Source organism: Melanerpes formicivorus, unplaced genomic scaffold (assembly GCF_026170545.1).
Source record: "Melanerpes formicivorus ecotype bairdi unplaced genomic scaffold, bMelFor1.0.p_v2 SCAF_12, whole genome shotgun sequence".
In the NCBI taxonomy this organism is placed as follows: Eukaryota; Metazoa; Chordata; class Aves; order Piciformes; family Picidae; genus Melanerpes; species Melanerpes formicivorus.
In genome coordinates this window covers 4,010,836-4,074,477 of record NW_027142364.1, presented here as the reverse complement: position 1 = coordinate 4,074,477, position 63,642 = coordinate 4,010,836, and the positions used below count along the sequence as shown (strand labels likewise).

General features: G+C 42.5%; 2 protein-coding genes across 5 annotated transcripts; one reads left to right on the top strand and one right to left on the bottom strand.

Moving 5' to 3' along the window:
• Positions 1–3,135: 3,135 nt before the first annotated feature.
• On the bottom strand, positions 3,136–51,699 carry ECT2 (epithelial cell transforming 2). Of its 4 annotated transcripts, XM_068145015.1 has the most exons (30): positions 49,215–51,699; positions 47,795–48,205; positions 43,421–43,576; positions 38,554–38,734; positions 36,913–37,003; positions 32,060–32,276; positions 27,519–27,688; positions 26,443–26,522; positions 26,257–26,349; positions 25,114–25,296; positions 24,487–24,576; positions 23,344–23,451; positions 22,161–22,234; positions 21,905–22,035; positions 21,263–21,378; positions 21,007–21,069; positions 20,317–20,539; positions 18,356–18,492; positions 17,460–17,579; positions 15,721–15,789; positions 14,651–14,761; positions 13,585–13,681; positions 12,768–12,849; positions 11,768–11,846; positions 11,471–11,590; positions 10,182–10,320; positions 8,505–8,659; positions 6,278–6,385; positions 5,027–5,173; positions 3,136–3,449 (listed from the first exon to the last, which is right to left on the bottom strand). In XM_068145015.1, the coding sequence occupies exons 7-30, from the start codon at positions 27,646–27,648 to the stop codon at positions 3,141–3,143; spliced, it is 2,964 nt and encodes a 987-aa protein (XP_068001116.1). In that variant the 5' UTR covers positions 27,649–27,688; positions 32,060–32,276; positions 36,913–37,003; positions 38,554–38,734; positions 43,421–43,576; positions 47,795–48,205; positions 49,215–51,699; the 3' UTR covers positions 3,136–3,140. The 4 variants fall into 4 exon arrangements, with proteins under 4 accessions (XP_068001116.1, XP_068001115.1, XP_068001117.1 ...); XM_068145014.1 differs by lacking the exons at positions 36,913–37,003; positions 38,554–38,734; positions 49,215–51,699 and having other exon boundaries at positions 47,795–48,449; XM_068145016.1 differs by lacking the exons at positions 36,913–37,003; positions 38,554–38,734; positions 43,421–43,576; positions 47,795–48,205; positions 49,215–51,699 and adding an exon at positions 37,345–37,718.
• On the top strand, positions 37,904–61,386 carry NCEH1 (neutral cholesterol ester hydrolase 1). The gene is made up of 5 exons (XM_068145018.1): positions 37,904–38,221; positions 48,417–48,645; positions 51,137–51,206; positions 54,319–54,490; positions 56,557–61,386. The coding sequence occupies exons 1-5, from the start codon at positions 38,084–38,086 to the stop codon at positions 57,172–57,174; spliced, it is 1,227 nt and encodes a 408-aa protein (XP_068001119.1). The 5' UTR covers positions 37,904–38,083; the 3' UTR covers positions 57,175–61,386.
• The last annotated feature ends 2,256 nt before the right edge of the window (positions 61,387–63,642 follow it).

The window sequence follows — 63,642 nt, the reverse complement described above, 5'->3', positions numbered from 1 at the left end:
AGCAACAAGAGGCCATGACAAGATTAGGCAAGACCGTGAGCTCTGGAAGGGCCACTGGCTTTGAGTGCCAGTGAACTTGAGAGAGAAGCTAAATACAAATCATTTGGAAATTAAAGAAGGCTGGAAAAACGATGCTAGGCTGATAGCACCAGTTCCATGGAGCTGCCAGGCCAAAGATGCCCTTCTTCCAAAAACAAGAAGAAAGCAACTGGTGTTGATTATTATTTTTTTTAGCATAGTATTTATTGGTTTTATGGAAATGTCAGTGCAGACTTAGCTCAGGTGTTTATTTTTTTGATGATAAGGACAAAAAAGTCCCATGGACAGATATATACCATCTGGGGAAAGAGGGGGAATGGGGAATAGACCAATGGTGGGGGGAAAGTGTGATTCTGCAGCTTCAGGCCTACCATGATGTGTGTCCTACCAGGAAGAGCTGTATAGCTAATCAGATCACAGTTGGAGACTGAAGCCCAACTCAAAACTTTGTGAAAAGAGAAACCAGACTCTCCAAAAAGCCCATTTAGTAAATCCATCAGCAATTTAAACAGTTTATTTACACTGGATCGGCAAAGAGAGATCTAAAAAACAGTTAAGTGACACATTCAGAACCATCACTAGTTAAATATGGACATGAGACATTGGTAGTTAAAAAGAAAGCAGAAGCTGAGAACTCCTGCCGATGCAGACAGTGAAGCCATTAATGGAATGCAGAAATATACATATTTAGATAGCTCCTGAGACAGCACTGCATCATGCTAACTGTTCAGAGATGAAAGAAGTGAACAAACAGTGTTGAAGGAAGACATAAACACAGCAGAAAGCCAGGTAAAAGCCTGAGGAGTCCTAGACCTGAAACTTGACACACCAAAACTGGGCCCTCAAGTTACCTCGTCACACCAATAATGCCATACATTAAATAATTCTTTTTTAACCAAGCATGTGGCAGGTTTTTTGGGGGAGGAGGCTTGTTTAACAGCCCTGCTAGAAGGGAGTACAGCTCCTCTTCTCAAACTTCCACTCCAAAGAAATTCCAAAGAATTCAACTGATTGCTTTTGGTGGTCAAAGCCAGTGACAGCCTTTAAAACTTGCTGTTCAGATAAACACAGGCAACAGTCCACTGAGTTACAGCGAGGCTGCAGAATACCATAATCACAGAAGCTCAATTCTATTTTCTTTATAAACAACTACATTTATAAAATATCTGGAATAAGCAGCTGTACAACAGGTTAACTGTCATACTTGAAAGGTCAGGTACTTCATAATGCATCTCCACTTAAATCAGCAATTCAGACATGGGAGTGCTCTGCCAGCTGATGAGGTTAGGCAAGCACTGGAGTCATGCAAACTAGCGGTAAGTTATGTGCACATCATTTCAAAACTCTGACAGACTGGTTTCTTGCCTAGAGGGGACAATTCCCACAGAAGAAAATGCTTCCATTATGTTGATGAGAAAATAAGTTTGGGCAAGGCAATACTGTGTCTTAAATGAAGACTGAGTTACTTATTCCACTGATTAGCTGATCTGCGTCAATACAACTAAAACCCCTTGTGATTATCTTAGTGTTTTCTAACGTTGTGCTAATCATTGCTAAGTGCTAATGACTAAGGTACCATTAATGTCAGGAGCAGGTCACTTGAGCAGCCAGCTGCTGTCAGTCACTACAAGCACAGCACTGTATTTCAATTCTGCTTCATATCAAGTGGGTTGTTGAGCGACTTAGCGTATGACTCCTCTTTTCAAAGATGGAGGGAAGACTGACCAAGGAAGGAGAAGAAATACCCTGTTGGGGAAGAAAAGAAACCAAACAAGTAATTTCATCATTCATTAGGCAGTGTCAACAATGCAGTGTCATTTCACCCCCTTAATAAACTGTATGAAGAATGTAATAGCACACAAGAGATTTCAGATTTGCAGCTTTTGAAACCGATTCTCCATTTCCAGATTCTGAGCAGAGAAGTTAAAACAGCACCAAAGGAGAAGAATGGCCATATTAAATTAAAGCTCTTTCTTATCAGCCTTGAGAGATTCAGAATGCAACCTGGTTTTGAAGAGCAGCTGTTAACCAAGTGTTCACCTACACCTTGCATCACACTTTTTGCCCTAACCACCTCCCTCCAAACTGGAGGCCCGATACATTACGATACTCTCAGACAAACAGAGCTCCCTGCAGATCCTACAACTTTCTGTATTCTTATCAGCTCTGAGTCCCAAGTTAGAGGCTGAACACGTGCCTTTGGCAGCAGAAGGCAACAGGTATCACAAAGACTTGTCAAAGATTGCTTCATCTGTGCCTGAATGGGCACAAACTAGTCAAAAAGCTGCCTCTTCTCGTGCTGGGAGCATAGGCTGCTTCTGGGGCATAAAATTACAGTGAAAGCAACACCAATACGCAGCACTAGAAGTTAACCTCTTTGGGTCAGCTGAAATTTTATGTTCTTTTTACACTAGACCACATGATACTTTCACAAGCAATCTTCTGTTTGAGCACAGCCAAGCTTTTCAGCATACAAACAGGTCATGGTAGTCTGACAGCTTGCTGCACCTGCATGCTTCAAGAGCCTTTTAAATAGGGCTGTTTTGAGCAGGTAAGTTTATACCACTTCACTACGAAGTCTAATGCCTGTTTATGGCACATCTTCTCTGTGCAGTCATGGGTGCTCTTTGAAAACTAAATCCTAAACTCCTCTTCACGTAGCAGCTCTTACTAGACTCCAAAGCATTTTATACAGGATATTTTCTTCTATTTACAGATAGGGCAATAGAAACTGGAGATCATGGGTAAAAGGACCTGCTCAAGACTTCCCAGCAGCCAAGTTATTCACAGCTCTGGACAGTGAGCTACACTACCACTTTGGACACACACTTGGACAACCAAACAGAAAATTCAGTTGTACAGAAATGAGTTAAGAACAAAAAAAATGCAGGAAGTTAAAAGGGTTTGTTAAAGAATTAACTTAGCACCCAGAACCAGATCACTTGTGATTGTGGACTCCAACCCCATGCGCTGGAACAAATCAAGCAAAAACCCAGCACCACTTAAAACACCTTGTGGATTCTAGTGTTATGTAGGTGTGATGTGCTGCCTTAGAGGAATCAAGATTACGTTTTTTTTGCTCACTTCATGCAAGATGGGCATTAGCAGCCAGGATTTGGTGTATGGAACTTTTCATCACCAGACTGGTTATCTCCAGCATCATCACAAGTAGTAATAATAACAATAGAGGTAGGACATGCTCTGTCCAAGCCATGACCATTTAAGCTTTCCAAGCTGAAAGAGGTTTTTTCTTCTACAGTATTTGAAAGACAAATATCTGTAGAGGCAGGACACAGCACAGGCCGAGGCCTGGGGTTTTGGGAGCTCCACTCAACAGAATGGGAACGATGAACATTTACAGGACACTGGACAGATCCATTTAGGCTGCAGGTAGAAGATGAACGAGCAATCTACAATTAGGAAGGGGTTCAAAAGTTAGTCCAAACAAGAAAAAAAATCCAAGCATTCAAGCCTTTTGGTATTTTTATTCTAATAGCTTTTCTACACCAAAAAAAAATCCCCACGTAAGCACAGGCTAGGATTTTATTTTATTAAAACACTTCTGAGTAACAGCTTTGACTCTCTCAATGGACTCAGGTTTCCTGCAGCTTTAGCTTCCTACTTAAGAACTGCATTGGTATCTCAACTTGAGGGGCTGGAAGCCAAACCTCTTTTCACCTCAACTTTATGATTCAACCAAAAAGGCTTTGTGCAAGTTCACTGGTGTGTGAGATGGGTAAAAAACCAGCCTACACAACATCTCACACAACACGGGATCTGCTGCCCAGCTATAGTTTACTATCTTAAAGGTCTGAGAACTCTGGGAAAGATTTGAAACAGCAAAGTAGTTTTTACCACTCTAAGTTCCTATCATTTTATGAGAAAAGTATTTTTCTATGAGGTAGACACAAAAGTGCATGACTTGTGTTTTCATGATAAATGAGATACAGTGCTGTATCACAATGAAGACAGAATATTAGAATTTGAAAACAATTGTTGGCGTAATCATGTTTGAAGGAAGAAAATATCTACAGAGCACTGGGGTATAGCCAGAATCCTAGATTTTATTTCTTCTAAAGCAAGGGAGTCCACTGCAATGCTTCATCCCTTATTAATTCATATTTTCTCCTGCCTATCCCATGTGGGACAGCAGGGCAATATCTGTATGTTGTACAATTTAATGGCCACTCAAAATACTGAATTATCTCTGTATTAAGGTACTGACATTTCAGGCAGTACTACAAAGATACACAGGAAATCCTGTTCTTGGCCTTCTGTCCTATAAACTACAGATTTTGAAGTAGATGTTTACTCAGCATACTGATTTACTCCAACACTAGAATAAAAGCAAAGATGATGAATAGAAGTCCTCCAAATCTAGTCTGCTTTACTAGGAAATTGAGTTTGACCTAACGTAGCAGAAGAAAGCTGCAACACGCAGCCAGGCACAACAGAGGAGCTGCAGTATGTAGAACAACAAATGATTTTACTAAGTTTTCTTAAACATGTGTGAGGAAACAATTCCCCTGCCTTTTACTAACCTCTCAAGCTGCGGCATCTGCATTTATCTGCCTTTCCTTTCCAGTTTGTTTCACAAGGTGTCTGTCATCTCACTACTTTCACTGGTACTATTCAGGGTTGTGCATCACATTTATATTGTCCAAAATCAAAAGCATCAACCAACATAAGACAGCATGGAAGCTTTGCACTCTCTCAGAAGAAAGAAAAGATGTTTTTTTTCCTCTCCAACTCAATTGCAGAAGGCAGCTCCCAGCTTTGAGTGCACACAAGCAGATTTCTCTGCATTTCCAGCAAGGAAACCTCCTCATTAAACTCTGGCTCAGAAAATAACATGCCTATCAATGTAGTTAAAAATAACTTTTTCTGCTGTGGTCCTTGGAAAAGTTAAAATAATCAGCACCAGACATTACAATAACTCTGCTGTTAAGAAGGTCTCTTGCCTGGCCTGCACAGGCAAATCACTCACCGCTAACGATGACGTACTGGTCAGTCGGCTGCCTATGTAACTTTCATTAGCTGAGCTGGGACTTCTTCCTTCTGTTGCACTATGAGACATTAAAGCCCTTCGCAGAGCTCTCTTTGGTGTTTTGGAGAAAGAAAATGCTTTTGTTACCTGTGGAGTTTGACAAGCAGTTAGTCACACACTGACAAAAAAATCAGACCGCAATAGTTACAACAGAGGCTGCCATCCAGGCTGTGAGCAGCTGTAGGACTCGTATCAAATGTTAACATGCCTGTATCAAGACTGGCCAAACACCCCCCCACATGGTGATCTGGCTTTTAAGGTTCTCCATCACCCCTGCTCTTCTCACTCTGTCCAATATGAAGACAAGAGTGTGGGAGGAGGGAAGAGAGCAAAGAATCAGGGAACGGTCAAAATAAGGTCTAGTCAGCCAAGCTTCCTCACATTCCTTGGGTCTGCAAAGTCAGGACCTCGAGCTGCTCTCAACTGAGCCTTCAGCACGTTCTGCAGCACAGCAGCCTCTACACGTTCCTCTAAGATACATGAGTACCTTGAACATGCTAAGCCTGCTGTTAGGTTACTGAAAACGGGGAACAGATTCCTCCTGGCTGCATGACGCTGTCACCCTTTCTCACACACCACATATTGCAGCAGCGAGAGGCCAGTGAGAGCCAACCTGCCAGAGCAGGCAAGCAGCCCTCCCTTCTGCCTCCCTGCCAGGTCCTCTTAGCAGAACAGGGCACAGCTAAAGCACACATAAGGAAAACATCCACAGGCAGACACCAGCATTCAGCTTCCAGTTCCTTGCCATTTCAAAGTCTGTTTTATTACTAGGCACATGTACTGTAAATCCCTCCTACTTTTGAAGTGTTTGAATTAAATAATCACATGCAGCTTTCAAATTCCACTCAATATGCCAGCACCACTTACAGACAATGGTTTGGGGGTTTCTGGAACATTTAAAAGATTTAGAAAATTAAACAGAGTAAGTTCCATAACAGACTCCCAAGTGCCTACATAGTACTTATGACCATAATCCATAAGAGCACAAATACTCCAAAACTACCCAGGCAAAACCTCACATACTCCCTACCTTCTTTCTTCAAGAAGCTCATACTTAAAGAGTTTTAGTTCAGATTAAGTTTTTTCCTGGCCCTACACTAAGTGCTACAAAACACCTGAAACAGGAACATGAGCACAACTCCCTGACTAAAAAAGGTTCCAATATAAATCACTACCCCTGTAGTATCTTACCTTTTTTGATGTTTTCTTTATTGCCCTGGATGCTCTGCTTAAAGTACTGTCCATATCTTTAGTATTTACTTCAACTGAATCAGGATCAGCAGTATAAATCAGATTTTCCTATGGACAAAAATAGTCTTATCAGTCAACAAACATCAGCACTTGTCAAAATATCATTCTCCAGTTCATTAGGTCAGATTTAGAGGTTTTAACAGTCATATTCCTCCACATTTAACTCCTAATATACAGTTAAGGAGCTATTTCCTTTCATACCACATGAAGAGATTAACTGCTGGTGCAATCAGTTTATGAAACTACTTCACCAGTGGTTTTACATTTGTTGGGTTTGATTCACTGTCAAGCTCAGGGCTGACCAAAGTGAAGGCAATGGATGTGTACCTGAGGAGCTTCATGACAATACACACCTCGATTCACTAACATCTAGAACTCTTCTGAAGTGAAATCTTCGTAACTCCAGCTATCAAGCATTATGATTATGAAAGACTTAAGTCTTTCAGCTTAAGCAGAACATATGCCACAAGATTTAGCTGTTTTGGGGTCTGTTTTCAGTTGTGGGTTTGTTTGTTTGGGTGTTGGTTTTGTGGGGGTATCCTGTCAGGGGGGTTTGTAGGGTTATTTTTTTTTGTTGGTTTTATTGTTGTGGAGGTTTTGTGTAGGTTGGGGGTTTTTTTGTCATTTTGTTTGTTTGTTTTGGTTGCTTGGGGTTTTTTTTGTTTGGTTGCTTTTTTGTTGTTTTGGGCTTTTTTTAAACCAATACCTCATGCAATGTAATCTTTGGCCAGCTACTTACAAAAGTTGGAGGCAAAGGGGAGCATGGATGGAAGTGGGAAGTTGCTGGGCGTTTGGGGGGGGGGGGGGGGGGTATTTTGAGAAAAATCGAGGGGAAAAAACAGAAAGACACCAAATAGAAAGCTCTGTGGATATTCCCGAGTCCAACAAAGAAGTTAAAGCTTTCACTGCCACCGTGTGGCAAAGCCCGTGCTATCGCAGTCTCATGACGCTACAGAGCTCTTGAAAACCAGGCAAGCATGCTTAAAATGAAGCTCAAATTAACGTTTAAATCAGCAAGAAGAAAAAGTATTATACAGTTGCTACAAAGCAGTAGCTACAGACATTATAACTAATGGGATTCAGCACAATAGGTTACAATTTTTCAGCACAATTGTGAATGTCCTGGGGCAAGAGGGAATGATACATTTATTACAGGAAGATTTCATTTCTATTTAAAAAACCCAACATTTTTCCTTCCTTGTGTTATATGTAATACAAGAGGCTGAATAGAGGTGATGAACAGATTAAATAAATTAAAACACTGCTGAATCAGACTATTTCCTACCCAGTACCAAAAAAGGAAGGAAAAGCACAGACAAGTTTCTTCTAAGCTCCTAGATGACAAGCCAAATAAAACTAAGATGCTGTTTTGATTACCTTACCTCCCCTGAAACATGCATGTCTTGAAAAATTACAGAGCATCAAATATTGTACAGTAAGAGTACAATGCAGGAGAGAACACTGCTAGCTTAAACCCCACTTGTTGCACCTCCATGTACTGCACATTCTCTGCTAATTTGGAGGACCCATATGTAGACATTCCTACATAATCAACACATTAGCTGAACAGCTCTTGCCCTAATTGGAGAGGACCTGCTCTTCAAATTGGTAGCTTTCTGGCTGTGGGAAACCTACATATTGAACTTCTAACAGTGTGAGGAGGCCATTTGCCTCCTTTATTTGATTGTTTTCCTCATTTAATTACTTTAAGTTTCTGTCTACAGGAGGAATATGCTTCATGTCTCTCACATTATGGTGGCCATGCAGATATGGTGTGTAACAAAGAATTCAACTTCAGACAGAGCTAAACTCAAGTGTATAATTCATAATGCTGGGATTGTAAATTGCAGCATAGCTGTGAGAGATGCAAGATGAAGACAACTCTGGTTAGGTCTGTAGTGCAGAGTTTAAATTATTTACAACTAATTTGTGATGGGGGAAGAGCACAACTCTTCATTTTAAAGTACTTAGTTTCTGCAGAAGCTAACTTCCAGGCTGCTTCCTTTTCTGCCTTTTAACCACTCACTTGCAGATGTGCTAGCACAAACATTTTCTGCTCTACTTCACCTCAAGCATGTCCCCTATTAGCAAGTTCTTTAGTTTCATGCACTTCAAGCCAAAAGGAGAAAAGCACTTCTAGTCAGCAGTGTGGTTCCAGAGTACTTACTGCATCTGCTTTACAAATGGTGTTAGCCACGTGCCGACACAACATCTTCAACCAGTCTTCTTTAGGAGGTTCTTCAGTTATCATCTGGAAACTCAGCAGCTTGTTATTGAGTTCTGTAGGAGGCCGCACAACTAAGGCAAAGGCTTTATGGCAATCTGCAGTTAATAAAAAGAAGAGGTGAGGAGTTAAGACAAAGAATAATCATTTTGCACATAGTTCAGGAGGGAACTTTCCGTTAACCCTACGTCTGCCAGGATTTGGTGCAAGAATTTTGTCTATATTTACAAGATAGCTGTTGTATCACTTGCAAGAGCATTTGAGTTCTGTCCACATCCTCCACCAAGACACTGCAACTATTCAAGCAACAGTTTGTTCACCAAGTAATCTGTCATGTAGTTTGTAGACTAATCAGTCTTCACTAGTAGAGTAGTAAATATCATTTTTGTTCTCTGACTCATGAAATGTTGGACAGATCATTTCTTTATCAAAAGAGGACAAGGAAAGCAGGAAAAGTAAAACAGGAAAGCAAAGACATCAGTACCATGTATGACACATTAACATAGTCAAGTTACAACAGTTTTACTGCTTAAACTTGACAAAAAGAGTGCTGACTTGATAGTTGAAAATTAATCCATTGCTGATACTCCTTTATAGCAGACACAGCTGAAGCACGCTAAACACAGCTGAGAGAAAAAAAAAACCCAAACAAACAAAACCCCACACAACAACAAAGAACCAAAGCAACCCACTGCCAATTCTGAAAAGCAGCACTGGAAAGGCTGTGCTAGAAAAGAGTGGACACAGAGTAGCTGACCTCATCCAAGATTTGCATACTACAGTTTTAGCAAGTAATAAATGGAATGCTTACAAACGGCTCTCATCACCCAAGTTCCAAAGTAAACTTAAACATTGCACAGTAATGTAAAGAGAATTCTTAAAAGGGAAATACTGAAGTACCAGCTAAAACAGCAGGCAAGCATCACCTTTACCACCTACCCCCTCTGCCATGTCCATTTTATGTAGGATTTCTATGCTCAGGACAACACAAAGTAGAACGAGTATGACATGCACACAAACACCTACAGCGAAATATAAAAACCTGTCTTTCTAGAAACCAGTCTGACTTGACTGCTTTAGAAGTCTCCATCAAGGCTGGAACAGTGTTGCAGCCTGAGTTCTGCTGCAGGAATACCTAACTCCATTGAAACCCTTACATTCTCAGCACAGCAAAGCAACCACAAAACTTAAGCCATTTAAATCTTGCTTTTTAGATGCTAAGCACAGCTTCTCCTGAGCATCACTAATTAAGTGAAGATTTGGTTTCACAGCAATATTTGTCTCTGGTCAGTCTAACACTCTGCAGTATGTTATTTTTGGTTTTGTTTTGCAAATCCAGAGCTGTCAGTCGTACCACTTTGTGTAACTCACACTGCCACTGGGCTGGCTTATGCTAATGCCAGCCAGCAGTTCTGCCATATTCAGCATCCTGCAGTGATTCTTGAAAAGCCAAAAGGTCTCAATGCAAGGAATGCTCAAGCTCATACAGAGCTTCAGACAGAAGCTTATACTAAAAGCACACACAACAAATATACCTCAGCAGTCTATCCCATGACAGCAGACCCTTAACACCATGAACCAGTTTTCATTAGCTATCACAGAACCTCAAAACACACAGACCTTCTGTTTCTCTGATGTCTAAGACTTTCTTGATCTGGGAGAGAGGCATCAGAACAACATGCTTAAGAGATGCAGGAGGCCTCGTGTGGCTATGTGGACTCTTGAAAGCACTGATAACTTTATGCCGTTTCCTTGCAATCTGCAGTTAAATAAAAGACAAAAAGAAGTTGTATTGCCATTGTTTTGTCTATTCTTTTACCTTCCAGTATACAGGAAGGCAGAGGAAGCCTTGATACAGAATACTCTTAAGGATTATTTTGGTCTACTTACCACATAAAACTTTTAGCAACTCACTTATCTCACTATTCACTCTCTACAGTTCAAGTGTCCCAGCTGTTACCCATCAATACACTCACTACAGAAAAACTTATATACCAAGGAAACTAATTTTGTATTCCAGACCTCAATTATATCCTACATAAAAAGCAAGGTCCTTTTGAAACCTGCACAAGGGAGTCTAGATTTGAACAGAAAAGACATTGTGTAAGTTCATGAACCAGGTGCATTACATGTTTAAGTAAGGTGTCTTCAGTTGCTTGTATCTTATACAAGAGGTAAGCCAGGGAGATTAAAACAGTTTTTCTTTTCCTTCTTTTACAAGGAGAGATGAAGCCATGCCAACTAGACCTTGAGGAAAAGTTCACTAGTCACAGCAGCCTTTTGTCTGAGTGCTGCTTAAGACAGCACTAATTTTGGAACACCTCAGAGTGAGTCTTCTATGAAGACAATGTTACGTACTGCTGAAGACATTAATAGTAACTTTCATAGTGTCCTTTACAACCTCAGTTTCTCCACATAAGTTCCAGTATTACTTTTCTCCTTTAGCTCTTCCTAACATACTGTCAAAGGCATTAAACCTGTATTATTTTTGTAGCCTAAGCGCAGACCCTAGAGGCCCACTGTTTACTCCCATTAAACATGGCCAAACTTTAAGACAACAAGCATCCTGCTGAGACCAGGGCTCCAGCACTACTACATCCATTGGTACTATTCAAAGTGCTATTCAGCTAAGCCTTTCTTAATATATTAAGCTGCTTCTAAATTTTTGATCTGTCTGCAAGACAATAAAGCCTACATTAACAGCTCTCAGCCATCTAGAAGCAACTAGCTACTTGTGTCGGCTTATACAACAGCTAATGGAAAGGCAGCATCAGCATGTGTTGAGCTATCAGCTTTCCATGACTTAGAATCCTGCTTCCAAGTTTTCAAATTGTACTTGTTTATATTCATATGTAGTGCTAAGTCTTTTATAATTCCGTTCATGAGCTGTACTTATATGGTCATCTTACCTCTAAGCAATCATTGAACAGAAAGAGCGTGACCTGTTCTCCCCTGTCACAGAGGTCATCACTGAGTGCTACGGTTTCCAATCGCTGAACTAAGCTTCGATGAGAGGACAAGAGATTGGCCTAAGTGATAGAAACAAAAAGCCCATTAAGCATTTAACTCAAGGACTGGATTACTGCTTGCTTACAACTTAACGCTGGCAATCTGTTTAAACCAGCACCACTGCAATTGAACCTCAGACACATTTGCAAACGGAACAAAGTAGTGCAAAGATCTGCAGCTTCAGAGAAATTACTTACTGGACATCCATCGACTTCATAGACAACATCAAAGAACTGCCTTTGTGCCTCTGTTTTTCTTTTGTCTTCATTAATGTGCCTGAGGGAAGCATATTATATTTATTCTTTAATACCAAGCAACAGTAAAAGAATGTACTGCATTTAAAATGTACACAAATAATAAAGCTAACCAGAGAGATACAGTGTGCACAGCAGCACTAGAAACAGAAAATCAACGTAGCCAAATACCACATGCTAAGAATCTTGGAAACTTCAGACCTAGAGCAGCATTCTTGTCATGTCAGCAGCTGACATAATTCAGTAAACATCTAATGCCCCTCCTCTGCCCCATAAGATCAGAACTAGGGGCCAACACAATGCAATTCTTTGCAGCCTGGATTTTACCCCTCTAAGTCAAAACTGCAGCTCACCAAGAAGCAGATGCAAGAATAAATTACAATTTAAAAGCTGCTGTTGTTGAAATCAGACAAACATTTACCCAATTAATACAGGAGGTCTCATTGCTGGAGACATGAGCTACACTTCAAAAGAGGTGAGACTCACAACCTAAACAGCTTCAGCTTTAAGCTAATTAACTTGTGGAATGGTGCCAAGAATAGCTAATGCAGGAGCAGGAGAGAAACTAATCTTCCACCAGTAGCATGTCCTTACAGTGGCCTATCTCCTTAGAAGCAAAATTTAGAAGACAAAACAATGTTTCATTGTGGAAGGAATAGATAGAGTTGAAACAGAACAGAGGACTTGGGAGGTTCAGCTTCTTGCTGAGGCAGGGAGTAAGCAGAGGTTTAAGTAAAAATGATGGGTAACAATGCCACATACCACTTTGAGAGCTCTGGCACAGAATGCCAACGTGACAACGGTGACCAAACTAGGCTGAAGAACAATAATGTCTAATTACCTGGAGACTACAGTTATGGCAACAACACAACAGGAACAGTTTTGGAGGAACAGAGAGATCTAGATGTGTAACAGTGTGCCTCATACAATGAGCATCACTTACGTCATCACTTCCTTTAAGGATTCGATAGCTCTCTCTAGAGTTATCTTATCTGGGTTCTCTTCTGCTGTATGCTTCTTAATATCTACAATTGAAAAATAAGAATGAGAAAACCCCACATATATTACAAGTGCCTAAAAACAAATAAGAAAAATTCAGTTTTAGATTGCTCAGAGGAGATGATTTTAACAATAAACAGAAAACCCAAACCAACATAAGCCACAGCTATCCTGGAATCCAGATAGCCTTGATTAAGTGGGGAAGTAGGCTGAGCAGCAAGTGTCCATGCATCTCATGAAGAAAAAAAAACCCCACAAACACACCTACAAGACAAAACCAAGCCCTCAAACTAGTCAAAATTAGCAACAAAAGTACATGGTGGTTTTGTTGCAGCACTGAGAGAAGCTTAGAAATCTTTTTCTAAGCAAAGAATGGCATTGTAGGGGTTTTATTATTAGAATCATTATTACAGCAAGTAGCTGATACCAGGTGGAACACCTGAAGCTGTAAGCCTTGTCAATACAAATTACTCTCTAGTTTATGCTAGCTGCATGTGAAGCTCAATTATATTTGCATTTGAAGAGATGAAACTGTTGTCAGAGCAAATTATTTCTCTACTTGAATCCTATGGACGAATTCATGAACAAGTGAAATTCAGCCAGAAGTATGTTTCTTCTGTAACTGCCATTGAGCATGATTAACTCCCAGAACCACCTTTGTTTTATATGAGAAAAATTGTTGCTAATTATGGCAAAAAACAAGCATTATCTTGGTTTTAACACCTTCACAGGCAAACTACTAAAAACCATCACTGGATTACCATTTAGTAGTAGAGCAACACTAGGCAGCCTTTGAACAGGACGGATAAGGAGTTCAGCTAAGCTTTGGCGACCACATTCAGGTTTAGCTTGGTTTATCTGGGGAAAAGAGGAGAAAGGAATTTTTGGTTAGTTTTTTTTTTTTAGCTACACAAAATACTAATAATCACAGGAGAAAGAAAAGCCTTCCTTGAAACTAGCATTGCAGTACAAGCTTGAGAACCATTCACCATAGTCAGTCATTAACAGATGTTAAAAACCACATTCTGTACAGTATTTATCACATGATTTACATTGTCAGAATGTCTTGTTTTAAACTGTCCATATATTATCAACTCCTCAGTCCTTGTTTCAGATGCTAATGTGGCATAGAACAGGGGATGGCCTGTTCTCTTACTCATTTCCTCATCTTTTAGATATCAATACTTGCATATAATTACTGGTAGCTCAGAAAAAAAAATGAGCTGAAATCTGTCAGACTGATAGCTCCACTATTTGAGAGACACTTTTTGGTTATAGAAGAAGAGTTAGAGCTATGATCTAAAGAGCTCAAGTGTCTTAACACTCATCTTCAAATAACGCTTTCTTTGAAGATCGTCCTCCTGTTAGATCTCCACTGTTATGTTGCTATTCGTTAGTCACAAGAATGTTGAGAGATTCGACCTCCCTGGGACTTCACAGCTGCTGAAAGCCAGTTAAAAGCCATTTCAGAAATACAAGTCTTTGAAACACAGGGAGAGGGACCAATGAAGAGCAGCAGCTCTAGCTGTCTTTATAGAAAAAAGAAGATATGTATTTGGGAGAAAGTAATGAAAAAGCACTTTTTCCAGCAAAACCTACATGGAATCAAGCTATCCTGTAAGCTGTATAATAGAGGAGGAACTTGGATATCTTATGAAAGAGCTGGAAGGACGGAAGTTCAAATCCCTCCTATTTCTGTCTCACCATGAGATGGTTCACATTCCTCCAAGCTTCCGAAATTCCACATGCTTCTATCTACCGCATTAAGTAGTTTACTTGGTAATGGCCTCCACGTTTTACTAAGGACTTAGTTCTGTAGACACTTACCTTTAGGAAGGCATGAAACCTTGGCTTCTGTTTTTCACATCTAGTAATAGTCTCCTTGCTCATTTCGAAGAAATTCACAAATGGAGGGTATGTTTTCAACAAGTCCTTTGACTGAAAGAAACAACTGTTACAGCTCTGCTTTACATATTATATAGCATTGTACATATGTTCCTATGCCCTGAGCCATACAAAGCTGCTCAAAGGCACATTTCAGTGAAGAATAACAAAAAAATGTGTTGTAAAGCCAGGCGTGTTCACAGAACAAATTAAGACATTTTTGCATGCCAGATGCCCAAGATTCAGTGCTGCTGATTAAATGCAGACTGCTCTCAGAAACCTCGAGGACGTGTGACAATCTTAGAAGCTGCTGAGCAGCTAGAGTACAAGGCAGATTGTCACCTAGCAGGATGCTTTTGGTGAGAATTTTGGAAGTTTCAGACAGGCATTCTCTTCAGCTACTGCAACCACCATTAAAAGACATTAAATCATAAGCAGCAATATCTTACTTAGACTGAAAACTTTTCAATGCCAAACATTATTTGCTTGGAAATGCTCACGTCAGCAGAAGATACACTGCAGATTGCTTATGTTAAAATGCACTGCAGCCCCAGACCTAGTTCTCCTGTTCTGCACATTCTGTACTTGGGAAAACAAGCAGTTCTTATTCACTCACACTTTTCAAGTCTTGAAAGAAAAACACAAGAAGTTCCCATGAATGGCTATTTTCTTAATTATTAATCAAAAGTAGCAGATAGCTAAGGTTACTGGCAGAGCCCCTTTCAATGTCAGAGTAAAAAGCATGTCTGTGGTGTTGCAAATTAGTTCTCTATCTCTTCAGATTTTTACCCCCTCACACAAGAGGACAGACAAACTTGATACTGATTACCGACCCAAAATGCATCTAACATGTCCAAGCAGAAAGTACAATCATACAAGCTTGCATTCAGTCTCATTCAGTAGTGCTTTTGCTTGTGTTTGCTAGCTCTGATAAACTGATTGTTTATAAGGTAAGACAAGAGCTCATAATAGCTATTTTTAAATGCATTTTAAAAAAAAGGAAACTAACTTACATATTTAAGAATGATATCACCAATACTTTTGCTTTCAGTCCAATTAATCATAAGATCTTCCAAGTCTTCCTAGAATATATGCAGAACAGGGAGTAAGAAAATAAGATGAATAAACTTCAAAATGCTGTAAGATGGGATCAAGAGTCTGCTGAGCAGACATAATTAGCTTTGTGGTTCCATGCTGACAAAAGAGGCAATCCTAAAAGCTGTACATTTTCACATTAAACCCCTTCATCCTGCTGGGAGTTGAAAGCAAGAGACCTCCGACTTACTGAATATGTAGTTTTGAATCAATGCAAGCAGAGCCCACCAGTGTAACAGCAATAGCACTCTGCAACTAGGTGATACTGCTGTGTCTACCACACTACAGAACACACCCCAAATGACTATTTAAAAAAGTATACACAAAAGAGAGGTGAACCAATTCCAATTAGGAGTGTAAAACTAACACAGGACTCTAAGGTCTGTAAGGGAGGATTGAAATAGAACTAGCATAGTTTTTCCTCACTTGCTGCTCTAGGGCATCCAGGAAAGGGAGACCAAGCTGTTAAGGCTGTATCAGCTTCATAAGGATCAAGCTTATTCACTGTTAGCTAGTAACAGGGACAGGAGGGCACAAGATTCACCTTAGGCAAAAAAGATTCACCATTACTATTGGTTTGTTGCTGCCACTTGTCTTATTACACCAAAGATGAAGAAAAACACAAGCATTGCATCTAAGAAGCTTCATCTACACTGCATGCTGCAGATGAATCCTACTTGTCACATGGATGCCCACATCAGTGGGCACATATCAATACCTATTGTAATTAACTAGACTAGATCCCAACAGCTGGGAAAAAAATAAAACCAACAATAAAACAAACCCATTGAATTACAGGCAGTCTGCAAGTCCCTCTATTTTATAAGCCTACTGTGAAACAGATGGGAACAGACACATGTCATTATTTGAAGGAAATTTTATAACCTTCACATTTGAGGAAGACTTGCATTGTAGTCTATTGTGAGACCCAGAGGCAGCTTCAGAGAGCCCCTGCAATCCACATCAAAACAGAAAATAAGGTGAGCCTCAAGAAAACAATTTCATACAGAATTCAATCAGCTCTTCTTAGGCCTCAGTACCAGGTCAACCGCTTCAGAGGTTGAAGTGCAAGCCAGTTTTATGAGCTGGTTGTTTCTGACAATTGGTTCAAAGCCATTTGAGGAAGGATCAGTTTTTCCTACTGAATGATAGAAGTCTCACTGAAAGCCCAGGAAAACAACAAATTTTTGTTTGGTTGGTGGGTGTTTGGGGTTTTTTTTGGGGGGAGGGGGGTGGCTGGTTGTTTAGTTTTGGTTTTTTAATTACACAGGTTTATCTATGCTTCCAAGAGTCCTCACTTACTGCTCTAATAGAAACATGCAAGTACAAAGCACTTGTCAGAACTAGACTACATTTGATTCCCTTTTGACTAGTTTTGTAGCTCAGTTACAGAAAACCCCCTACAGTATGAGGTCTTCAAATGGGAAAGTAAAAGCCAGCTCACAAAGAGCAATATTAGTTGTGTGCACAATGCTCAGACTTCAGATATTTGTAAGTGTTAAATCTTTAAGTGTACTTCAGATTTGCACATCACCCAATAGGTTGAACAGTATGTGCAACAGCACCAGAATGAACCTACACCTATCCAGTAGATACAACTTAGAGCATTCAAAGTCTGTATCAAAGCTTCCCCTGCAAGGGAGAACTAGCATCTTACCTTGATTTTGGTATGGACATCAAGAATATCTGGAATGCTGCCAAATATGGTCTTAATCTCTTCCTGTGCAAGGATTGGTCCTCCAAGTTGTCCTTCCTTCTCCAGTGGAACTTGAAATAACTGATGAATTAAGCAAAAAAGTTAATGCTCTCCAATGCACAACAGGGTGTTAAGAAAGTTATGAAAGCAACAGTGTTTCTCTTCCAGATCAGACTTTGCTGCGGACAATCTTGAGATGCTCCCATTTCAAAAGAGTGGGTTAGGGAGGAGTGGCTTTAAATATACAAAGACAGTTTGATACATCACTACAGCATAACTCCCTTTCATCTTCTTTTCTACTCACACACATCTTAGCTCATTCTTTAAGCAGATAATCAGCTGCAACAGAAAGAAACTCTTCAGAAATTAAGCCCTTCCTGTAAGCTGTTTGCTGTTCTATTCTCAGAGTAACAAAGCAGCCCACATCAAACCATTTCTTCCCCTGCCATCTCTATTCATCAATATCTTACAAATCAGAATCACAAAGATCATATTTTCCCAAAGCTTGGAATTTCCATAGAAACTACAATTCCACTGCAGATTTCAGACTATAAATTGTATTTTCCAGCCTTTATTCTTAACAGATACTAAGCATTTCTATGTCAATAAAATTACAGGAGACTGCTTACGCTGTTTTTAGGAACTTTTGATGCACTCAAGCCCTCAAAAGCCTGCAGATCACAGTCTGAAAATAATCATTGATGCAAACATGAGATATTCAAGATGAGGCTCAACAGGACTCTGGGCAACCTTATCTACTGCAGGGGGAGTTGGACTAGATGACCTTTGAAGGTCCCTTCCAACCCAGACCATTCTATGATTCTATAGCTTCCTACAGCTGACCTGCACTTGCTTACCTGAATGATCGTTGTTAGAATATCAACGTAGTTGCTTTCTGTCTGATACAATTCCTTTGCAACTTGCCATCTTGCAGACTGCTTTACTGGAAGAGGAGTTGAGTTTTTGGAAGGTCTTGCACAAGATTTTGGCGTATCTGATAATGAGATATTACCAAAAGAAAAGAAAACTTTATTACAATAGAGTCCCTAATAAGCTCAGCATCAAAGACAGAAATAAACCTTCACAATTTTCAAGGAAAGAGAGTTTGGGTTTGTTTTGTTTAAAGGCTGTTCTGCAGGTTATTGGATAGCTATGAGAGCTCTTTCTAGAAAAAGGCTTTGTTACACCCTAATTATAGAACAAATTAGACTGAAACCAGGAAGCCATTCAGGGGCAGGTCAATGACTCAGCCCTGTTGTGTTTACTAGGAAGTAAGGATTAGGTGCTGAGCATTAGTCATACCTAACGTACCAAAATATTTCTCTGTTTTCACGTTGCCACATAATTATTTTTCAGCTGCTTGCCATCCTTACAGTGGGTATGAAGCTCATTAGAAATCAGTCCTTGAACACTTACATTCCTCTGGGGGGCAGGGGAAAGTCACAAGTCCTTTCCCTTAAAGCTAAAGCCAAAGTGGACCTGGAGCAGCCCATTACTTTTACATACATGCTCATGTATTAGATCTCAGAAACCTGCACTTGCTCATTCTGATGTCAAAGCTCATTACTATCACAGTTGCTATGAAATAAGTACCTCATCTGCTGTGTTCAAAATAGCACTTGATCTGAAACTGTCTGCTGATGGTGGAAGAGAATTCTGTACCAGGGGTTGCAACAGCTCTACCATGATCCAAGAAAGCTGATCTATTCCTCCCAAACTGTCACTTGCAGACTGTGCTTTGAGATGTTATTTGACTCCTATAGGGGGGCCTTTTTAAAGCAGTAGTAGCTCCAGATTCCTCCTCTGTGGAGCATAACTGAGGCCTTTTCTTAATTCCTTTTACAAAAACCTGGATAAGCTTTTGCCTCACCCAAAATTCTGCAGTTTCCTCTTTTCCACAAGAGCCATGTACAGAGATGCTAAAAGCTCTTTGCCAATTAACTCATCAAAACCAGCTGGTGATTTATATTCTTGTGAAGTTTTAGACATGACAGTTTGCTGGCACAAATCGGGTTACCTCAACAGTACATTTCAAAGAGCCAGGAGTGGGCTTTGCAGGAATTTTCCCTTTAATTTCTTTAGAAAAGAATCTTTGTTCTCCTTTCTCCAAGAATCCTACTGAAGAGGTTTTTAGATTATTTACTGTTAACCTCATTGCTTATTTGCTGCAGATTTTCAGCAAAGTACGTGAAGCATTTTGGAGCAACACTTGACAGTACTTCATATTAACTCCGTATCTTTTCCTTTGGATATGGTCAAGAGAGTAGGGCAGAAGTCTTACATACATTTGAGAAAACTGTGGTTGTTTAACCTGGAGAAAAAGAGGCTGAGGGGAGATCTCACACTCTACAATGCCCTTAAAGGAGGCTGTAGCAAGGTGGGGGTCAGTCCTTTTTCCCAAGCAACAGATGTTTGGATGAGAAAGTGACCTGAAGTTGTGCCAAGGAAGGACTGGATATTAGGAAAAATTTCCTCACTGACAAGTGCTGGAAGAGGCAGCCCAGGGATGTAGTAGAGGGATTTAAAAAGATACGTAGATGGTGCTGAAAGACAAGGTTTAGTGGTGACCTAGCAGTGCTGGGTTAACTGCTGGCATTCATGACCTTGAACTATAACAATTCTGATTCTCTAATATGAATATGCTTACTACAGTGACAGGAGGCAGCCTGGCCTCTGTCTGAACTCTTCACTCCAATTCTTTCTGCACACTTAGGAAATCTTTAGCAAAACTTGCAAGACTTCCACACCACAACTGTTACCACTCGTATGCAGGGAGCTCTCAAACATTGCAAGCGCGTCGGAAGGGTTTCAGCTCTACCTCCACTGGCAGTGCTTGACTCGGGAGTGTTAGAGATATCCAGCAAGGAGCCGATAGAAAGCGAATGTTCAGCTGAAGGGCGTTTGCGAGGAGGAAACGGCGACATGTCTGTTTCTCTGGTCAGCTGGGCAAGAGTCTCTTTCAAACGGCGTCTTTTGCGATTGCTGTTTGGAGTACTCAGAGAAAGCAGTGACACAGACTTCTTGAGGCCAGGACTGTCTGACTGCAGTAAAACAAAGTTTAGTTTAGTGGTTTCACCCACTGTGTCCAGCTCAAGTGAATGCGAAGGGAAGTTAATTGTGGAGATCGGCACACAATACAGCTCTTCGTAGGGAAGCCAAGAGGAAACGAGCAAAGCCTCTTACTTATTTTTTAAACTGGAAGCCATGCTAATATTTTGTTGGACTAAAAGTAAGTACACCTTTTGGAAGCAGAGCCTCTTATTTACTTTTTAAACTGAAAGCCACACTAGTATTTTGTTGGATTGAAAGCATGTCCAACCTTTTGGAAGCAGAAATGAGGTTGTGGGTTGTTTTTTTTTCCAAATCGGTATTCTATGTATAAAATGAATAATGGATGATCTGGAATTTAAGTGCTGCTTTAAAATATTTGATCTCTAGCCCCACACACACTGCTGTGCATGCTGATTTTACCCCCAAACATATGCTGTGTCAGGAGAGTTCAACATACCTTCTCAAATAAATACATGGACTCTCCGGCTCTGGCATCCATTTGAATGCTTCCCCAGAACCACTACAGGAAAACAGAAAATGCACATGAAGAACATGTTGTAGAGCTTTACCCAAAATTAAAATTATTCAAAGAGTACATATATGACAGTAAGGTAGTTTGCATGCTAAATGCAAGCATTTGGCTTATCCCAAAATGTATCTCACATACCAAGCATTATATATCAAGATTCTTTCAAGAATTGGTTAGCACTCACCTCTTGCTTCACAACATAGAGTTTTTTTAAAGGTTCAAACGGAAGATCTTTCACTGTATTTTCTTCAACCACTAAGTGTGTACATCTTTCATCACCAACTGGTAAATAATGTCCTCCTAGATTAAAAATAGGCCAAATTAGCAAGACTGAAGAATATCATTAGAAAACAATAGCTCACTTGGCAGTTCTGTAGCACCTATCGCTAAGAGTAGAGCCAAACAAGAGATTAACTCCTGTGAGCTGACCAGATGCTGGGCTAACAATTCCGAGTCTTTTACCTATGATGGTTTATATCAAAGTTGCAAACATAGTAAAATGTGAATTATGTAAAGATAAAACACAGAAAGCTGATTATGAAAGCTGAAGGAGAACATATATACACTATGTAGCAACTTTGCCAGGATGTCTTCAAGCACCTTATTTTTTTTAATTGCCTGGTTTCAAACAGCCTAGGAAGTGAGAAGTCTTCAAGAGCTACCAGAAGTTGTGCTTACACTGGTATGTAAAAATCAATTTATAGCTCTAAGTTGCAGAGTCTTCATTAATACTTCAGGATTCATGATCCAGCATTTTAACTTCAGCTATAAATTTATCAGCCATAAACCCCCTTCTTTCTGCAAGTCAGGTTTCATAAACAATAACCTTGCATTTCTGTCATTTCTTCCATGTTAGCTTTCTCATCATCGGAGAATCCAAGGAAGCTTAACATGCAATCCTGGAAGGGAGGAATCTTGAACTGATTCCTGAAGTCAACATCAGCTGCACAGAAATCACTGCAAGAAAACAAACAAAAGAAAAAAGATTCACAACAATGTCACTATCAGGACTATTTAAACAGCTTACCACAATACAAGTGAACAGGGTGCAAGGTTAAGACTGAAAGAAAATAAATACCTACATTTTATTCCTTTTCTCCCAAGCCTTATAAATCCATTCAGGTTTCACAATAGGCTTACCAAGACTTACAGCAACCTACAAAAGACAAAAAGCACAAAGTTCTACCAAGAAAGTATTTCCATTTGTCTTTCCCACACCAAGAAAAATTTCTATCTTTGCTTTTACTTTTAGATACTACAAAAAGTTAGCGTATTAATTCTTCACTGACTAGTAGGGCTGATCAATAGCTATTTTAACACCTACTCAAAAGTACACCATCTTCTTAGTCTCATCACTCAAAAAAAACCATAGAAGCAAAGCTCTGTTTCAGTGGAATACAGGATCCTCCTCCTGCTTTTGAAACTTACGAAGACAAACATTCCAGCTCAATTATACCAAAGAGAAATCAACTATTCCAAAGGTAACTTCTACGATAAAGTTTTCCTACTTTTTCCCCTTTGGGTAGGCAGAAAAGTGTTTGAACAGAGTTATAAAGTAGGTCTTCTCTTCCAAATGGAAGTTTAGAAAGACAGACTAAGAAAAAAGCAAGAGCCAGCTAACAATTCAAACGGGGGGGGGGGGGGGAGGGGAGGGGGGGCAAGGCACAGAGGCATTGCTATGTCAAGTTCCACTGTACAAAAACCTGTAAAACTCCTACTTGTGTCAACTGGACATACATGTCCTGAAAGATTCCTTTTTGGTGTGGTCAAAAAAATCCTACCCCTAACAAATATTTACACATCACACAAAGGAAGATTTGAAAGTTCACACAAAACAAGTTAAAAATCACTTTTAAAAAAGAAGATGCAGGCAAATCGAGTACTAAAGCTTTTTCAAGTTACCTTGAAGTTTGTTTGGACAGACAATTCCAACTAGGTGTGTTGATACATAAACACTTGTTCATGGCTGAACAAATGTTTATCAATAGCTTAAGTACTTCAACATTTTGGTTCTTGCTGTTTACTCTACTTGTCCATTTCACAGTCTCTGCATTCAGGCAATTTGTATTATTTAGATCTTTTAACAGAGACAAAAACATGTCAAACCTCAACACCAGATGGAGATGAACTCACCATTACAAGTCATTTTTGTTAGTACAGGAATAAACCCCTGCAATTTACAAGCTGAAGTATAATTTACACACTTAGTCTACAAAAAAACAAATTCTGTAAGTTTCCATGAAGCACCAGCTCCAGCTTACATACTCTGAATTTGTCTCCATGTGTTGAGTTAGCCACCAGATATGTAACTTTTGAGCAAAAGTCCTTTCGAATAGTTCCACCCATATGATGAACCAGGGTCACCAGCTTCACCTGAACAAGAAAGGTGAAATCAGTTTTTAGAATCTTTTGAAGCTTACAGTGCAGAGTGAGAGCAGTACAAAAATAGTTTACAAAGCAAAGCTACAAAAGGTTACATTCAGTGCCTAGGAATAGAAATGCTCCAATTTGTTCTTAAAACAACTTGTTCACCTATCTACAGGAGAAGAAATAGTTCCTACAGGGGAAGAACTATTAACTTTTCTATTTGTGTTTGGTTTTTTGTTTGTTTTTAAATATTTAATCCAGCCTGACTATGTAGCTTGAGGAAGACTACCCAAGCCACCAGTACTCTTGTGAACATCATACATATGCGTCCACTTTTTCCACACACCATAGATTTGAAGCACATTTCTCCTCACTAATTTAGTCAATTTTATCTGAAAGGGAAATTGCCAGAATTTACATAGGATTGTGATTTGTCCAAGCCAAAACTGGCAGATCAAACTTAACTATCCCTAACACTAGGCAAAGGCTTCAGTTTTGAGATTTTTTCTTCCCCAGATAAAGATGTGGATTGTTGATTCCCAAGTGTCCAAGAGTGAAACTGCATGTCAGCTGCATCACTGACATGGAAAAGAGAATTGCTAGAGGATCAAACCACATCAGACCTACACATGTGAATAATGAAGTCCCAATAGCACAATAGCAGGATAGCATGGCAGCAAGATAATATCTGCAAGTGCTCTGAACAGGACTACAATGCTTTGCATGATTTCACTACCACCTGTGCAAGAAAGAGGACACTATTGGGTAAACACCATCTTATCTGAAGCCTCAATCTACAAATCTTTAAGTCCTACTGAATTAAAGATGTTTAATGTCACTCAGCAGAAAAAAGTGACCAAAAATGGCATGCACAAAATGACTTGAACAGGGAAACAGTTTTACTCCCATCCTCAAATATTGCTGCCTCTGAACTGCAACAAAACAGAACAATAATTCATCCTCCTCATACAAGTTCTAGTCATGGTTAAACTCTGTTGGTGACAGAAGAATATATTGACATCCAAAGGGCAAAGGTCTTACCAATTCCTCTTTCTTTCTGAATCCTGTAAAGCACAGTACCAAGTTCAACATACTTGTACAGTACAGTGGACGACAAGAGAAAGGCAAAGGCTGAAAGTAAGAAGTAAAGTGATTAGTGAAAAATACTGCTTCCACTCAATTTTTAACCTTAACTTTAATGGTACTATTGTTACTAGTTTAAAAACACACCAGGCACTAGTGCAAGTCTATGTACTCAGTTACACCTCAGTTCCTGACCTGCCAGTGTTCTGGTAAAGCAACTGAAGCATCCCATTCACAAGCAGTATTCCATCTTTTTTCCCCTCCCCAATCCCTCCCATCTAGAAGTCAACCCAGGAAATATTAAGTGTCTGCTGGGGCATCATTTATATGCTGCCTTTCCTAATGGCACCATCCCAACTAGCAGGTCAACAACTGTCACAATTACTGCAGTAGCTGCATCCATATTACTATTTGCCTGTGCTTTCTTACTACATGCTAAATGCTATTAGAAGTTTGCTTCCCTTGAAATTCTCTTGCTGAGAGTATTTATGATTGATCAAAGGAACATGGATTCTATTTTGAATGCTTAATATTTACAACTCAATGAACCAGAGAACTACTCTGGTGATTTCAGAGGGCACATACCTCTCCCTTTTGTGCACAGTGCAGCACTACTGGAGGTCCAATGACTCGGCAATCTGCTTTGCAGAGGTTGTTAAAGAGAGAATCTTGGAATTCTGATACAACAAAGACAGTCTCAAACTTCGGGGAATCAAAATCTCCAAGCTCTTCTACTGTGTCTGTCTTTATGTAGGGCACTTTAATTTCCTTGATGAAGATGAATGAGAAAGCATTATTCAGGCAACATACTTATCCAGATTTTTATTCTGGACCTTTGGAAAAAAATGTATGATTCAGATTTCAGAGACAGACAGACTCTTAGGATTTGTGAAAGCTGAATGAGATGCACTGCTCTCTAGCATAAGAATAGCTATGAACTGCACCTAATCCTTCAGTACCTTCTGGTGCTGCCACAAGGTTACACTCCCTGGGGAGTTCAGAATGCATGCAAATACCAAAAAGTCTGTTTCTGATGAATAAGAATTCTAGAGACTTCAGCAGTTTACATATCAGTTCACAGTGATAATACAGTATTGGAAATATCTAGGTAGGAGAAAACCCCAAACTAAGCACAAAAAAATAAATGAGATTTCAGACTGTCAGAATGGCTTAAGGTACTTCTGGATGCTACTAGAAAGTAGTATCCAGCTTGCAGCAGTGCTGCATATGCTGTAAAGAACAGGAGTGGCTTCTGTCCATTGCTTGATATCTGTAAGGGTTCTAAAATGTTGGTCTGATCCAATTTCAATGATTGGGTCCAAATTTTATTTCCTATGTTCATCACATGAAGAAACAGAAAATGACTTCTTACATTTCATTTTAAATGCAACTTTCAATTGAAAGGGAAGTCAATTAACCAATTAGGGTCAGTTCATAGCAAAAATGTGTGTGCTGACTGAACACAAGCATGCAGTTGAACGTCTGCATTGCTGTTTCCACCCCTCTGTTAGAAAACACCACTAATTAGGAGCTGCAGATATTACTTCCATAGAGGAGAAAGTGTTTGAAAAGAAAAAGTAAGTGCCAGTTTTCACAAGCTTTAAGTGACACCATAAGAAACATTAGCATATATTGTGACTGTTATGCCCAATTAATATATATTAAAGCATGTGCACATCTCAGTCCCAGTGCTGCATGCAACCACGTGTGCATAATTGCATGACATACCATATGAATAATACTTTTAATTAGTTTTTCTTCTGATTTATCAGGACTAGTTGCCTTTATCTTTATAACTGGTACTTCCATTATCTTAATGGTCTGTGGAAGAGGAGAGCTTTAGTATAGAACCAAACTGGTTATTGGAAATTTAAAAGCACACCACCTCATTTCTTTTATCTGAGACTCACATACCTCCAAGGCCTTCAAAAGCTCCTCACGTCTCCCTGCTTCCTGAACCAAAACCACTCTGGTTTCTATTTGAGGCATTTCTTCTGTTTATAGAGAAGGAGGATATTCATATCTTAAGAGCAAAATCCATGCTGGGTCTAAATCAAGCAATAGTGCATAGAACAATACAAGCAGACTGCATCCTTTCAAGACAACTTATTTATCAGCAGCAAACATGAAAATAAATGTTACTTCCATAGGCCTGTCCTTTAGTTAAGACATATGCAAATGACCACAGAGCCTGAACTTCCTAGTATATGGTGAAACAAGATCCTGCAACTCATGACCTTAGAGTCAAAGCAAAAAGATTCAAGAAGACCTAGAGAGGGCAAGAACAAAACAAACACCACCACCCTACCAAGTGACAAACAGAACTGACTTAATGCTTCTAGCAGAACTAGATACTGAGATTGGCTGGAAAATAGACACCTAGTATCTTTTCTAGTTTCTGTGTTCCTGGATGACAAGGTTCATTACTCACTAGTAACTGCTCAGTTTCACCCAGGAATACCAGTAGTGAAATATCTTGTTCTTTTTCTCCGTGTATTAATATGCTTTCTAAATATTAGGGAGAAGGGACAAGTGTTGCTTCCATGTCATTTGCACCAAAAGATCAACATTTATTTATCTTTTTAATTCCATGATGTCTTCCTGAATTAGTTTCAGCTCAACACTATTCATCTCTCTAAGGTCTACCTGTACAGAACAGAGCAGCTGTGCTTTCCAAACTGGTGTCAAGACTATCACCTAGAATGATTTATTGTACATCAGAAACAAATTGAGCTAACATCTTTCTATCCATCAGCTAAGAGACTACTTTAATTTCATGGCTGTAACACCAAATTTTTATAACAAGATGAGTTAAAAATTAAGATGGTCCCCTTGCTGGTGAAAGGACATCAAACCAATGCTCTTTAGGCTACCCTACAGACAGTTCTGTACTTCAGCACAGCATTTTTTTTTCCCAAACCACCAAACACCTACAAAGTGATCAGTCATCATAAAAATACTATAGTCTTACAATGAGCTTCTGTCATTACCTTCAATGTGAGGAACAGATCCAGGAAATACATTCTCTCTAGAAGTTTCTGTAATTTTTGACTCAAGGACAGAAGAATCAGCCAAGAGGCTCCTCCCAGCTTCAGACACCAGGGTACTGTTGTCAGCCATGATTATATCTTGGTTCTGGGTTTGTTTTATTCTTCAGTACCTAGAAGACAGATATGCTGAATTCAAATCATTAATAAGGGTTTTATGACTAAAAAGTAACTTCAAACTTCTGAACACAAAATATTTAGATTCTTATTAAAATCTCATACTGACAGTAGTTCTGAGTAGAAGGAATCACACAATGATGGAAGGGACTGACAACAAATCTATCACAGAAATGGTTCTGAGCAGGCTGCTTACCACAGAAATAAGAAAGCTGCAGAGAGTGTACTCCAACTCTGAGCATCAGGGCAGCACTAACTCTAGGGTCTGTGGTTTTGTTTTTAAGAGACTCATCACAAAACACTAAAACTGAAAGCACTTGCTTGCTTCAGCTATAAAGTATTACAGGCTAGATTTGAGACCAAAATTAGCATTGTCAAAACGAAACGTTAGCAGAATAATTAAGGGTACACAAAGTATCTTGCTAAAATTTGATTTTTCAGGTGAACTGGCTAGAGTTACTATGTCATATCAAAATGACCACCCAGGGAGTAGAACCAGCAGTATTTACTCAAAAAAATAAGAGGCTTCTCAAAACCTTTGGGTCTCTACAAAGTTAACAAGAATATGTAGGTCCACCTGTATGATCTAGTCTATTGTCCTACATTAATTACACACCACAAGTAAACATTTATCATGTTAATGTAGTGGGAAATTTCTAAACCACCACATAAGATAAAGAAGCCTTCCGTCTTCACAGAATGTTAGGGGCTGGAAAGGACCTCAAAAGATCATCCAGTCCCAACCTCCCTGCCACAGCAGGATCACCTATACCAGATAACACAGGAACACATTCAGATGGGTCTTGTGTATCTCTGGAGAGGGAGACGCCACAATCCCTCTGGGCAGCCTGTTCCAGTGTTCCAACACCCTCACAGTGGAGGAAAGATTTCCTCATGTTTCCATGGAACTTCCTATGCCTCAACTTTCACCCGTTGCCCCTTGTTCTGCCATTAGGCAGAATATTATTATTATCATCTTACAGATAAGACTGTATCTGTGCTCTCCCTGTCCATTACATACTGGAAAGGCAGAATTCTTGTTTCTCTCATATGCTGCAGAAGCAGCTACCTGAATGTTGTAGCAGAACATTAGTTCTAAACCACCTGTGGAACAAGTAGCGCATTTTCTTTAGAGCACTGACGCAAGCAGCTTGCATTTCCTGTGATTCATCCTTCACGCAAACTTAAATATTTGCAGAGTGGCATCCGAAGTTATCTAGAGTAACTGTATCTAAACTGCTGTAGTATAACCCTCTGTAGCACTTTATCTGAAGTCCTTCTCCCCATGACTGTAAATGCCTCTTTCAAACCGCAGCCGTGTAAATAACACATTAAAGCATTATCTGAAAGAGGACTCATGAGGTAGTAAAATTCTTTCAGAACAGTACATAACTCTCTTTCAAGTTGTGCAACACCAGCCTGATTACATAGCAAAGGAAAAATCAGACGACAAAACCCAACAGGTGTTTTGACATAATGGCAACATAGAAAAGAGTTTATCTTCTACAGTTTAGGAGACCATATTTGAGGTTCCTGGACAGGATTCCTGTCTTCATAATACATCAGGTAAGCACCTAGTATAGTGATGAACAATAAATCAACACTACAAATCTACCATAATCCTAGACATATGGAGTTATGAAGTTTGACATTTTAGTTGCAGCACCAGTGCCACACACAGTCATGCAGGCTCCACAGAATTAAATTTCCTAGCAGTGACTTCCAGTCACCAGTCAGTTTATCTCAGAGTAGCTTCAGATCTAGCAAGATGAGAAAGTAATTTTAAACAGAAAGGGCCTTTAGGGACCACCTGTCCAGCAGGTTATAAAGATGCCACCAGGAACCATTATACAATTACCTCTTCTTTGGCAGTAAGGATGGAGTGAAGCACAATCTTGGAAGACTCACACATTGTAAATAACAATGATTACCATACAGGGAATGATATGCAAAATTAGACCCAAAAAAACCCTCTCAAGTGAGGGGCACCACTAAGGTTAAAACCTACTGCTTTTTTCTCAGGAAGTCTGAGACACTGATACAATTCCTTTTCTGCAGCAGTTGTTATACCAAATAACATGTATATGAACATACATTTACAGAGCATAGATTTTCTTCATGGGTTTTCCAGTTTATGTAAGAGGTTCCATTCCGGGTGTATTTGAAAAAAAAACTATTCCCCATTTAAATGGTCGTATAATAACTAAGGACATAATACTTGTCCCTAGATTTATGCATTGAGAGTGTCAAGACACAGAAGAGAACCAACAGCACGCAGAAGCTATGGCCTAGCAGTTTCCCGTGCATACTAAAGAACAGAACACTGTCGTCACTCCAGGACTCAGGCGGAGCGGAATACCCTTGCAGCATTACACATCCAAATGACCTCCCAGCAATTTGTGGAAAGTTTGAAGGTCACAAAATATGTCAAACGCTAAAACGTGTTTTTTAAAGCAAGGACTGGGATATTAAGAAACTTCTGGTGTTGCCCATTTTCCTCCTGAGGAGCCGCTCAGAAGCGTAGCCGAGCTGTCCTGCTGGGAGGTGGCCGGAGACGAGATTAGATCCCGCCAGCTGCTCTCACCTGAGGAGCTAGCAGTGCCCGCAGGCCTGGGCCTCCGCTCCGCCAAAACAGGACTGTTACAGGCCTAGGGAAGGCCCGGGGCAGTGCCGGACAGCAGGGCTACCCCACGAGGGTTCCAGCTTCTGCAGGTGCGCCTCGGACACAACCCTCAGCCCACCTCAGCCGGCCCCTCCCCAGACCACCCCTAGCCGTCGCTGTTCTCCTCAGGCTCGAGCACGAGCACCCGCACCCGCTCCCCCAGCCCGGGCACGCCCGCCCGCTCCCGGAGCCCAGGGCCGACTCACGGCTCACCCCTCACCGCCACCGCCAACCGCAAAGACAGCCACCGCCATGAGCAGCCGCCGCCAATTCAAAAAGCGAGCCGCCGCACTAAGCGCACCACACATTGGCTGCCGACTCCACAGACTCTATGCAAGCTGCCACCCCATTCGACAGCTTTGCACGGTGTCCCGCCTGCTTCCCCTCCCTTTTTGGACGGCGCTTTCCCTCTTGCCCTGTCTGATTGAATGCTGCATCTGCCGCTCACGGCTGGGCGGTCTCCCATTGGCGGTAGGGAGTTGCCTGGGCAAACAAGTAAGACTTGTTGCGGTACCCGAAAGCAGGTTGCTGAATGGGTGAGGAGCGCTTTGCACTGATTGGTTGCTGAGGGGTTTCGAACACTTCCAACGGCTACAGCGGAGAGACCCGGATGGAAAGGCATGCGAGGTGGGGGCGCTGTCCGGGAGCCGGCAAGTGGGAAGTCGCATACCGGGGAGCTCCACAGCCGTTTCAACAGATGGTCCCTGATCCTGCGGACTCGTCCTTCGGAGGAGACTCACGGCGTGGCCGCCAGCGGCTCGGTTCCCTTAATCCCGCCGGGCCTGGCAGCTGGCGCTCCCCTGGCCGTGTCTTGATCCACACCGCCCTGGGGACGCTGCAGGGCACAGCTGTCCGTAGAATTCATGGATTTCTGGAATGGTTTGGGTTGGAAAGGACCTTAAAGATCATCTAGTTCCAACCCCCCTACCATGGTCAGGGACACTTTCCACTAGACCTTCACCCACCTTTGGGAACTATGCAAAAGTGATGTAAATAATTACTGTGGCTACCATAAACATATTAATACTATTAATATAGTAAGCTCCACGTTGCCATTGGTGTGCATGCATTAAGCTGAGCTTCAGAGTGATCAATTTTAAAGGAACCAAGAGAGCTGACAGGAGGCAATGTGACTGGTCAAGGTGAAAGTGAACCAGCTGACTCAATGGCACCAACCTCAAAACAAATTAATTATACCAGATGCTTTACTGTCCTTTTTTAATTTTCTCTACTACTAAAACTTACTGATCTGGAAAGGAATTCTTTCATAGGGGATCAGCATCTCATAAAAAGCATGAGATATATTTTCTATTTTTAGAATTGTCTGTGCTAAACTCTTATATGCCAATTTAATGAGTTCCTCAATTTTACTCCTTTTCTTTTCATACTACAGATTTTCACTAGTTCAGGCATTTTCATGACTGCTGCAGCAGCTGTTAGTGCCAGTAAGAGTCCACTGACTTTTCATGATTTGGAAGAAAAACAGAATAGGAAAAAGCAGAAGATCACAGCAGGTGTTGTTTATGTGAATAAAGACTTGCTGGTGAGGTACACATAAATTAGGACTATTTTCTTGAGGAAAACGTTTCAGAATAGCAGTCTGGAAACCAAGGTAATATTTCACTTTTGACACTTGAGCCAGCCAGTTACTGCACAGTCCTACAATTACTTTATCTCATAAAGAGTAATTACATCAATTACTTACCAAGTAACTTGAGGTCTTTTTGGCACCTTAAAGTACCAGTTTGATCCATCATCTTGCAGTTCCAGGCCAGGCCAACCTTCCCTGGTTTCTCCCATTCTCTCCTTCATTTGTACTCTTAGGAAGTTCTTTTCAGTCAGGTCATCAACTTCTCTTTCATCCTGAAGCAGAGAACAAGTCCTGCAGTTTTTGAGGTAATGCTGTTTCTGCAGTAGAGCATCTGAAAAATACATCAGTGATTATACAATAATTGCCACTTAACCTCTAGATCCTCCAAAAAGCTATATAAAATGTTGTGCCTGCAGAGACAAGAGAAGCATATTTTAACATGTGAAACAGGCATCATTCTCAGTTAAAGATTTAACAGGAAATTAAGTGATACCTCAATTTCAGTACATAAATATAGGCTCACTGCACTTATGGAGAGTGACTTGGGCAGTATCCATTTATTTCACATACTGGAAAATCCAGAATTACAATCTCCTGAAGCAATTAGGACACTCTAATGAGCATCTTAAGCCCTCCTTCCTGGGACTGACAAAACCTGGACAAGTTTTAGGTAGTAATCACCTTTTGTAAGTGGCCAATAATATTTTTTTTTCAATCAAGTGCATTTATTCTTACTAAAATTCAGACCAGAACTGATCACAAAAATAATACTTTTCATTATATATCTGACATTTTAAAGCTAAGTGCTTTTCTTAGAAAAGGCTCTGAAGTAGAAACACCAATTTAACATGCAGTTGCATCTAGCTAACTGTTCCTTCTACTCTGCAGACATCAGTAGCCAGGGCATATAACATTTATTAAATAGTGAAATAGTTTATTCTCACAGTAACACCCACGGGGAGAAAGTTCCAGGAGATTAAATTATTAAGTGAATGCAGTCAAATAAGATTCATGGGAGGAGGGATCTCGTACCTTGTGGAAGAAATTGGGCCACATTTGAATCATAGAATCATGGAATCAGTCAGGGTTGGAAGGGACCACAAGGATCATCTAGTTCTAACCCCCTTGCCCTGGGCAGGGACGCCTCATCCAGCCTGGTCTTAAACACCCCCAGGGATGGGGCCTCAACCACCTCCCTGGACAACCCATTCCAGGGCTTCACCACTCTCATGGTGAAGAACTTCCTCCTCACATCCAGCCTGAATCTCCCCACCTCCAGCTTCATTCCATTCCCCCTAGTCCTCTCACTACCTGAGATCCTGCGAAGTCCCTCCCCAGCCTTCTTGTAGGCCCCCTTCAGATACTGGAAGGCCACAATAAGGTCACCTCAGAGCCTTCTTTTCTCCAGACTGAACAGCCCCAACTCTTTCAGTCTGTCCTTATACGAGAGGTGCTCCAGCCCTCTGATCATCCTCGTGGCCCTTCTCTGGACATGTTCCAGCATAGAAGAGCTGATGGACCCCCAAAAGGCCTGAAGGAGACCTTATTGCTTTGCATTGTCTTTGGAGGCTGGCTGTCTAGCAACTCTTGGTTCAGAGTGAGAACTTCTGTAGGGAGACTGTGTGTCCCCTAGATACCTTGCAAGCATTTGGGGGTTACTTTTGCCTTTTTTTTTTTTAAGAAAAAAAATTGTTTTCAGACTGCAGTGTTGTATTTTCTTCTACCAACAGATTCCTCAAAGTGCTATTGATTCAGTTTAGCCAGAGCAGTAGCTTTCAAAATGTGAAGGAGGGGAAAAATCAAGCCCGGGATGTAAGTAGGGGCATCAGGGAGAACATGAGAAAGCTCAGGCAAATTCCATCAAGCATTTTCATCACTCTTTTGAAGAGATACGTAGAGAGAGGAATGGATCTAGACCCAGTTTTGATGGAGGTTTGGGAACAAGGATTTTTGTTGAAGAGAGAGGTACAAAATTATTGCACTCATCAAGGATGCTTGGGAAAGAAAGGGAATGGGAGTGTGCAAAGCAAAGGTAGCAGGGGAGCAGTCCACAAGGTAAAAAAAGAGTATGTGAGCACAGAATAATACAGAAAGAGATGCTTGAGACCCCAGGCATATCACCTTGTGCTGCTTTCTTGACAAAGCTGGTTTTCTAACAGCATTTTCAGATTTGTAATCTGTTCAGAATGAACTGTTGAAACTCCATCTGCTGTTGTTACAAGGAAAGGTTCTTTCAGCACGAGATCCATAATGCATGTAAATCTGGCTATTGAAATACAGGTATTAATTTGCTGAAGACTGCACTATGACTAAGTATGAAGTAGTTATTTGTGTCAAGGCTGAACTAACTTTGTAATGTTTTTATTTCCTGCACATTGGGATGAAAAAGACCATTTAGAAACTTTATTTCTTTGAAGTACAAGAAATTCACCTGCATTAAACCTAAGTTTATTACTGAGCCAGTGAGACCAATACACCTGTCCTGAGAGTTGCTCCTGCACTGCTGCAGTCTAAAGTCACCTGCATTTCTCAATCCCCTCTGCCGGCCATAGCTAAACAGGGCATTGCAGAAGTGATTAACAACATGGAGAAGAGACAGATAATCTGCACCCACTCTCCTTACAATCCCCCAGTCTGACCAGTCTGTAAACCTGATGGGCTTTAATGACTGTAAAAAATTGAATAGTAATGCCCAACTGCTAATGGCTGCTGTCCCAAGTACAACCTCAGCAGTAGCAGCAATACAGGCAACCATCCTCTCATAGATGACTGATTTGATGTTATGATTCCCCTAAGCAACAACAAATGCCAGTTTGCCTTCACCTTCACGTTAGACCTTTAATCAGATTCCACAAGAGCACAAGCAGCCCCTACTATCCCATGAAGCCCTGCTGTGCTCCTCAACACTGTGAAAGTGCCATCAGGCACTTGCATGAACCAATATGTGGATGACATTCCGGTGGTCAGGGCTAACAGGATACTGGTTGGGTGAGTAGTGGGGACTGTCTGGGATTTGCTAATGAAGAATTGGTTGCTCTGTTGTGCCAGCATATCAAACAAGACAATGTTCTTTGGAGCAGCTGGCAAATTGATTATATTAATTCTTTAATATCATCCAGTGGGAAGAGATACATTTTGGTAGGAGCAGAGGTGGTGTCAGGACTGACTATGGCTACAGCTGCTAGCAATGCCACCAAAGACCAGGGCTGAGAAAGCAATTTAGTATTTTACCCACTCCTGAGTACACTCAAAGTGATAATTGGTCACATTTTACAGCCACAGTGGTAAAAGACTGGGCTTGAGAGGAAGGCATCAAATGGGTATTCCATACTCCATATGATCCTCAGGCCAACAGTATAGTTGAACAGACCAATGATCTAGTTAAAAGACTTGCCAATCTCTCACACCACAGCTGGGACACATGGTTACTACAGGCAGTTTTAATGGCAACAACTGCTGGGGAAGCTACAGAAGCCTTCAAATTGGAGCATTTTTGTTCTGCAGGGCCATTAACTTGCATTGACTATGCCAGACAATAGAAGGGATCAGTTCCTAGTGCAGACACATATGGGCCAAACTCTAACAGTGAAACTATCTTCCACTGACCTTGTGCCCACAGCACTGGCAAAATCCAGGGGTTTACCTGCCTTGGAAGCTCTGGACAGGAGGGGAAGAACCCACCATGTTAGTGGTCAGTGGATAATCCCTGACTTCTAACCCCAAAGCTCAGATTCAAAGCTGTGACCAGCTCTGTGGTTTCTTACAGGACAATGGAGAAGCCGACTGCCCTGGTACTCCTACTGGCAATGGTGGAAACCAGGACTTAGATGACAGTGTGGTTGCAAAAATGATGGCAGGATTCACCTGAACGATGAACTTACACTTTTCTGCCCACTGATGGCATCACAGGGGGTAAAGAGGGCAATGGAATGGTGCTATACTGTGCTTCACATTCTACAGGGAACTACTAAATGGGGTGCTCAGTGAAACAATAATGCTGCATCCACATCCAGAACCTATCAATGCCAATTCAGGATCAAACCAACAGAATGAAGAAAGGGGCAAAACGCAATTGCTGCTGTACTTGGAACTAATTAGTTGGGTAAAGCTTTGATATGTTTGGATTTTCTTTAATGGCGGTTGTGGTTATGGTGATGTAATTTGTATTGTAATAAGCTGTATTAAGTTTGCAGTAGTGAAATCTGTGTTGATGGCAAAGTGTCTCCTTTCAGACCTGGAGGCATATTGGAATAATTAAGGGATCATGATCCACAATGAGTACTAAAGGTCACCAAGACACTGCTCTTTTAACTTTGGAGGCAAAAGGTGACTGGATCTCCCTTCCAAGAAAAGTGGCTGAGTCATGACAAGTCATGGGGTGGATTGCAGCAGATGCCTTAACAGAGCAGGTCGCATCAGGAGGGTGTTTCTTGGCTTCAGGGTATGATTTTACATAGGTAGACTGCCTGCCCCCTCGATATCTTGCAAGCATTTGGGACTCTTTATCAGAGCATTGCTGTATTTTTTTTCAGGCAACAGACTTCTGGAAAAAACCCCAAAGTCCTCAAGGCATTATTGATTCAGTTTAGCCAGAGCAGCAGCTTTCAAAATGAAAGATAAAGCCCAAGATGTATAGGGAGGATGGGTCAGTGGCAGCATGAGAAAGCTCAGAAAAATTCCATCAAGCATTTTGATCACACTTTTGAGGAGATACATAGAGAGAGGAGTGGGTCTAGACCCACTTTTGCTGGAGGTTTGGGAACAAGGATTTTTGTTGAAGAGAGAGGTACAAAATTATTGCACTCATCAAGGATCCTGAGTGGGGACTTCAGGGTCAGAGGCTTGGGAAAGCAAGGGAATGGGAATGCGCAAAGCAAAGGTAGCAGGGAGGCAGGACACAAGGTAAAAGAGAGTATGTGAGCACAGAATAATACAGAAAGGGATGCTTGAGACCTTGGGCATCTCACCTTGTGCTGCTTTCTTGACAAATCTGATTTCCTAACAGCCCTTGCACATCTGTAATCTGTTCAAAATGAACTTTTGAAATTCCATCTGTTCCTGTTACAAGAAAAGGTTCTTTCAGCACAATGCATGTGAAACTGGCTATTGAAATACAGGTATTAATGTGCTGAAGATTGGACTGTGATTGAGTATGAAGTAGTCATTTGAGTCAAGGCTGAACTTTGTAATGTTTGTATTTCCTGCATGTTGAGAGTAAAAAGATCTATTTAGAACATGTCCTTGTCTTAGGTAAAGTTCCTGCATTAAACCAAAAATGTATTACTGATCCAGCGTGGCAGGTGCACCTTCCCTGCCAACACCCTGAATTCCTCCTGGAAACACCCTGGATCACAAACCCTCCCAGATGGACTCAAATTAATCCACATTACAGCTCTTACCTCACCTTCACAGCCTCTGGGCTCATTGGAGGAGGGTGAACCTTGCCTGGACACTGGCCTTGCTATTCTCTGTTGGCAAAGAGCTGCCACACTGTGCTTCTGGTGTCCTAAAACAGGACACCCGTGGGGTCTGTGAGTCTGGGGCGTTCGTTGCTGCCAGCTCTGCCCTCGCAGAACCGCAAAGGCGCTTTTGCTAGCCCAAGGTGGGCAAAGGGGGGCGGACCTGCGGTGGGTGAGGGGTCAGAAGGAGGCACTGCAGATTTGGGCGGCCTTGGTGGCCTAGGTGGATGGTGGAGCTCTGTCAGGCCACCTGCCATGGGCGAGGCAGCCTCCTGTGGACTGGCAAGGAGAGGCCTGTGGGTGGAGGCCATGCACTACCTCTCCCTCTGAAGCATCCCCGCCACCATGCCCCCCACAGGCCGCCGATCCCCGGCCGGCGCTTTCTCCAGGGGTGTTCCCCTCAGAGGCGCGGCGAGCTCTGCCGAGCGGCCTCCCCAGCGGGCGGGCGCCGGGCGGGGCGGCGCTTCGCGGAGCCGAGGAGCAGCAAAGGCCGCCGCCAGCCGGCACTGGGGCAGTAGCCGGAGCTGGCACACGGTCGCTGCTAGCGCTCAGCCAGCGGGGCTGGGCACGGAAGCGCCGCGACTTCCTCTGAGGGAGGCCGGCCCCGGGGCGGTGCGCTCCCCCGCGGGGAGCGGCGAGCGAGGCGGCCCCGCGCAGCGCGGGGAGCATAGCGGTGGCGATGCGGACCGCTTGCATACTGCTGACGGTGCTGGCCGCCCTGGCCGCCTACTACGTGTACCTGCCCTTGCCCAGCACCTTGTCGGACCCCTGGAAGCTGATGCTCCTGGATGCCACCTTCCGAGCAACGCAGCAGACGGTAAGCCGGCGCCCGGGCCCCGCCTGCAGCTCCGGAGAGGCGGGCAGACACCTCCCTTCACCGGGGTCGTTTCGCGCCCCACCACCGGACCCGGCTGGAAGCGCCTCGGAGGAGCGCGCCTCGGCCACTCGTCCCCCGCAGCGCCCCCCCGACCCGGTCCTGGGGACCCTGAGGCCCGAGGGGTACCCAGCCCATCCGGAAAGCCGAGCCGAGGGGCAGTCGCCGGCATCGCCGACAGCCGCCTTGCAGCCGGTTGGGGCTGCGGTCGGTCCCCGCTGCATCGGGCCGGTATCGCGTCCAGCTGGGGAGCATGGGATGGGGATCAGAGTGACCTGTCTGCTGGGGGGGATGGCAGCGGGCAGGGCCGCCCTGGGCTCCTCCCGGGCTCCTCCCGATGAGCGGCAGATCGAACGTCCGCGGTTTGGTGAGGCTGGCAGCCGCTCTCCTGGTGTGGCTTTCGTGGTGCAGATCTTGCTAAATGTAGCTTGGTCTGGCTTCCAACTTTAAATACGCCTTAGGGAATGAAGACACAGGGAAGCCCTTTCAGATATTAAACTGCCTTGGTTTGGAATCATATTACTAAACAAAACTTCGTGAACTCTTGATTTTGTCACATGAGAAAACAGTTGCACTACTTACTGATGTCTCCTGTTTCTGCCAATGTTTTTATGCTGATAGAAAGTTGATTAGATGTCACAAAGTGATAATGGCTTCATCTGTGAACTTTCCTTCCTTGTAGGATCGTCTAATCTTTTACAAGGACTGATCAAGCATGGTCAGCCCCGATATAAGGTGCTATGCATGTGAGAATCTTTTTTTCCTAGCAGCATTTCAGTTTATAAAGTTGGTTCTGGAATGTCCAAGAACTTGTACTTTTGAGTGGATGAGAGCAGCAATGTGTTCAAAAGGGGATTAAATGAGTTAGTGGACAGAAGATCCCTAAATTGGTACTCAACTCAGATGAGAACACACCTTCTATGTGCCTAGTACCATAATTGTGGTTGCTGGGATGCATGAAGAGAGTGGATGACACAGTGTCCAGACTTGTATATTCTGCCTGAATAGCTTCTCTGGATGGCATTCTTGGAAATAGTTGGGGAGTAGATAGACCACTCGCTCACCTGAGTCACTGGGACATCTTCTCATGGTCCAAATGTATCACCGAATCAAAGCCTATCTTCACTGTGAAAGGAGGGCTTGCATGCCCTCCCATAAGTCTGCTATAAAAATTATGCAGATGTAGCCTACAGTACCTTCATTCTTCAGGAAAACCTAGGGTTTGATGTCCACTTGCTCCATGTTAATTCAAATAGCTGAACAGCAAGCGCTCAGCTCAACCAAATTCATTGGTAAATGTGGACAGAAGGGCCATGATATTCCCCCAGCACACTGTCTGCAAACACACTGTGACACTTCAGCTTTGAACACCTGAATCAAGGCCATAACCTCTAGCTGAAGGAGACCTATCTTTAGAAAATCATATGACTGTACTAGATATATGTATGCTACTGCCTTATGTACACTTGCAGTTTGTTTATGTGGTACATTGGGCACATGCTGATTAATTCTGGTGCCTCTAGCTTTTGGGATATTCTAGAGGTCCTAATCCCAAAAGGAGCGGGCAGGACAGAGTCTGCCCTGATGGTTGCTGGAGCAAACTGTGAAGCAGGTCTGAAGTGCCTGCATCTGTCCGTGCTCTCTGGGGTGGGGAAGTCTCTTTTAGGGGAAAATGAAGGGAAAGGAAAAAGTGAGTTGTGCACAGAAGTATGAACGAGGTGCCTTTAGTCACACAACAGGTAAGCCTTGGGACGTAAGTCCTTAGAAAGAGAAGGTGCTTTGCAAGTGTTGAGTCTTTCTAACACTGAGAGACAGTAAAAAGTCAGGAATAAATGGCCACCATTAGGAAGGAACTGTGTGACCCAAGGCTAGGATTGCAAAAGTTAAGCTTGAGTATTTACTTTGTTAGACAGCCCTTGCCTGTGTATATAAAATAAAGCGTATGTCCTGTAGAGCTCAGCTTCTCCTTTCTTCCTCTACCAGCTGCTGCAAGAGCAAATGGTTTAACGTTTCTCTCAATGTGACCACTGAACTTTCACCCACTTCTGCGTGTACTTCCAGCTTGCTACTTACTGCTTTCCTTTGTAGGTTTGACAGAAGAACATTTGTGATTTTAAAATCAGACAGAAGTACAGTTCTAACTTCAAAATCTCGGCCATGTGCTGTAATCCCTTTTTCCCAGAGCGTGAAACAAACTTCACATGGCTCAAATGCAGCTGAGAGCCTTTTGCTTATTTTGAAACAGATTTGTAAAGGCCTGATAATGAAGCATGACAATTTCTTGTTAGGGACAATGTGTGTGTTCTCTCAGTGCCTTAGTAATCACTACCAATACAATACAGTAAGGCTGTGACTGGCTTTCAGCATACTCATAAGGTTTTGCATTTTCAAGTAGATGCTTGTCCCAGTAAGCTACAATTTTTTTTTACAAGCTTGAGACTGACTCACTGTCCTGGCTTAGCAGGAGATGCTTCAACAAACGCTCAGGTATAAGCACCTCATTAAAATAATGCATAATGCTTATGGGGCAGTCTCTGTAAATAGGTTTCTACAGAAGGGGACCAATGCTGTTATCCTAATCTTGTATTTGTGGGGTACAGAGATGGGAGGAGATGGATTGCCTTACCTGAGGTCATAAAAATTCTACTAACTAAGTTTGCCTTTTTTCTTGCACCCTCTTAATGTCCTGTGTCGCCCCAGAGTGAAAACAGATAGACTTTAGCTGTTGTGAAAGTCCTTAACTGAGAATGAAAGTCATTTGCCCTCTCACCTGTCTCAGAATGGGACATGATAACATTTTATGCAAAACTGTGATAGAAGACAATTTTAGATCAACGTTGGAAAAAGTGCATACATATGTATGTATGTATGTATGCAGGTACAGCTGAACTCAGCTCCACTGAAGTGTGGACAACCACACAAAATCAACTATGGGATTAAGCCATAGATTAAATCACAGGTATTGTTTTACTTGGTGGCTGTCAAGAGGTGTCTAAAGCCATATTTCATAATTCTGCTGTAACAACAGGGTTGACACAGGCTTCTTCCACTGCTTCCCCTAACTACTGTCCTTATTGGAGTAAAGAGAGCAGCATATGTTTATTTAATAAGCCCTTTGAAATAAGTTATTTCTGAATGCTGTTGTCAAAATACATGCTATTCTGGTGCACAACAAGGTAGGAAGGTGTCTTTGGAACCGGAACAGCTGTTAGCAGAGGTTTGGAAGGACAGATGGGTTGGCACAGAGGCTGTCAGCTGTATCTGGAGGAAAGTGGGCAGCTGTACAGGGGAGGAAATTATCCTTATATTTGCCCTCATTAGCCAACAATTCCTTCACGTTTCTCTGCCACTCACTTGCTTTTGGAATAAAATCTAGGGCATGTGACATCAATATTCAGGGTTAGAGAAAACAGTAATTACTTCTGTTTAGCATTTCTAACATACCTCTTTACGCAGCTGTTTTAGAATATGACTTCTGAACAGAATTAAGTCATGGTTGTAGCCAGCCCAGTAAGTTGTTAAGGTTTTTGCATGCAAGAACACAGTCTTGAAATTGGATTACAGTAAACCAAGTTGTTAGATGTGGTAGGTAAGTCTTGCAGCCATGGTACCTGATCCAAAACTGAACTGCACTGTAAGTCCTATTTGCAGTGAGAGATAACTTTTGTCTCTACTATAAAAGCAGATCATCATGGATGGAATAGGTACATGCACAAAATCTTACTTTAAAGTGTAAGCTCATTTCTGCTTCTAGGTAATAAACTGTAGAACAGTCTTCTTGATTTCTTTGCAGTTCTGTAGGAAATCTGTAAGACTAAGAGCACCTTGAGGACTTCATTTATATAACAGCATTAAAAGTATGCATTTATCGGGCAATACTGCATCTACATTAAGAAATGGTTCTGTCAAAGAAAATAAAATAGTCACATTTAAACAGGATAAACTGCCTGAAATGCACTCAAAACAATGTGTTCTGCACATGTCTAAATGTGGAAGTGATCCTTGTTTGCTTTTCATTAATCTCTATTATTGACTACAGATATACTATAGTTGGTGTTTTGGACTCCAGTGTTACAGAAGTGTGCCGGAACTGAAGACAGTAGCTGCATCTTTTAAGGTAGAAAGCTTAGTCTTAGACAGTTTAGTCACTCAATTCCATCATCATTACTCATTTGAGTCATGAGTGAGATTTGGCTCAGTCCTGGGTAGCGTTCTGGGAAAAAAAATCCTTAGCTGTTCGCTTAATTCCTGATCCCACTGAGGCCTGAAAGGTCAGTGCAGGACCTCGGGTCTGCCCAGCTGCGATGGCAGCAGAGGAAGCAGCTGATGTGTTCAGATTGGCTTCAGGGGCACACTGCCTTTGTGTGCCGACTGAGCAAGACCTGTTGCAGTAATTCCATGGCTAAAGGTCAGGGATGCGAAAGCAACAGTGTCAGCTACGCAAGTCACATGAGGACAAAGAATCCAAATGTGCTGAGAAGACTGTCAGAGGCTAACAGGTATTAGCAACAGAAAAACTTCTTTTGTTTAATTTTTCTTGCAGTACACAAGACATGACTAATCTGGAGTACAGGTCCATGAGGGAGCCAAGCATAGTAACAATGAGCATTTGGGATTCTTTGTAAATCCAGATAAGGAGCCAAAAGAGGAATCCTGATAGTTTAGGAACCGATAGTGGTGATTAATACACCTCTCTCCAGCAGTACTTTGTTAATTTTGACTGCTTTTTATCAGAATCCTGACTCCTTTCTTCATTTATTGAAATTTTCCTTCTCTGTCAATTAAATCAATATCTGGTACCCCTCACCAAAAAACAGAATTTACCAGGAGAAAGGTGGCAGTCCAAAAGAGTTTGGTCTATAGGGTGTCCTTGTGTTGTCCCTGTTATGGGAATATCCTGGTAAAAGAGAAGGAGACTGTGACTGTAATGGTTGCTTTGCCTGACTTGTTGGAGAGCTGAGGAGCATTACAGCATGAGTGTAAATCACACAGCTGTTGAGGCAGCCGTGGGTCATGGGGAGCCAACGACCCCAAAGTGAAAAGCTGCAATCAGTAATGAGCAATAGATTGTCAGCAGGGCTGTTGTAATATGTCCACAGTAGTTGTTTGCTGAATTGGCTCAAATGCCAGCAAAATACTCACATTTGCCTTGCTAGGCTGTCCAGCCCCTCATCTCCTGGGGTGCACCTGCTCATCCAGCTCTGCCTCACTGCCCTGCAGCTGAGCTTTTGATGTTTTTCAGTGCTTTACTGGGTCCAGTCCATGCTGCCATGAGGTTAACCAGTTCCCCAGAGTTACCTGTTCAGAAAACAAGTGTTCATTCAGACAGATGCATAAACCCAGTCACTGCATGGAAAACCAGGGGCCATGACCAGCTACTGAGTGCTGTTGCCAGATTTCCCAGAGAAACACAGATTGCCTAGAGGAGTTGTGGATGCCTCCTCCCTGGAAGTGCTCAAGGCCAGGCTGGGTGGGGCTTTGAGCCACCTAATGTGGTAAAATGTGTCCCTGCCTACAGCAGGAGGGTTGGAACAAGATGATCTTTCAGATCTCTTCCAAGTCAAACCTTCTCATGATTCTGCATGCCATGGCCATGGTTGGCACAGCAGTTCTGGGATAATTGCCTATGGGGCTTTCATCTTTATACTGTCTTTTTTGTGAGTTTGCCTTTACTTTTTTCTGTAGTCCCTTAATATAGAATAGAATAGAATAGAATAGAATAGAATAGAATAGAATAGAATAGAATAGAATAGAATAGAATAGAATAGAATAGACCAGGTTGGAAGAGACCCTCAAGATCATCGCGTCTAACCTATCATCCAACACCACCTAATCAACTAACCCATGCAACCAAGCACCTTGTCAAGTCTCCTCCTGAACAGCTCCAGTGATGGCGACTCCACCACCTCCCCGGGCAGTCCATTCCAATGGGCAATCACTCTCTCTGTGTAAAACTTCCTCCTGACCTCCAGCCTGAACTTACCCTGGTGCAGCCTGAGACTGTGTCCTCTTGTTCTGGTGCTGGCTGCCTGGGAGAAGAGACCAACCTCTGCCTGTCTACAATCCCCCTTCAGGTAGTTGTAGAGAGCAATAAGGTCACCCCTGAGTCTCCTCTTCTTCAGGCTAAGCAGCCCCAGCTCCCTCAGCCTCTCCTCATAGGGCTTGTTTTCCAAGCCCCTCACCAGCTTTGTTGCCCTTCTCTGGACACGCTCCAGCAAGTCAACCTCCTTCCTAAACTGAGGGGCCCAGAACTGGACACAGTACTCGAGGTGTGGCCTAACCAGTGCAGTGTACAGGGGCAGAATGACCTCCCTGCTCCTGCTGGCCATACTGCTCCCTTCTGCTTTCTCTTCTTTGTCTATTTCTCCATCAGAGAATATAATTGTTTTTCTCTCTTCTTCCACATGCATACATACACAGGGAAGTGCTGTATTTGACAGCCAAGTCCTGCATGCTGTCACAAGAAGGGTGATATAAATAACAAATTCCAGCAAAGGTCAAACCACTTAATTGCTCACATGAGATAACCAGATACAGCTTAATAATGCAGTACAGCTAGAGTCCTTGCCAGTGAACACTTAGGCAAAGTAGTCACCAAGCACCTCAGCCTTCTCCATATCTGTTGTGACCAGGTCTCCATTCTCCTTTTGGAGAGGCCCCATGTCTTCCCTAGCTGCCTTTTTGTCTCTGATGTACCTGAAGACATTCTTCGTGTTTCCCCAGCCAAGTTTAATTCTATCTGCACTTTTCCTTTCCTAACCTGATCCCTGGCTTCTTGGACAACTTCTTTGTAGTCCTTCCCCATGGCCTATTCATATTTCCATTGCTCTGAGGCTGTGCATTCATTGGTGCCAACACACGAAATATGCCAGGGAACCACAGTTATGGCAAGTGTGCCCTTTGACTGGCAGCGTAGTCCTAGGAGAGAGTGAGCCAACCATTAATCATCAAATCATAGAATGGTCCAGGCTGGAAGTTATCTCCAAAAGTCATTTAGTTGATTAGATAGTGTTGGGTGACAGGTTGCACTTGATGATCTCATAAGTCTTTTCCAACCTGGTTAATTCTGTTCTAATTCTATCTAGTCCAACCTCCCTGTAGTCAGCAGGCAGCATCCTCAACTAGACCAGGCTGCCCAGGGCCTCATTGAGCCTTACCTTGAATATCTCTGGGGAAGGGGCCTGCCTCAACCACCTTTCTGGGCAACCTGTTGCAGTGCTCCACCATGTCTTCTGCCAAAGGTTTCATTATTGAGTGGGACACCACTCATTATTGGTCCCCCTCTGGACTTCAAGCCATTGACCACTACCCTCTGGATGCAACCATCCAGCCAATTCCTTATCCACCGAACAGTCCACCCATCAAATCCATCTCTCTCCAACTCGGCAAGTAGGATGTTGGGGGGACGATATCAAAGGCCTTGCAGAAGTCCAGAGAGATGACATCCATAGGTCATCACTTCTCCACAGTTGCAGTCACTCCATCATAGAAGGCCAGTAGGTTCATCAGGCAGGATTTTTGCCCTTAGTGAAACCACGCTGGCTGTCTTTCATCACCTCCTCGATGCCTTATAAATATAAGCAAAAAGGCTGATCAGATAAGATACAAACCTGTCTGGTAAATGCTTGGCAAAAAATCTGCTTATGCCTAACCAAATCAGCACTGTTGGTTTTGTGCCTTGATGTATGAAGTTCTCTCTTTGGGATTTTTGGGTTTGGGGTTCTTGGGAAGGGTGGCCTGTTAAGTCATGAAAGCGTGTGATAACCTGCAGATGGCTGCGGTGCTCTGTGCTGTAAAGAACAGAGCAAAACCCTTCTTGCTAAACAACACCCTAACCAGCCTTGAAAATAAAACATTCCTGATTCCAGGAAACTTGTGGCAATCTCATCTACAAAGAATGTGAACACAAGTGGGGGGAAACTGAAATGGGCTGTCTATTGCAGCACAGTCAGGCTAAATAAATAAATAAATACATCTATAAAAATGTTGTTTTCCCTGGCAGTATTTCTGAAATTGCTGCCCAGTGGTTATCTTCCCCAAGACCCTCTGTGGGGGCACAGAGAGGGTCAGATCTTCAGCTGGTTACATCAGTGGCAGCCCAACCAGTTCTGTGCCAAATTATTAATAGATGTATTGCTCTTCAGATTTCAGACTCAAACTGGATTTTCCTGTGGGAATTTTTAAGTAACAGTGGGAGAAAAGACTGCTCCGAAATTCAGCGCTAGAAACAGCCTTGTGAAATCAGCAGTTCTTCCTGCTGGGTGGATACTTTGTGTTGCTTCTCCCAGAGAAAAGCCTGGCAGAATAAAGACATGATACTCTGGCCAAAAAGCAGCAAATACTGTAAAATTTGGATTCCCACCAAACTTATTTCAGCAGGGTGGTGTTACCACAAGCTAAAGCACCAGAAGGAAGTCGTTTTTGCAAATTCTTGGTTTAGAAGTGGATTTTTCTCCCTGCTTGCATAGCAGTGCAGTATATTTGGCATAGGTTTTGGGGGGTAAATATCAAAGTTTATAGAATGGAATGGAATGGAATGGAATGGAATGGAATGGAATAGAATAGAATAGAATAGAATAGAATAGAATAGAATAGAATAGAATAGAATAGAATAGAATAGAATAGAATAGAATAGAATAGAATAGACCAGGTTGGAAGAGACCCTCAAGATCATCGTGTCCAACCTATCATCCAACACCACCTAATCAACTAACCCATGCAACCAAGCACCCTGTCAAGTCTCCTTCTGAACACCTCCAGTGATGGCGACTCCACCACCTCTCCGGGCAGTCCATTCCAATGGGCAATCACTCTCTCTGTGTAAAACTTCCTCCTGACCTCCAGCCTGAACCTCCCCTGGTGCAGCCTGAGACTGTGTCCTCTTGTTCTGGTGCTAGCTGCCTGGGAGAAGAGACCAACCTCTGCCTGTCTACAGCCCCCCTTCAGGTAGTTGTAGAGAGCAATAAGGTCACCCCTGAGTCTCCTCCTCTCCAGGCTAAGCAGCCCCAGCTCCCTCAGCCTCTCCTCATAAGGCTTGTGTTCCAAGCCCCTCACCAACTTGGTTGCCCTTCTCTGGACTCGTTCCAGCAGGTCAACCTCCTTCCTAAACTGAGGGGCCCAGAACTGGACACAGTACTCGAGGTGTGGCCTAACCAGTGCAGTGTACAGGGGCAGAATGACCTCCCTGCTCCTGCTGGCCACACTGTTCTTTCTCTTCCAGCAATCTTTGGGACTGCCCACTGTTGTACATGGGGAGCAGGTCATGATTAGGCTGGAGGAGTGCCTTGGATCCCATTACTGTTTGCTGCAATATGTTTTTAAACCTATTCAGGGCAAGGTTTTAAAAATAAACATGACAATAAAAACCCTGGATAGCTAAAAGGGGCAAAATCTCTCCACCATAAGGGAACAATGGAAGGGTCAGATCATTCTTTATTTTTGTAAGGTTTTCCACACTTCCACCAAAAAAGTAATACACTTTAGTGTCTGGGGTTGGGAAAAACACAAACCACTAACCTGCCATGGTTCTTTGATAGTTTTAGGTCCTTCCCAGTTCAGCAGGTCAGTAGAGGACAAACCAACAACCAACCTCTGTATTCCTTTGAGACTATTCCAGTCTTCAGATTATTTTTTTTGCACTCCATGACAACTTTCTTAATTCACACGTGGGAATAGTTGGGCTTTGGAGTGGAACAAGAGAAATACTTTGCATTTTTGATGCCGTTACCGCCACAAAAGCTTTGCCTGTGTGGTATCGCCCTCTGCTGGCACTGGTCTGAGGAGCTTCACAAGTCCCGTAGTGGAGCATGCTGGTAAGGTTCATCTCCTTTCAGAGGTGTCTTTCAAAGGCAAAGATCTGAGTGCACATTCACAGTCGTCTTGATTCATGTAGTGCTCATGGTTTGATTTATTCTGACAACAGAGAGTCTTTTGTGGAGAGGGTTTTGTTTTAATACACCTTTAAAAGCACTAGAGGTCTTTGATAATCTTTCCTTTCCCAGTAATTCTAAGAATCCATATTCATTTTCACATAGGACCTGCCCTTTGAAGATGGCTGCATTAAATAGCTGTGCAAGTATGATGATGTGCTCTGAAGTAACAGAAACCTTCTTTTTCCTCTTTCCTCCCTCCCCACCAGTGTCACCTGATTGACTACCTGAAACTCAGCCATCACTTGATAGCTCTGAACTTTCTTATTTGCACGTTTGACAAGGTGGATTTTTCCTCCCACAAAGACATCAAAATCACAGATACTGTTTTTGACGGCGTGGAAGTCAGAGTGTACCAACCCCTGGCGAAGCAAGACGGAGGGCTCAAGCGCAGCATTGTGTACATCCACGGAGGAGGCTGGGCCTTGGCACGTGCAAGTATGTGTCTGCCAGTAATTAAATAGCATTCTATTCTGGTTTTCTCCAAGCAAGAGAACCCAAAAGCTGCCACAGGGACAGCAGTTTTGCTAAGGTGTACTTTAATTCAGTAGTAGCTATCAGCTCTAAGGAGGGAGGGGTTAAAATACTGTGAGCACGCAGCCGAAATGCCTATCTTATCTGCACATTAGCCGAAAGGGGACCAAAAGGTTAGTTTTGTTACATCCTGAGAGGACAAAATACTTCATTGTTTACATTCCTGGGATGCCTGGATGGACTGTTTGAGCCAGTGCTCTCCTTTCTATGGTCATGATCCTTGGTGATCAGGATCTAGTGACTACATGTAAGGGGTTTGCCCCATTTTCACACAATCAGCAGAAGAGTGAGCTGGACAACACTGCCTGTACTTAAATAACACATACACAGAATCACATAATCAACAAGGTTGGAAAAGACCTCAGAGATCATCAAGTCCAGCCTATTACCTAACACCTGATATCTCATGACAACTAAACCGTATCTCCAAGTGCCACATCCAGTCCTTTCTTCAACACCTTTTTTGAACATACCTGGGATTACATGCTGCTGATCACAGACAATGGGCCACTGATGAAGAAAGCAGGTAAAGGTAGCTTCTCATTCCATGGTCTGGGGGCCACTGCCACTAGCAGAAATAACCTTGAAAATTCATGCTGTTTACTCCAGTTAACTTGGAAGCCACAAACATGGTCAGAGAAAGTAAGGAACAACTATAGACAAAAAGCTAACCACTGTTCCTTCCACATTGTACAGGAAGAGAAAAGCTTTGGGAGAACAAAGGGTGTGTGGTTCTTAAGGCTACAGCAAGATTGGGTTCCAATAGGAGTCTTCCCCCCTCCCCGTTGCTCTTATGACATCATCAAGTCCATACAACCCTGATGTATTCTATGGCTTCATCCATACAAAAAGAACATTAATAGGGATTTCCAAAATGTTTCAAAACAAGGACTATATTGATTACACTTGGACTGTGCATGTATGACCATGATTTATGTGAAATTTAGGTTCCTAAGTAAGTTTAAAATCAGTCCTTTATGTGCCTTTGAAATCCTAGTCTCTTTGTCCTGCAGCCCTGTAACAGTTAAAATGTTTCCTCCTCTTTCTACAGAGGAACTGTGCTTTGAGATGGGTTTTGTTAAGCCCGCCTAAGGGATGTTTGTAGCATCCTGCCCACCTCATTCGTTCTGTAACACTTTTCATATAAGCTGACTTGTGCAAAAAGGTTCCATTAAATGATGGCTCTGTGTTTGAATGACTCTTAACTCAGCTATGTCAGATGCTACCTTCGAGTCCAAGATGCAGAAGTTAATGGCACCAGCAGTCAGAATAAACTGCTAGTGTCTTAGTATATTTTATAGTGCCAGGAACTAACAATTAAGTAACTGGAAAGGAATAAAATTAAAGAAGATCAGTCCACTGATAAATAGGATAGCTGTGATTAATCCTCCTTTAAATGAGTAGTTGAGCTGACATTAATAGGGCAGCTCATTTGAATCAAAGCACTGCATGCTATAATAAAAGCAGTGACTCATATTGTGATAACTGTCTGGATGCTAATGCCCCCAAGCCACTGGGTACCTTAAATTTTGACCAGTTGAGGGAATTGTTGATAGGTGGATGAAATGACATGCCCCAGGTCACCACGAAACAGACAAGAACGAAAGCATTTGACTGCAGAACTTCGCAAGGTGTGAACTGTGTTCCTTCTGCTACTGCATGTATTGAGCACTTTAGCTATTGCAAGCTGATCTCATCCTTGATTTTATTTCATAGATTCATAGAATGGTTTAGGTTGGAAGGGACCTTGAAGATCATCTAGTTCCAACCCACCTGCCATGGGCAGGGACACCTCCCACTAGACCAGGTTGCTCAAGACCTCATCTAGCCTGGCTTTGAACACCTCCAAGGAGGGGGTATCCACAGCCTCCTTGGGCAACCTGTTCCAGTGTCTCACCACTCTCACTGTATAGAATTTCATCCTAATATCCAGTCTAAATCTGCCTGCTTCCAGCTTAAAGCAATTCCTGCGTGTCCTATCACTACAAGCCCTTGCAAAGTCCATTCCTGGCTTTCTTGTAGGCCCCTTCAGGTACTGGAAGGCTGCTCCAAGGTCTCCCTGGAGTCACTTTCTCTCCAGGCTGAACACCCCAACTCTCTCAGCCTGTCCCCATAAGGGAAGTACTCCAGCTCTCTGGTCATCATCATGGCCCTCCTCTGGACCCACTCCAGCAGTTCCATGTCCCTCTTGTGATGGGGGCACCAGAACTGGACAGAGTACTCTAGGTGAGATCTCACAATAGCAGAAGGGAAGAATCACCTCCCTCATCCTGCTGGTCACACATGATACATTTGTTTCATATCTTTATATTTTCTGAGAAGGCTTATGTATGGCTTTGTGAATACTGTCATAAATGGACTTGTATGTCCCTAACAGCATGTCCTTTTGTTCCAGAAATGGGTGCTTACAACCATCTCTGCAGAATCATGGCAGAATCTCTCAATGCTGTTGTTGTCTCAGTTGAGTGAGTAATCTATAAAGTAATTTTAAGATATTAGAAAGATGTAATGTAGTTCATGTAGCTTTTTCTTTGTTATTGGCTGGTCTATAAGGCTTTACCTTGGACAGTCTGATGTTTTTATCCTTTTAAAGCTACAACAGATTGTAATGGTAGCAAAAACTTTTGGGGGTTTCTAATTACTTTAGAAGGCACAAATGTGGGAAAAGAAAGTAGCACTGAATTCACTTGCTCAAATACTAAAGTGCAAACATTAGTGTATCTTGAAATTGTAGCTACATGTAAGGAGAGCAGACAGAACCTGAGATCACTGAGGTGCCAAGTTAGGATTCTGTAGGTATTTGTGAACTTTAAAAACAATCAAACAAAAAATACTCAATCACATTTAGACATGATACATAGCTGAGGGAGGGCTGAACCACATCTCTGTGCCTCACATAGCAAGAGAGACTTGTACCATCCTCAGTAGTCACTCCCACTGCTGCAAGGTATATGCTTGGATAGAATAGAATTAACCAGGTTGAAGAGACCTTTGAGATCATCGAGTCCAACCTATCATCCAACACTATCTAATCAACTAAACCATGGCACCAAGCGCCCCATCCAGTCTCTTCCTAAACACCTCCAGTGATAGTGACTCCACCACCTCCTTGAGCAGCCCATTCCAATGGCCAATCTCTCTTTCTGTGAAGAATTTCTTCCTAACAGCCAGCCTAAACCTCCCCTGGTGCAGCTTGAGGCTGTGTCCTCTTGTTCTGGTGCTGCTTGCCTGGGAGAAGAGACCAGCCCCCACCTGGCTACAACTTCCTTTCAGGTAGTTGTAGAGAGCAATAAGGTCTCCCCTGAGCCTCTTCTCCAGGCTAAGCAACCCCAGCTCCCTCAGCCTCTCCTTATAGGGCTTGTGCTCCAAACCCCTCACCAGCTTTGTTGCCCTTCTCTGGACACATTCCAGCAAGTCAACAACTTTCCTAAACTGAGGGGCCCAGAACTGGACACAGGACTCAAGGTGTGGCCTAACCAGTGCTGAGTACAGGGGCACAATTACTTCCCTGCTCCTGCTGGCCACACTATTCTTGATGCAGGCCAGGATGCCATTGACCTTCTTGGCCACCTAGGCACATTGCTGGCTTGTGTTCAGCCTAGTGTCAACCAGTACCCCCAGGTCCCTTTCTGCTTAGCCACTCTCCAGCCACTCTGACCCCAGCCTGTAGGACTGCATGGGGTTGCTGTGGCCAGAGCCCTATGCAGTGCTGTAGTGTATATATTTAAGATAATGTGTGTACATGTGATAAAAAAATAGCTATATTAAAATCCCTCTCAAGTCTTGTCCATAAACCACAGTTCCCAAGTAATCTGAAGCAGGGGTCTGCAACATAAAAATGAGCAATTAACATCACCCCCTCTCATTATCCAGGACACACAGTAGTGTCTGGTAGGTTCCTGCTGCTCTCCCAATCTCCCCCGTTGCAGTCATCTCATTTAAGCCTTGTACTCCATTCAAATAGCAGAAGATTGCCAGGGTGCCAGACAACAGAGAAACAGGGCTGCTTTTTTAACTCCCTGAACAATTTCAAGGTAAACAAACCTCTCAACTAGCTAACTATGTTACCTAGATGACTCCAGCTTGACTGGTGCTTTTCCCATCCTTATTGTCAACATCAATATTCTCTTTCACTTGATAATAAATGCTCAAGTATCCCACCTGCAGTATATTACGTACCAAGCTCTGTGTCCAATTGCAAGTTAATTATATGGAGTCGATGTTACTCATTCAATACTTCGAGCTTACTTTAAAGGCTCATTTCCCCCCGCACACTTCTTTTTTTATTATTAGAGACAGTGAAACAATGAAAGGTAAAAAAGCAGCTGTTGGTTTTCCCAGACAAGCAGCAATCACAGTACTAAAAAGTTCCTCATTATTCCTTTTCTCATTTATGGTGGTACAGAGAAACACGCCTGTTTCTCTGAGTTATTGTTTACCTCTTCTCCTTAGCCATCATATCTTTCAATCAAGGCGTTTGTACTTAATTACTGGAGACTAATTATGTTTTTCATCGGTTTAATTGCCTGTCTCACTTTCATGATACATGCACAGTCTGTTACCCAGTTTTGCAAGGAGCTCCCAAAGGACTCTCTCATATTCCTTTGTACTTGATGCAACATATAGATTGCTTTCTCAAAGCAGGTCACTTTGGGAGTTTGAAACACTTTTTTGTGTATCCTAAGCTGTGAATTTCTTCTTCATATGAAACTTTCTTTAGCTTAGATTCTGAGGACAATATCTGTCTTGAATCAGGAAACTGGGTTTTGTTTTGCTTGGCTCTGCTGGGAATATGTAAAAGATGTTGACTGAAAAGGTGCAGACAGAAGATGTGCTTTGTACCATGAAGCCTAGTAACAGCTATTAGATTGCAAGTTATTCAGTAAATATGAACAGACATCTGCTGCACTTGTGTTTAGAAGCTGAGAAAATCTCATGAATGAGACTCAGCTGCTGCCTGTTCCTGGGCACACTGTTTGCTGTCAGTGCCTCAGTCTCTCCACCCAGACCACACCTGCTCCACTCCTCGATGAAGGAGAGGAATTACTGAATATGTTGCATTGGAACAGATTAATATTCACTTCTTGGCTATTTTTCATTTCATGTCACAGAAGTATAGCAAGGTTCATTCTCTCCTGAGCATAGGTAAAAATCTGGAAACAGAATTATTTGGGCATTTGCATATTTGATTTACTCTCCCTTGTAGTCGTTAAGGTGGGGATTTAGGTCAAAATCAGCCTGATTGTTACGACTGCCTTACCAAGGGTGTATTAAATACTCATTAATTTTTATAACACATGATGAAGTCCTCTGTTGGGAAATCCTAAGGAAGTGCTTCACTATTTTATACTATCTTGATATTATTCATATCTAGTAGGTTTGTATTAATCTTTCAGAATTACAGCATTAATTATAAGATTAAGTCTTACATAAGTATTACACACCTCATATTTTTCCTGTAATATTTATCATAATGAAACAGTTACTTACCATAAAGGAATACCTGATATCACCTATTAATCCTGAAACAGAGCTACATTGACAGTAGTAATTGTCTCTCATCTCTTCTCCTTGTAGATACCGGCTGGTACCAGAGGTGTGCTTCCCGGAGCAGTGGTATGATGCTCTCCGTGCTACCAAGCATTTTTTGCAGCCTGATGTCTTAGCTGAGTATTCTGTTGACCCAAGTCGAATTGCAATTTCTGGGGACAGTGCAGGAGGAAATTTGGCAGCTGCTGTGTGTCAGCAGGTAACATCCAGTATCTGTTATGCGTTACAGTACGACAATCCTTAATTCAGTGGCGCATACAGGGTGACAGACTCTTTGTGCTGCATCATCACAAGGTGATGTGCCAGACCCACAGACAAAACAGTAAAAAGCCAGCATCTAGTCACTTTAGAGAAGAAGAATGGGTCCATTGCAATATCAATCACACAGCTTGAAATGTCTCACTACAGTTATGAGTTGCTGTGGGCCATTTTTTAAGAGCAAATAGCTACATGACTTTTTTTTTTACCCCTTTTCCTGGTGAATTCTTTGGTTTTCAAAGTAGGTAGGTAGGTATCTGCGTAATTTACCAGTTTAGCTTCCTACTTTGAGATACTTGTCTCTAAAAAAAATATTTTACTTCTTTCAAATACAAATGAAGGACAAAAAAAAAATACAATAAACAAAGCTTAATTCTGCTGTTAACATTTTTTTCTGTTCTCCTGTTAACAGGGTTGTTTTTTTTACAGGAACAATTGTGTTCCTGTAGCATTGTGCCATTTGAAGGACATTTCTGTTGTATATCTGCAGTTTAAACATAATCTGAATTTAATCTGGTAAAGATTTTAAAGGCAGCCTGGGGCAAGTAATAATATGTCTCATGGTTGAGTGAAATATTATGATTAGCTTTTTTTTGTATTGCCTTAACCATTGCTGATAAGAAAGCAGATACCATGTCCAGGCAACCAATTATAATGACAACCTCACAATATTCAATTAGGGTGAAAAAATTAATAAGAGGTAATTATGCTAAATGTTTCAATTTTGAGGGCTGATAGGCCTGGCAGTACCATGTTTTGGAAAAAGCATTCCTAATTGGTTTTCCTGATGCATAATTCTTTTTAAACAAGACGAGATGTGATAGGGAACTGTGTATCTTACGTAGAAGAGGAAGCAAAACAGCTGTTTGCTGACTCTTCCAATCAAAGGATCAGTGGGCAGCAGACATGTAACTGGCATACTCAAATCAAATGCAGGTGGAGGGTCAGGTAAAATATCACAGAATCACAGAATAACAATTAACCAGGTTGGAAAAGACCTTTGAGATCATCAAGTCCAACCTATCACCTAACACTATCTAATTAACTAAACCACGGCACTAAGTGCCTCATCTAGTCTCTTTTTAAACACTTCAGGGATGGTGACTCCACCACCTCCCCAGACAGCCAATTCCAATAGCCAGTCACTCTTTTCTGTGAAGAATTTCTTCCTAACGTCCAGCCTAATACTACCCTGGCACAGCTTGAGACTGTGCCCTCTTCTTCTGTCACTGGCTGCCTGGGAAAAGAGACTGACCTGCATCTGGCTACGACCTCCTTTCAGGTGGCTACAGACAGCAATAAGGTCTCCCCCCAAGCTTCCTCTTCTTCAGGCTAAGCAACCCCAGCTCCCTCAGCTGCTCCTCACAGGACTTGCACTCCAGACCCCTCCCCAGCTTTGTTGCCCTTCTCTGGACACGTTCAAGCATCTCAACATCTTTCTTAAGTTGTGAAGCCCAGAACTGGACACAGTACTCAAGGTGTGGCCTAACCAGTACTGAGTACAGGGGCAGAATGACTTCCCTGGTTCTGCTGGAGAGGCGCTTCTGCATCTGGTGAGCCTTTGCTAGAGAAACCTTGGATGCCAACAATTTGGCTATGCTGAAAAAACAATTAGATAAACTGATGGAAGAAAAATCCATGAAAAGCTGGAAAAACAAGACTAGCTCCTTTGAGTCACAAACTTCTTCAGCTGGCAATTGTTAAAGTGGGCACTGTGTTAGAGAAATGCCACTTAACACTTTTTTCTTACACCCTTCAATAAACTTCTTTCAGGGACTTCTGTTGGAGACAGAATGCTGAGCCTGCCTGAGTGACCATCCTTAACAAGAGAAGAATAAGATCAGGCTGCTAATATTTCAGACACTAGAGCAACATTGTCTGCATAAGAGCAGAATTCCACCTAAAAAGTGTCAAATGAATGGTTGCTTGTATGACATTCTAGGTTGATACTGTAATGATTATTTTCTTTATAATCCCAATTCTATCCTTCCTGTGTTTTTCCTGCAGCTTAGCAAAGATGAGCATTTGACCATCAGACCAAAACTGCAGGCCTTGATTTATCCAGTCCTTCAGGCATTTGACTTCAGTACTCCTTCCTATCAGCAGAACATGAACATACCTATTCTTCGTCGTACCGTCATGATTGAATATTGGACCTATTATTTAAATGCTAATTCTGACTTGGCTGCCTCACTGCTGATTAACAACCACACTGCTCTTGACGTTGGCCAAGCTGCCTCTTTCAGAGAGCACCTGAACTGGACATCTCTACTGCCTTCGTCGTTCAAAAAGAACTACAAGCCTCTGATACAGACCACAGGCAAGGCTGAAATCGTGCAGGAGGTGCCGGCGCTGCTCGACGTCCGAGCGGCCCCACTCCTCGCAGAAGATGAGGCTCTGCAGCTGCAGCCAAAGACTTACATCCTGGTCTGTGAGAACGACGTCCTGCGAGACGATGGGACGATGTACGCCAAGCGCCTGGAGAGGGCCGGTGTGGAAGTCACCCTCGATTACTTTGAAGACTGCTTTCATGGCTGTATGATATTCACCAGCTGGCCTGTGGACTTCTCCGCAGGCGTGCAGACCAGGGACAGCTACATAAAATGGCTGGATGAAAACCTCTGAGGAGAGAGTCTCTCTGGAAGACACAGGGTGGGCAGCTCTGGTGTCTGTGTTTGCTAAAGAGCCAACGATAACAAAGTGCACTTTTCCAAATTCAGACTTCATCCCTTCAGCTGCAGCTGGAGGGAGGGGCTGGGGTGGTGGGAGTGTGGTATAGAGCACTGAGGACAGCATTCGTGAGCTCAATTGGCCTTGTCCAGCAAAGTGGTGTTGAGAAATATTTTTTCAAACTTTGATTTTTTTTCCTCCTTCTTTTGGATGACTATTGCCAAATATAAACAAATGTTGAGTGGGGGAGATCAGCGTTCCTGTAGCATTTGTAACCTGCTGCAACTTACAGACTTGGACTCTGGATTAGGTAGAGAAGCCACAGTTTTGAAATGATGCAGAGTGAAGCCAACCACCTACATCTACATCTGAATGTGTAAAGCTGAGAGCTAGGTATCAGCAGTGATGAGCACTTGATATCAAAGCAAGTGTGAGCACACTCATCTTTGCCAGCAGAGCCATGCATTTGGAAGTCAAGCGTGGATTTAGGTGTTGGCTTTTAGGCACATAGACAAATGGCTTGTTTAAAGAAAAGTTTAAAAAAGAGCTAGACAAACCTCAGCCAAATATGTAATTCAGCTTTGGAATCTGATCTTTGTTGCCTTTTAATTACTTCCACTCCCTTTGTGAAAGCACAGGACTAAATATCCTTTCAATAGAAAGTATTACACCGTACATACAACTGTAGGATTAACTGTTATGTGTAGCAGCAGAATCCTGGTTGCTTGTGTGAGTTAACTTCAAAGCTGACTACCTATTTGGCTCAAGAATGTGACTTCATCTGTGTTTAAAGCCTCAGCTGAGTGACCTCCTTACAGAAAAAACTGAGCTTACTGAAAATAATCTGCTGTATGTTTTGCACTAATGTTTGTAATTAATAGTAGTTCATTGACTTTTGTTTTATGCTTGTAGTGTTTACTGTTTTCTGCTTCCTGGTAGGAGGAAAACAAGCAGATAGAAGTGGGTTCTAATCTATACAGAAGATTTAAATCTGAGTTTTGCAGCTAGACTTTGTCTGTATGGTAGGCTGGCCTAAAATGCTAGCTGAGATGACCTTACTGTTGTGCAACAAACCTCTACAGTTTGATCCAGTCTGTAAAATTCAGACAAAGCAGGACAGAGAAGTGAAATGATTTGTGACAGTGTATATTGTCCAGGATGTTTACAGCTTGCAGAAATGAAGGTTGTGTCAAAAGCCCAATGTTTCCAGGCAAAGAGGAGAGAATGGCTGACCCATGACTAAACTAAAGGATTACATTCATCCTCATCTTTACCACGAGCTTCCTGTAGGACCCCAGGAGAACAACTTAATCTCTTTATGCCTCACTTTCTTTTTTTGCAAGAGAGGGAGAAGTAATTTCCTACCTGACAAAGGAGCTGTGAAGCCAAATTCACAGGCATTGATGAAGCACATGGATGTGACTGGCAGGCTCCTGCAGCTTTTGACTTTCAGTCTTCTAAAAGCTGGCTCCAAGGGGCGTGCCCTGTGATGGCACGATGCTGCTAGGCTACAGGTCCTCCTGGGCAGTGAGCTCATCTCTGTCTAGTCTCCTGTGAAAATACCATAATGTGAAGCTTCTTGGCTGTTGGGAGATCATGACAAAGGCAGTTCCACTACAGCATTTCTTAAGGCAGGATTCAGAAAAGTTCTTTTTAAAAAAACAAACCCTCAAAGGTACTGGTACCAAACTGCCTCCTGTCCTTTAAAATACATACAGACCAGTCCACTTTCATTGGTATTTGAGTAAGAGACTGGCTTTGCTGAGTCATTGCTTCCTAGAAACATCAGGTTGTTAATGTGGTTGCATGTATTAAGAAAATCTATTAATGAGAGAAGGCCTCAGTGTAGGCTCAGCCATGCAGGCTGAAATACATTTTGGGGCATAGGTTCACAGAGAGGTTACAAGTCAAAGCTTTTTCAACAGCAGCTCAGATTCCTTTCCCATTTGGGTCATTATAAGGACTCAGTAGAACAGCCCAGTGACAATCTGAATCAGAATAAATTTTGATCAAGATGTTCAGTTCATACTACAGAAAAAAATGTAACTGTTTTCTGGATTCAAACCCTCTTTCCTCCTTTCCCCCATAAACACAACATCAGTAGATCTCATTTACACTTAGCAACCAAAGTTATTTCCATTCTAAAGACTAGTTACTCACTTTGAAGAAGGGTCTGCTCAAGCATCCTTTCCACTGTATGGAGGCAGCTCCATTTACTTGACTGCAGACTATGACTTGCAGAGTCAAAAAACACCATTACACCAAGTTCTTAACAGCAGCCTTCTTTCTATATTTCTCATTTAAAGACTAAAGCCATGTCAGAAAAGATGTAATTTACATCCACCTGCCATCATTAAAAGATAACTGTAGTACTGGGGAAAAAATTGATTAATATTCTTATGAATAATTAAGTTTGCCTGAGAGCTGTTTGCGAAGCTTCAGATGAGCATTTGTTTATAGCTAAGTTAGAGATATCTGCTCTGAAGCTATAATTGCTGCTGGGTTTTTTTAACTGAAATGAAATGGAGAGCTGGCACATATATTCCTGGAGTCAGCTGTGAATTCCCTTCATGCACTGAAGCACATTAAAGTCTTGGCACAAGAAATGGTAGTAACCATATAACTGGATGAAATGTGTTTACTATGTCATCACCACCTTGACGCAACATCCAAGACTGCAGCACAACTTGGATGTGATGTTACAGTATTAACAAGCTCTGTTAAAGCATCTTGACTACCTTTATCTTGCATCTGTGTGATTTAAATACACGATAGCTGCAAAGATAATGTCATGGATCCTGTAACATATAAAAAGAGGTCTGAGCTCTAGCTGTAAGAAGACCTTTTAGTATATAGCAGCACAAGACACTTGATTAAAATTCAGTGTAAAACTTGAAGCAAGTGTTGGTCCAGACTCAGCTTTCTTCTTGCTTTGTTCTTTTGCACTCAGTCCCTGTGCCTGAAGGGGAGTGTTAGGGTTGTTTCCACCTGAGCTGCTGTAAGCTAGAAACTGAGCACAAACTCAGCCAAGAAGGAGCTCAAGCAGGGCCAGCAGGCATGCTTACAGAAAGCTGCCTGCTAGCAAGAGATTAAGATTAATGCCTGTTACAACATCTTGATTTGTTCACGTGTTCAGTCCTACCTCTTCTGAAGTGGTCCCTTGCGCATCCCTAACACCTTCATTCCTTGCTTATTTCACAAGGCAGTTTATGGCACTTTGCATATTGTAGGATCAGATCAGCTATTTGTGACTGTATTTCACCTGTGTGTAGTACAAAGGTCATCTTCTCAAAGAAGACAGTCAGCAAATTTGCCTACTTACCTTTTCACTAAATTAACGAGTCTGGCTAACTGCTTTTTGAAGATAGCTTGTTTCTTTTTTTGCCTCTCCTGCTCCCACAATTAGATGGCCTATTCATTGCAAGAATGTCTTGTTCCTGATGGCCATCAAAGCATTCAGATGTAAGCTTTTAAAAAGTAAAGCTCACGTAACAGAACCTATAGTCATTTGTATTCTACTTTCAAAGATCTGGGGAACTATACTAGCAAGTTCCCAGTATTTTGGCCCATATTTGCGGGAATAAATGGAGGTTTTGTCTCCCTAGCTTTGGACCTCTTAGAGGATGGCTCTTCAGCATTCCTGAAAACCCAGACTTGTTTAAAGAGGTTTCATGGAGCATAAAAATCACAAATAAGCTGAATTCCTAACCTCCATCTGAGGAATTCCAAAACACAATCCCTAATCAAAGCAGAAAGGCCCCACTGGGTCAAGTCGTACGAACTAAAAAGAAATGCTTTTATTTCTAAAATGTTATTTTGTAGCATTTGGGCCTCTCTATTTTTTTAATCTCTTACCAAACCTTATTAGAGACTCTTCAAATAGAAGTATTAGAAGTAAGTTAACCTGTGTTAAACCTTTGAAGCTGCTATGATCTGTAGCAATGATGTTAAACAAACCTAGCTGATTTGATGTTCTCTTATTCATGACGTTCAAATCCCCAGAGCACAACATACTTGATATGAATGCATTCAATATCTTAATGCATGACATTTTTTTTGCTTCCCAGTGCTGCAAAGAAAGATCTTGTAAGACCTAATCAGCAACTGTGATTGAGCTGTGCTGTCAAAATGAAGAACAAATAAATAAAGTGAACTACGTCTCTGAGATGTTCTTTTCCATGGGACCGCTCATTTTCCTTTCTGACGTACAACAGCCACACTTTGAGTTTTCACTTAGCAGAGATCGGTGAAACAGGATGGGAGACCTCAGAATTCCTGAAGAAATGCTAAAGCAAAGCTAAGGGGGTTGTTTTTAAGGCAGGGAACCTTGCCTGTGTGTCCATGGGCTGTGAGGGTGACCTCCTCCTACTTAATTTCTGCCAGATGATTGATGCTGACCACATCTGCTGGTGGTGAATAGTGGATGATACCTGTGCAAGCGCTGTTGTTCTCTTTTAAGACAGCAGAGCCTGGATTCTCCATTCTGATCTGTAAACACATTTTTGTGTGTTTGAAATCTGCCTTAGCCAGTGAATGCCCTACTTCCATTTTTATTCCTGTTTGCCTTCCTTTCACATTGTTCCTTTGAACAGTTACCCATTTTCTTCCCCTGCTCTCTCATTTATTAATGGTGATAGCAGCATTACTTCCGAAGTACCTTAATGTGGGGGTTTGTCATTTTGTCCAGCAGGGTTCTGTGACTTTCACAGACTATAAAGCTTTCCTCCTGGTGGAAAAATAACCAAAAAGAAAAAAAAATGCTGGGGGAAAAAAGCTTCAAAGGACTTAGAAGACTATTTTTAAGCAGCAGGAGTCATATTCCTGCCTGCATTAAATTGAATGCATTAAAACCAGGCTGGGCCTCAGAGAACATTTTCTCCAGTCATGTTTTCTTGAATTTAGTAAAAAGCCTGACTGCAGGGCAAGGCCAGGGCAGTGCCTCCCACAGCCGGGTGCAGCCGTGCACACCCTCCCATGCTGGGTGCCGCTGCAGGAGGATGCACAGCTAGCGCCCACTGGGGGACTTGCTGCCGTTTGAGCTGTGCTGCCACAGGCACTGTGCCACAAAGCGTCTGTCACTGCATCCCCAACAGCACCTTGCAATGGCCTTAGGTGTGTGTGAGGCATCTTAAGTGTGAAGCTGCCATAGATACTGCATACACATTTTGCAGAGCTAAGGTGCTGTTGAGTAGGAGACATCCAGGTGGGGCTGGCTGACACCTTAAACAGTCTCACAGTATAACTAAGGTTGGAAGAGACCTTGAGGATCATCGAGTCCAACCTATCATCACAGACCCCATGACTAGACCATGGCACCCAGTGCCATGTCCAATCCCCTCTTGAACGCCTCCAGGGTCAGTGACTCCACCACCTCCCTGGGCAGCCCATTCCAATGACGAATGACTCGCTCGGTGAAGAACCTCTTCCTCACCTCGAGTCTAAACCTCCCCTGGCGCAGCTTGAGACTGTGTCCCCTTGTTCTGGTGCTGGTTGCCTGGGAGAAGAGACCAACCCCTTCCCAGCTACAGCCACCTTTCAGGTAGTTGTAGAGGGCAATGAGGTCACCCCTGAGCCTCCTCCAGGCTAAACAACCCCAGCTCCCTCAGCCTCTCCTCACAGGGCTGTGCTCAAGGCCTCTCCCCAGCCTTGTTGCCGTTCTCTGGACACGCTCAAGTGTTTCGATGTCCTTCTTAAACTGAGGGGCCCAGAACTGGACACAGTACTCAAGGTGCGGCCTAACCAATGCAGAGTACAGGGGCACAATGACTTCCCTGCTCCTGCTGGCCACACTATTCCTAATGCAGGCCAGGATGCCATTGGCCTTCTTGGCCACCTGGGCACACTGCTGGCTCATATTCAGGCAGTTGTCGATCAGCACCCTCAGGTCCCTCTCTGTTTGGGAGCTCTCCAGCCACTCTGACCCCAGCCTGTAGCTCTGCATGGGATTGCTGTAGCCAAAGTGCAGCACCTGGCACTTGGACTTGTTAAATGACATCCCATTGGACTCTGCCCATCTGTCCAGTCGGTCGAGGTCCCTCTGCAGACCCTTTCTACCCTCTAACTGACTAACATCTGCTCCTAACTTGGTGTCGTCTGCAAACTTGCTGATGACTGACTCTACCCCCTCATCCAGATCATCAATGAAGATGTTAAAGAGGATGGGGCCCAGCACTGATCCCTGGGGGACACCACTGGTGACTGGCCTCCAGCTGGATGTGGCACCATTCACCACCACTCTCTGGGCCCAGCCCTCCAGCCAGTTCCTAACCCAGCACAGAGTGTAGTGGTCCAAGCCACGAGCTGACAGCTTAGTCAGCAGTTTGCTGTGGGGGACGGTGTCAAAGGCCTTGATGAAGTCCAGGTAGACCACATCCACAGGCCTCCCCACATCCACCAGGCGGGTCACCTGATCATAGAAGGAGA

Bases quoted from the DNA above. Each gene is read 5' to 3' on its own strand.
- ECT2 (XM_068145015.1), bottom strand. From the start codon at position 27,648: ATGGCTGACAACAGTACCCTGGTGTCTGAAGCTGGGAGGAGCCTCTTG. The intron at 21,070-21,262 runs GTGAGTGCTAAC...GTTTTCCTGTAG, and splicing joins TCTATGTTGTGAAGCAAGAG to TGGTTCTGGGGAAGCATTCA. The intron at 12,850-13,584 runs GTAATCCAGTGA...TTTCAATTGTAG, and splicing joins TGTTGCTCTACTACTAAATG to ATATTAAGAAGCATACAGCA.
- NCEH1 (XM_068145018.1), top strand. From the start codon at position 38,084: ATGCGGACCGCTTGCATACTGCTGACGGTGCTGGCCGCCCTGGCCGCC. The intron at 38,222-48,416 runs GTAAGCCGGCGC...CCTCCCCACCAG, and splicing joins TCCGAGCAACGCAGCAGACG to TGTCACCTGATTGACTACCT. The intron at 48,646-51,136 runs GTATGTGTCTGC...CTTTTGTTCCAG, and splicing joins CTGGGCCTTGGCACGTGCAA to AAATGGGTGCTTACAACCAT.